Consider the following 72,089-nt stretch of genomic DNA (forward strand, 5'->3'; position numbering starts at 1 on the left):
GGTAGTGCTACTAGTTAATGGTGTGTATCCATCTATGCTATCATGCATACACACACCCACCTGTCAGTCATGTGGTGCATGTCCTCGACTTCAGAGATTAAGTGGCAGTCAACTGGGAGATCCGGCCACGTATAATGCATCTGCTTATACTGTGACACTTAAATCTATCAACACCAACAGGGCTTTTCTGTGTCTGTGTCTGTGCCACTGCTGGCTAGAACATTTAAAAAAATACAGGACAATAAATTATCTTGTGAAGTAAATGCACTGTGAACCACATGAAGAACACTGCAATTATTGCTCTCCGGTCTATTATTCCTTTTTTATTTTTTGCCTCAGTTGATAATTGAATTTAATTATTCAGGGTCTATCTTTTAATATGTTTTCCTCATTTCCTGGCAAATTGATTATGTATACCAATCATCTCTTGTCTTCTTTTTGCATGCCAATATCTGTTGGCATCGTGGACTCGCTCACATTAACAGAACTCACTTTCTACACGTTTAGTGTAAAATATGTAAGTGCTGATAAATGTGTTGGACCAAACATATTATGTATCTGAAATACAAGAGATTATTAAAAAAAAAAAAAAATGACACATTCAGGTATGTTAAGTGTCATTTTCAACAGCTAAGAATAACTGTTCTATATATGATGTGTGCTTGACAACTGCACTTTTAAGGTGATTAATTTCTTTTTAATAATTGCACACATGAGTAAATTGCACCAAGTGTTCTATTCTAGTCTTTCTTCCTTTCGTCCTTCCTTGTGTTAGTGCTCGGCCTCGATATCGAGGACCAGGTGATATTGACCTAATTTTTTGTTTGTTTGGTCTAACCCCTTCAGCTGGCCCGGTCACAGATGACAAATGCATTATTAAACAGCAACTTAGCCGACTCAAACTTCATGTTCATAATGAAATGCAAGCCGGGGTGAAAGTAGGTGGAGTCGCTCGGCGAGCCAGAAAAGACAGCTAGGAGATTTTAGATAGCTGTGAAACAGCTCAAGGGTATTCTATATGAGGCAGCGTCCCCCTGAGATTTGCTCTGGACTCAAGCCGGGCTGCAGCAGAGATATTGTGGGATACAAGTGTTAATGAGAATACACTTATCACAGCCAGGGGTGTTATCTGTCTGTTATCTCATCTGTGCTAGTTCTATATGCTGTATTTTGGATTGTAATATGGTGTAAGATGAAGATGCACAATGCTTGATGAGAAAAAACACAACAGTACATGGAGAGGAGTACTTAGACAATCCTGAGCTGGATACTCATGATAGCTGAAAATATTATGGCCTTCTGAAATGTGTAAGTCATACACATTTCCTGTCTTTGCAATAGAGTGCTTTTCTTACTTCCCAGCAATACCCGGATATATATATATATATATTTTTTGAGTAACACAGAACGGGGTTCTCCTCTATGCCACCTTTCACCAGATCCCTTACTAATTGTTTCTGTCTCCTAGGTAGCATGGCTGCTCTTTGATGTTCAAACCCCTTCCTCCTCACAAAGGAGACTGGCGGCAGGAGCAGAGAGAGAGGCAGATGGGCCGCGACAGGATGCTGCGAACCTGACGTCTCTCTCCCCCTTTCAAGTGTTCTGGTTCAATCAGCCCTTGCCGCACAAGCTGTTGTGGAGCACCTTTGAAATCATGGCGTCTGCACAATAGTCTTGACTGTTAATGACTTCTTGTAAAGTTCCAAAGCAGCTCTGATTACACACCCTCATGCACATGCACATGTACTGAAGAGTGCAGACAGGAACAACGTTGTGCTCACACACTAAGTGGTGGATGTGTGCTCAACATGCTTCATAAGGCAGAAACCAGAGTGAGGACACAAGTACACAATTAATATGTTAATTAGACTGATCAGTGAAGCTGGTGCACTTGCATGGAAGATGTGCATATCAAATCTTTATGGTCCAGTGGAAAATAATTCACATCGTGCCATCTGTTTACTATACGTGTTTTTTCACTGTTATTACAATCAGACGGTGTGATCAGTGGCTGACCATGGAACCAGGCTATGGCTTTAAAAGATTAAGTATGCATGTTGGAGGAATATGTGACTACAAGCTGTGTTTCAACAGCATTCTGCACTGAGTTGGATTTGGTGCCATGTTAGATTTTTTTTTTTTGCACAAACTACCAGTCTTCTTCTTTTAGAGAAGTGGTATCAAACGGTACAAGATGTCAAGCATGCAGGTGTTCATCCCTAAAAATATGGCACCACAGCTAACAGCATGCCTTGAAAATACAACTAACATGCTGGACTGAAGGAGGTGGTGAATGCAGTTGTCTTTGGAGCTGAAACTGCAAGGACTGGCCTTAATTAGCTGGTAGGCATGGAGAAACTGGCATGTTGAAGCTTTGTGTGAGTGAGTCTTTGTGTGTGTCTGAGCAGGGAAGAAAGGCAGTACAGCGCTGTCCTCTGCCTAAACTGGTGAGGCTTATTACTCAAACGTTCCAAAGAGTTATCTTGCTGTCAAAACCATCAGGAAAGGCTTCACCTTCGCTAACCACTGTCCAAGTGAGATAAGTAAAATTTTTCCTGCCCCAGTGACTGTACATCTGCAGGAGCTCACAATACTGTTGATCAGAGCTAACAATTACATCACTGTAAGTTGGCGTGTTCGGTTCTGTAAAGTGCGGCTTCTGTGACGTTTTGGAATAAAAACTTTACAGCCAAGGCTGTCAAATTTTATCTAACTTCCAATCTTCCACCCACCCACTCATCTTTTCAACTGCTCAACAACTGAACAGGAACTAGTGACCACTGTTGTAGTGTATTTTACAACTGAAAGAAAGGAACAGAAGACACCGCAGTGTTATTGTTATACTACATTGCGCTGTATGACTTCTGCTTTACATTGGATTTCTTGGATCTTGACCATTTCTTCAATGTGAAAAATATAATTTTATAAGCAATATCATTGTTTTGACAGACTGGCGATGGGGTTGCATGACAAGTTCCGCTATTATTGCATTTTCTTTGATAGCTGCTAATGAAAGCAAGTAAAGGTCATGTCTAATGTGATTTTACCAGTTTAAGGGTACATTTCATATACTTCATAATGTCTACAGAATAGAGAATATTAAGGTAAAGAAGCTCTAGCAAGTGTTGCCAGTGTTAACTGTCAACAGTCTGTTTAGATTCACCTTTTCAATTTCAGTCTTCTTCCTATGTTCTCAACAGTTTTTAAAGGTATGATAGCAAATAAAATAATCATATCTGAATTCATTTTCAAAGGGTACAACATATTGCTGAAGATTGTTGCAAAGTGCATGCACGCTTCAGGAAAGTGGTATTTTAGTGTCTTATCCAGTGTGTATATACTGTGATATTTTTTGTCAGTTTTCACAAATCTCTTTTATTCATATTTTACTTGTCTGTTTTATTTTCATTGTACATTACCCTACCAATGGACACATTTAATTGCTCAGAAAAAGAATTTAAAAAATCATACAAATCATCTTTTTATCAGTGAAAGACTATGGCAATGATGTAGAAAAACAAAGTGAAAGTGGTCAAGACAATCAAAAGTGGTCTGATTCTTAATCGCATATGTTAGCCACTGACATCCTTAGTGACAGCATTACTGAAAAGGTTGAGCAGCATACTGAGTATGTCACAAGTTGCTGTAGCAACGTGACTTGAACTGGTGATTGAAATGTCATGTGCCCATCCTAGCTGAAGAATTTTATTTCTAATTCATATAGATACAATGCAAAATCCCACTGCACAAAGCAAAATTAAAATTCAATTCAAAATAGTTTTTAGTTCAGTCTTTGTCTTGTAACAGTAACTTTAAATGAATTACAAGACTGATTGGGTGCATAAAGAACTGGTAGTAAAGAAGGTGCAAACTAACCTGATGCTGGAAAAGGGATAAGCAACTCAAAAGTAATTACAGTCTTGTCTGGCTTTGGCAGACAATAGTTGATTAGCCTTATGACTCCTGAACAGTTGTGTGCAGCCAAACCTATTTCCCTCTTTATTTATCCAAATGAACACATGTAGCAGGCAAATAAATTGTCTGCAGCTCGTTTTGCCTGCAACTCATTCAGTTTTACAAATAAAGGCAAACATTCTCTATTTATAACTACACATTTGCATGAAACATACAGTTTATTGTATACACATTTCATCACTGACACTTGTCATTAGCCACTGAATCGATCTGCATATCAGTGGAAACCTTGCAGCCTCACAGTCTAATCTTTCACCAGACAATGTTTAATGCCAGTGCCAGTCTACTGATCACTGATGGTTATATGAGCCTGTGGTAGGCACCTTATGATCTGTAACTGTTAGCAGAGTCACTCCCCACCTGTATGGGTAATTAGGTCTAAGTTTGGTCAAACAAATCGGTTCACTGGAGAAATCAGATACTTCGCCAGTCTACCATATCCAAATAAGTGTTGCAATTACCTGCAGGACATGTCTTCATTAATAATTGTTGTAACAAAATATCAATAGTCCACACCTTAACTGAATTGAAAAGCAATTAGATCACTCTACAAAGACACGCACACACATACACATACATACACATCAGCCAATTAACTTTCAACTTTCGTACAGCACATTATTTACTGTGTATTCTACGTGTTCAGTGGCCCTGCTGTATGGTTCCCTGATTGATAATGGACCGAATAAGTCTAGACTGCGAAATTCAATTGGTGGGCAAATATCAATGCTGGACAGACAAAGGATTATGGAACTACTGAAGTTCATGGCCGCAGCATACACTGCTGGATTAAAAAAAAAAAAACGAAAAGGTTTCTGCTGAATGTTTCATGCTGGCATTTTTTATTCTCTAACATTTTGACACAGCAACTATGCTATACTCAAGGCAGAGAGCCAACATGTTTCTCCCAGAACTAAAAAGGCCAGACTCTTGAAATTCTTCCAAAGCAAAGCAAGGACAGTAGTACAAATATGATTATTGTTAAAGCAAAAGTAAACACATCACGGTGAGGCGGTGATTAAAATCTGATTGAATGTCTTGTAATTACAAAATCACCATGGGTGTCCAGGTGTTAAAGGTTTGCTAAATGTATGCATGCATTCCGATATTTGCACAGTCAGACCATTAGAATTAGACAAGCTTGACCATTGTTAATACATTTCGTTCTGTGGAATTAATTTCTTACCCAGCAGTGAGTTCAGTTGATTTCATTTATATTGCTGCCTACAGTTTTGGATGTAAACACCAACTACAGTGCGGGAATAATTACTTGATATTATTGAAATTGGAGTGAGTGTACGTATGTAGCTTGTCAGTTGTTGTCAAACAATAGACTATGTGGTTGTTTTTGGTTTATAGCCAATATATGTCCTCCATATGGTGTTTGAATCAGAGTTTCGACAGCACCCACCAGTTTACGCCTTTAAAGCCTTCCCTGCTGGAAAGAAGACGATACATTTGACTCTTTAATTTCTGTCGGGCTCAAGTGTGTGTGTACAAGTTTTTGTATGTGTGTATTTTGGGGAGCAGAAGCCTTTGATTACAGAACTGCTTTTCTCCTTGTCTGTTGTGCAGATGAAGGCGTCACAATGCTAATGACAAAATGAGGTTAACATTAAAACTCAGAGATGGTGCGTTGTATCCCACCGGACATCCTCTGGTCCTTGTCTTTTTTTATTGTTCCACGGGAACAACAGAGACGAGCAGAACTGATTGTGTTCTGTGTCAACATGATGTGACTGCAGCCCAATGTTTGTGGCAATAGTCAGACCGTGCTGCCAGGGGAAATCAATTCCATAGGTGTCAACACAGACAATTGAGATGGCCATTGTGAGGTGGCAGTAGGCCATGGTGGGAATGTCTAGGTGTGCATGCATGTGTGTTTTCTGTGTGTACACATTCATGTGGATCTTTGAAATTTTTAACATTTGTGTCTTTGCATGCTTCGGCATTCATCCCTTTATTTCTGACAAATCTGACTTTGAACAAGTATGGGTGTGATTGAAATGGTTGGTTATCCATCAGATGAAATAAATAGACTGTTTAGACACCTCACCCGAAGCATCCTTCAACTTTGATGGCAGTTTATTGGGAGGAATAATTATTCTGTCTTACACATTTGTAGAAGGAAGCTTTAGGGTATTCATTTCTGTCGCACAGCCAAATTTATCCTTGACGCCAGTGGTTAACAAAAGCGAGTAGGACAATAAGCTGATCCATAAATTAATAAACTGTCTGATTAATTTAGATAGCAAACACATCAAACAATTGTATTAAATAAAATCTAATTTGGTGATCCATGCAAAAAAAAAAAAAAGAAAGAAAATAGTACACTCGGGAGTGTCATTCAAAACAATGAAGACAAAATATTTGGATGAGTTTGATGACAAAAGATGACTGGCCATGCATGCAGCTTGACACTAAAAACTCTAAATGGACTAGAATTGGCAAATGATCTGTCTGTGAACTGTGCATTTTTTTCTTTTTTTATTAAATGTGGGTAATGTGTGTAATCAGTACAATCTGCACATTTGTCTCTAATGGAATAAAATGTCGTTATCCATAAGACTGTCAATATCAGTCACTTTTGACACATATATTTTGCTCATGGATGGAGTCTTGCTTCCATTGATTGCAGATCACAAAGAAAATAATGGCTTTTCATCATCTTACTGTGATAATGATGATAATTAACCAAAGTGGCATAAATGAATTTAAGCAATCAATCATAATTTCATGAACAGTTTCTATGAAAAGCACAAAAACACTTAAAAATACAAGTAAGACACTGATAGCAGATGTTCCTACAGCTGTAATCCCTTCCAGCAAGAAAAAAAAAACGTTCATTTAGCTGATTTAACTGAATATGTCTATACTAATCGCATTTCAATGGCTTTTGATGGCTTAACATTGAGTCATTACAGTGGAAAGAAATCTCTGAATAGGTTCAAATAAAATTGCCTGGTTGAAAGGATGAAAAGTCTCTCTATATATATAGGTTTAATTATATATATATATTATTAAACCTGGCATTAACATTTGTGAACAAGTGAATGACAAGCTCTGTCAGTTCACGCTTGGCATTAATGTGCGAGATATATTTTTTTGTCACAGACAGTGTTTCAGAAAGTTTAGACAGTTTTCCTAACTCAGCAACTCACGAAATTGTGAGAGTGTTTGAGGGAGTCTGGGGACTTCTCTTTGGGCAACAAACCAGTAGCCTAATTGATTATTGTTTACTATATTTGCAAAATTTACCTGCAAAAAAAAAAAAATAAATAAAAAAAATTGTCTTCTTTGATAAATCTGTGTCAACTGTGAAATCGGTTGAAACAGTGTGTTCAAACAGCTGTTTGATGTTGGAGAAGAAGACACACTTTCAAACCTGGAAGTCAGTACAGTGATGCCACAACAAAGTCACATTTTTCAAAAGGAAAGAAACAATTTACAACGAAAGTTAATTTACAGGACGACACAAGTGATCAAGAATTTGTTCCAGCTGTTTTGTAGAGCCCAGTGTAGGCCCAAAATTCTGAGTAGAGCCTGTCTGCATATTTTCAGGTCCGTCCCAACCTGGCCTGAGACAGGCACAAGAGGCATTCAGGCTTCAAACATAACATTGCCACTGATAGTCATGCCTAGTAGGTAAAGATTATGATACTATATGCGATATGATGCTAACGTTACAGAAACTGAAGAAAATAAAACTCTCCACCAACTTACTAATATCGGGGAAAAAAAAAACAAACCAATCAAATCAGTTTACTCTTTATATACAAATGTCCTCTGCTATTCATGATGGAGAAAAAAAAACATCATAGTCAATGAAGGAGAAGCAGAGATATTCTATACAGTTAAGACAATTTATGAGACTTCACACAGCTCCCTCTGGGGCCATAAAAGGTTTTCTACAAATGTTTTACATGTAGTTTTTTCAGTTTCTCCTCACTCAACAACTCTCAGAATTGCTGTTTTTTGTGAAGGGTGTGTGGGGATATTGCAGTTACTAATTCAATGATAAACTCAGCTAAAATGGTGTGTTTACAAACATCTGAAGCTCACCTTGGCAAATAAGAGTGCCCTGATTTGCATTACAGTAAACCAAATGAAAATCAGATAACATCAGAATCAGAAGCCTTTATTGTCATTGTACAAGGAATACAACGAAATTGTAACAGCCTTGGAGTAGTGTTATTCTAAATCTACATTTAAGTATGTAAAAGACAAAACAAGACAACTTTAATTGTATAGCCCATTTTTACAAGCAGTTTATCTCAAAGGACTTTACATACATCATAGCAACATCCTCTGCCCTTAGACCCTCACATCGACTATGTTGTCTTATGTTGTTTCGCAGAGGACATCAGTTGTGTAGCTGTTCCTTCAGTGTGGTCCAGGGCGCACTGGTCTACACATTGCGAAAAGAAAGTGGTCTTATGTGGCCCAGACCTCTGCAGTCTGAGTAACTGAGTCTAAATGCATCTTGGACGCATTCGCAACTATGCTTGGAGCTGTCTTGTGATAGGAGCATGGATGTTGGATGTTAATACCAGATGTAAACAGGCTGATATTCCTATATATCCCTGCATACTCCTCCCTTTCCTGGGGCTTCAAATATTGTTGTTTTGGCACTTCTGTCAGCAGAAGGTGCATCTGCATTAGATACACCATGCTTTTTAGCACCTCCGTTTGCAAACTCCTCACTATCAGACAATCAGGGTAAGTGCACAATGTGATGTAGTTTACAAAGCAAGAAAATCCCAAGAGGTGCAGAGTTCAGAGCTGATTCGTGGGTCACACAGACACAGACAGACACACACACACAACTTTCAGCAAGCTTTGTGGCTTTGAGCATTTCCCACAGAAGGGAAAAAAAAGGGAAGACCCATAGACTTTTACCCTGCACTGACTCCTACATCTAGCACCAGTGTCAACATGGAGAAGGGCTAAACTACAGCATTACTGCAGTGTTACCAACACCAACATTCACGCATGGTGCTAGTCAACACTGAATTTGACCCAAATAGTTAAAAGTATTTTATGACTATGAACAAATGTATCCTCCACCCCCACACCGGTGGTATCTGCCAGCAATTATTTGGAGCAACCCCACAGGAAGAGCCATCTGTAGCTGATTTCAATTTCCACACACACACACAGGGGGATGTGTGCCTTAAAATCTTTAATTGAGATGGATTGGGTCATCCAATTAACCCTAACACACTTGGGTGTCCTTTGTACAGTTGAAGCCTTTGCTTTGGGGTATTGTCACAAATCTTTAAGTCACCACAGAAATAGTACACTTGTCCTCACTGTCTTTATAAAGCTTAATTGGGTTGAGCTCTCCCTCAATCAAAAGGCAGCTTTTTTCCCACCTTTTTTTTTTTTTTTTTTTTTTTTTTTTTACCCTTCTACAGTAACGTGTTAACATTTATGTGATGACAAGGAGGCTATAATAATGAGGAATGCATTCATCTACCAAGACAGTAAGACTGCTGATGATCAGGTTTGTTAATTCAAATTTGTCACATGAAAATTTCCCTGTAATTGACCATACAATAACACTATGCTCTATTGCTTTATCTCACATGCAGATCAAATCTGACCGTTCATGTGTACATGTGTGCTATTATCTGTGCTGGAGCTTGTGCTTTGCTCCTGTTGTACATATTTACAGAGCACATTTTACACTGTATGCCCTTAGCAGTAAATGTGTAATCAGGAAATAATTTCATGATAAAATATGCACTCTTAAATCTAAGTTGGTCTGATTTCCTTCCAACCAGACAGACGGTAAATTGACCTGCACGTTTTCAAAAATTCACACGAAGCTATGGTCTCCAAAGATTCACTAAAGAGAATGCGAACACACGAAGAATACAAACACAGAAAACAAAACAAAACCAGACAAAAAGGAAAGTTATTTTCTCTTCAAAAAAAATGCCTGAATTAAAGTTCAAGACACCACGCCTCCCCTTTGTCTTGAATTAAAGATAATAAGACCTGCCGTTGTTCGGAGGAAGTAAAGCAGGCTCATCTTTTGGGGCAATTTAATTTGAAACACGGTTCTTCAAGGCAGGGAGAGCAGCCAGGATTCATGCAGAGAAAATAGTCTTAATTGTTTAATCCATATCAGTTATGCACCATATGGGAGAAATTACAGGTGCTGTGTGATGGGATAAACACTACAACTAAACAAATGTCTTTGGGGCAGTCTACACTAGTTTGTGTCTTTTAAGATCAATTTGTCTTGGCTCTTCTCCCTTCAGACCAGCTCAAATGAATTAAAGCAAAGCATCCCAGCTTTAAAGGCTCTGCTCAAAACTCTAAGTCTCTTCGCCAGTATCTTTTAAATATACAAATGACTGTAAAAATGACTTGACATGTTAACGGTCTCACTGACTTCTTCTTTTATAACAACAATTAGGACACTGTAATAAATGAAGGATTTAAAGAGCAACAGTGTAATATATTTACTTACTTACACAAGTTTTACTGAGTAAAGTGTAACTGCAGCGTAACATTCAGCGAAGCTTGCAAATTTCAGCCTTTCAGTCTTGTCATTCATACACTTACGCTACCAGAGTACATGAATGGTAGCTTCCAGAAGTCATTTGTCCTATAACCCTTGACAATGGACATTCCATCATCGGGATTTGAGAGTTTTTATTCAATATGATTTATTTTGACCGAGTTAATGTGTTTCGCGAAAGGGTCGCAATTACCATACCATTAATCATACTATAATTAGTCAATGGCTTAATTGTGGCACAAAGCCTCCATTTCCTGAAGGAATTAATAACAGCACTGTCATTTTATAATAAGAAATAGTAACTTAAAAATGTTCTCTCTAAAATTATAAGGGGAGCAAGACACTGGTCACTCTCATTCTTATAACACCATTTCAGGAATGTATGTCTCTGTATGCCTCGGTAATATGTAGTTTGTTGCTAATACATTGGTTGCCAGGATACAGACTCTGCCCTGATCTAATTTCTTCCCTTTTGTAAGTCTCTGAAGGACAAAAGCTGCAAGAAGACAAGAAGCTTGAAAGGGAAAAATGGCCCTGTGGGTAAAAAATGGTTTCAGCTGTATAATAGATGAAGTTCTGAATGAAATAATAATATACTAATAAACAGCAACCCAAAATTTAAAATTGAAGATTGTGTTGGTATGGAAGTCCATTTAGTAATTAGTCTTGACAACACCGCAAAACGTTTTTGATAAAATGATGAGGACTGAAAGTTGTAGCTATCGACATATGCTCCGCATTCTGGTCTACATACAGCCTTTCAAATGCAGTCATGTTATTTCATTCATCGTCACTGTTGTGTCACAGTGACTGGAAAGAACAGAAAAAAAAAAATATTTGTATGACTTCAAACACATTGCATCACAAAATGATCACACACATCAAATCCATTACTAGCACTAAAGAATACACAAGGATTCCTTCTGCTTCCTATCTTTCGCTATTTCTTTTTTTGTCTTTCTTTGACCAAACAGAATCATGCAATCTGCTCTTGAAAAGTCCTCTACAATTCTTTGGTCTCAAAAAGGGTTTCATTTGATAGTGGCAATCCTGGAAAGGTCACAGGCATCAAGAAAATAGACAGAATGAGCCAAGAGGATTTCAAGTTGTATTAATGAGGACCCCCTTGGCCAGCATCCATCTTAGAGGTCAGGCCATCACCTAAAATGATAAAGATTTATCATGGGGAGGCAAGACTGGTCAAAGCGTTCTCTTATCTCATGCTCTGCCTTTTACAGCACCAACCACTGTCAAGAGTCTGCATGGATGAAAGACTTGGCCACTCTCCACTGTTGCAAACCTCCAGAAATATTCTGACGTTGGTAAATAATTCATCTCCTATATTTTGTACTCTTTGAGAATTTTTGAGGAGCTGCAAGTACATTATGCCATGCTCCTTTCACCAAGAGACCCAAACTCAAAAGGTGGCACATATAAATGTATATATCAGAATCATACTGAAGAAGTTATTGTTTTTTATTCCAGTCTGTGTGTGGTGCCTGTTTTATTGATATCAGCTGGACATATTTAAATGAAAATTCTATGATGCAGACTTGTGACTCGTGAAAATGTGATACAGAAATGCGAAGAGTATGTGAAATACACATATAACGCCATAGCACGAAAAAGAAAACATGGGAGAGCAGCATAAATGATAAATTAAAATGTTGTGCTGAAGTATTAGAATTTGAAACACAATATTTGGAGCTACCTTTATAATAAATGTTGAAAAATCAATTATGATCAGCCTATGTGTGATTTCAATTTAATAGCAGGAAATCTGTACCAGTAACAAAATAAGTTGAAATGCATACACCAGGCCGTGTATATGTACCAAAGGATCCCTGTGAAGTTGGAACACCAGTGGCCCCTGAAGAGAAAAACATTGTTGATATGCCAGCCATGGATCTTTTTTTTTTTTTTTTTTTTTTTCTTTTTTCAGTTTGAAGCCTTTTCAAGGATGGCCCTGTGAACTCTAGAATTTTGTGAAGGCTGCTTTGGAGGAGAGTGCAATCATCAGGTTTGCCATAATTTCAAACACAGGGAGAATAAACCAGGCTGGTATATCCACAATGATCTGATGAAAAACTAATATACTCCACCCATGATCTTGGACATATTTGTTTATATATATATATGTGTGTGTGTGTGTGTGTGTGTGTGTGTGTGTGATCTGTGTGTCTCCTTTTGTTGACTTGAAACTGAATAACAAATCCTGAGTACATTTTTTTTTAATCAGTTTTTTTGTCAGTTGGTAGAAACAATTAAGCTCAAGGTTTTGTTTGTAATCGGGTTAAGTCCTGAGATGAACAACATCTGCATCATTTTAATAAAAGATAAAGATAAAATAAAAGGATAAACGTGCCCAGTCCTCTTGCCAGACCAAAATTCATTGTCCATGTTATCGTTTTTAGTATTCCTTAGATTTCCTTACTGTACATCTTAAATAAAGTAATTATTCTTGGAGAGCTGAGGGGCGGTGGATGGACAAAATTCTCCATGGACAAAATCAAAACAGCACATTTCTTAATGATAATATGATGGTTTCAGTGACACTTCCTGATGTCAGTTTTCCCCATGAGACCATTTTCAATTATGATTAAGAATAATGGAGAGCACTGAAGTGACAGTATTGCTTTTCAATAATTGCGATGCTTTGCACAAGAGACTGTGGTAAATAAGAGAGGCTTTGGAAACTACATAAAAAAAATCTGATAAAAAATACTGAGTGATTTGAATAAAATAATCTTCTTGTTTTTTTTTTTCATTTCTTTCAATTCAATTCATTATTTTTTCTTCCTCATGTTGTAAAAGATTGGGCTGCATGGCTTAAATAAATTTGAGTCCAGTTGCTCTGTGGTGTCTTACTGCTTGTCAACAACTTTTACCTTGGAAATTAAGTTCAGCAGCAAGGAGCAGCCATTGTAGGCTAGACCATCCGCTAAATGTTTAACTTTCCTAAAGGAGTCATTCAAAACAAGAACAGGAACTTGTCTATTGGGAAATACCTCCGGATTAGGGGGGCTGAAAGATTGAAAAAGTAATTTGAAAAATAATGGGCTTTTTAATGACTAAACCTATGGGACACCCAGATGTGCTCTTTGTTAATTTTCACTAGTGTAATGTAAAATTCCAACTGCTTAATTACTCTAGGACACACAAAGCAACTGGTTTTTAACGAAGCAATTATGGGAACAGCTTCTACTACACTGCACCATAGCTTCCTTTCCCCAACAGCTCCTTCCTTGATGAACCACTACTTTTTTGGTACAAGTTATCAAGCTTTTCATGTCTTAAGCAATGACAGAAAATCCAGAGTATTTCTTTAATCAAAGGTTTGTTTTGGCTCCTGAGACCTCACATCATTTGAATATGGCCTAATTCTCAATTTCTTACAGAATAAAGTCATTTAATAATGAATGTGTCATAAATAATATTGATACTTACCACTAAGCTCAGATTTTCTGAAACTGAGTGGCAGAGAAGTTATCCTGGAATGCATTTGTTTCAACATTTGTATAAGTCACATGTTTTGCACCTGGAGTTGGCACATTTTATCTGTCCTGTAGCCGGTAAAGTTGCAGAAATATTGCTAAGGACAATATATTTTGACAATGTCTTTTTTCCTTCCATAGATCAATAAAGAAATCTACCCAAGCAGCATTAAACCTCCTCCCCATCACCCCTGGGAGTAGCCGAGGAACAGCTGTTGGTAAATATCATTACAATATTACATGCTTTATCGTTTTTTTAATGGTGAAATATCAGATGTCCAAGCTCAAAAGACATTAACATTTAGAACAATCAATATAAGGTGCACATTTTAAAGGAGACATTTACCAGCTGATAGAGAAACTTTCCGGGTGCCTGAGGTGTCATTCATTAACAGATGCTGTAAAGATCATTGTGATTTGTGGGCTTTTGGAGAGAATGTGATCCTCACATGGACTCGTCATGTTTTTTTTATCAGGCTTGCATTACCTGGATTTACATACATATTACTGCAGATGAAGGACATTATACGCATATACACCGAGACTACAAAGTTAAAGTCCCTTTGTGTTTGCTATATTATTTAGTTATTTGTGTGCTTCATAAACAATAGACATTATATTTACATTCAAATGGAAGCAGCTTCAGTGAAATGAAAATTGCATTACCATCCTTTTGTTTTACATCAATGGGAATGTCAGTGTAACCTTTTTAATAAATCATACCGAAAGGTGCAGCACTTTCAGCGATAGATCATTGTATTTCAACTTCTTCCTTTATTTAATTTCCAATTGTATATAGTGCTCTCTCACTCCCCGTAACATAAAAGTAATAGAAGGCACAAAAGGGAAAGAAAAAAAATAAACCTACCTCAGCTCCGGACCAACTTCAAAAATTAAAATTGTGCCTTTGAGATGCAAATTCTCAAACAATATTCTTCAAGTTGGATCTAAATTGCTAATGTACATAGTGTATAAACCCAGTGTCACCCTTTCAAGACTGGATATCTTGGAGACATGAACCCGACGGTGTTGGTGTTGATCAAAGGGCCAGGCCGTGTCATGCCTCTCCCCTGGAGACCGAGGAGTCATTGAAATGCATTGAAACATGCACATTGCTTGTTAAATGTTTATGTTGTTTAATAGCTCCACACTTGTAATAACTCAACCTTCTAGAAGGACATAGAAAGAAGAAATAGATTTTGGAAATTCTACTTGGACAAATTAATTGAAAATAAGCCATGTAGCGGCAAAATTATCAGAAAAAAATGTTACAAAGCCATCATCTACATCATATTATTTTACCCTAAATGAGAAACAAATATCTCTATTCTTTGTCTGAAACAATCATTTTAAGTTCAGGTGTTTCTTTGACAGCAGGCTCCTCCTTTTGATCCCATGCAAGGTAGCACCTTGATAGACCAGCTATATGGATTAATAGCACTAGTTACAACACACCCCTAGGCCCCCTATATCTACGTTAATAGAGCCAATTCATTCCTGTCAGCTACTGGGGACTGATGGAATTGCAGGGGTGGCTGTGTATCCACACAGCAAATCACAAGCCCTCAGATATCGCTTGAGCTGGATGACGGCAATTTTCATTTAAAACCAAATATATTACAGTGAGATCTATCAAACATAGTCAGACAATTTTTCTCTGAGAGGGATCTTGACTAGGGGAATGGCTTCTCAGTGCAGGTTGCTTGTCTTCATTTCCAGTCAGCTGCAGGGACGCTGGAAGTCAGTTACATTGTTGGGTGCAGAGAGGTCAGTCTGTATGCTGACGTAACAATGGATGGTGCTCAATGTTCATGATTTTTATATTAAATTAAATGGCTAGGATAACTTATATCTAATGCTTATTAAGACAATTTACATATAGACAGATAATCTGAACACCAACATCCTACATATATGTAGGTCAAAGTGGCCACAGCAACTACAGTGTTGAAGGTTGAAGATGCGGCCAGTTCATCAAGTGCACCTTATCTGTCAGCATTTAGGGGGTGTTTGTACACACCGTTAGAACTGATTTTACCATTTACACATAGTTTTTGAAATAAAACAGCAATGTATTGATAGAAAACATGCCAAACTTTACAAGTACAGTAAACAGCAACCACTATAGGCTATTTCTTTGTTGCCGGGGGAGATTAATTACCTTGGACCTTTTTGTATATTCAGCAAATGTTATACCTTATTTGTCTCTTTGTATAAAAAAACATTGCATCAATTTGTCCTAGCAACATACGTGTTTATTTGCATATAGAGCGAGGAAGTGAGATACGAGCATGTGAGGCACTCATGCGGTGGTGCATACTGTATAATGTCACGTGCTAATTGACATACCTGGAGCACACCACTTGTGATTTGATCGCCAAAGGTGTAAACAGCCTCATAGTTTAGAACAATACAGCAGAGTGAGGCTGCAGACATTTCATAGAGACAAGCGCATATAACGGGGCTCAGCCTGTGTGATTGTTAACAGAGACTCCAGTCTGCAGTGTTGTTCATACACGTGACTGATACACCACAGAACTCAAGAGCAATATCATGATCAAAGACGGTTTTTATGTCGTGTGGACACTTGTGATCATACTCTCATGCTTTTTTTTGCTTGTCCACAAGAGCTCTCATGCACCCCTACTACTAGGTGGCCAGCACACCCACCCACCCACCCACCCACACACACACACACACACACACACACACACACACACACACACACACACACACACACACACACACACACACACACACACACACACACACACATGCACCCACCTTGTGAAGTCCAATACGACTGATGTAAACATTCATCCTTGTGTGCTGTCATTGCAAGAGCAAGTTTAGCTGAGCAGAAAGAAAAGCTGTGTTCCTGCCAAACTCTATCACGTCACAAAAGCAGATCTTTCCATCCAGACATGGTGGAGCCACCTGTTCAGTTTCAGACACTTATATTAGCAACAAAGCTGGTGGTGATACAAGACATAACACTGATTAAATTGATGAAGGATTGATCGATAAAGTAGGTTTGATAGCAATATATAAGCTTTTATTTTGGAAATATTCTTTTTTTTTTTTAGTCCAAATCAGATTATGATGTTTTCACATGTTAATCTTGGTAAAATGTTAAATATCTTGTGAATAAATTAAAAAAATAAGCAGCTTAAAGATACCTACATGCATGTTTTAACTCTGTTTTGAATACAAATATGCGTCAGATATATTTTTATCACAGTGTAAGTTAAAAGTTAAAAATTCTTTAAAGGGCATGTACTCCTCTCCAGAATATGAATATGCAAATATATTTTCATTTTAAAAATGGACTACCGACACTGGAGAATTCAAGTTTCATGTCATAGTTGCTTATTAAAATAATGCACATATTGTACATGCATCTTGAACTCAAGAAACAGAAACCTTTGAGTACCCAAACAGCCTTCTATGGTGTCACACTCTGAATACACACCATCCTCAGGTGAAGTAACAATATGCAGCATACATTTTTCAGTGGAAGGATGGGGACTTTAAAATTTTAAATGGCTAAGTTTGGTCAAGGTTAATTAAGACACAATTGGGCAAAAAATGTAAAATTCAGTCGTAGACCGAAACTGTGTGGCCCGAGGTGAAGGCTGATGTATCTGCTCTTTCAACACTCTGACCGCAGCACTTACTTCCCACTGCACAAGGCTGCAGTCAGGAACAGTACATCTACACTCAGGTAATACATGCTGGGAAAATGACATTTCCTGCACTCTTCATGCATGGAGCTGCTATTTTAAGTGGCATTGTACTCATTTCACAATATGTCAAGAGACTCGCCTCTCAGTTTAGTCAAATAAAAGTAATATTCTTCAGAGATTTTGATATGCACTGCAGCTTAAGCTATGCTTCCACTCTGCTGCTGTGTCAGTAAAGACAACCTGAGCGGCATGATAGAGTGAGTATCCATAGATTAGATTGATGTTGAAAACGCAACACAGGACCTCACTCAACTATAGTTAGCACAAGATGCACGGATGACAAAACCGATTTAAATATACCTTTTTCACATTACAAGCTCATGAATTGTCTTAACTGTCCTGCAGGGTACAGCTCTTTCATTTGACAGTGAGCTATGGTTCATTTTGTGGTGATAAGATGAAAGATCACATACAGCCCCAGTGTAAACAGTGATTGGAACAAACTGCACAATTTCTGTTTAACCTTTGCTAAAAGGTTCAAATAATAGGCCTACCATTAGGGGGCTGCTTTCAAGTAAAATGTGTCTGAGCAATGTGACAATGTTGATCATGGGAAGCTAACTCCTGCAGTGCTAATGGCACACTGCATCTAACAAAATCACAATTAAAACCACAACATTAATACACTTCAAGGCTGATACGACGTAAGCATCTCGACAGAAAAAATGAGGAAGCCTTGAAAGAAGAAAAGAGAAGATGATATTCACTTCTGTCAAGTTGCATATTTCTCTCTCTACAGCTAATAATGACAAGCTTGCTCTTTGATGCAGGCGAGACAGTTTTTCATTTTCTACTGACTTCAAATTCCAGGTATTTAATCCTCACTGGAAATGCCAAGCTTTGAGGATGTTACCCCAACTGTTCTTCAGAATTCATTGCCTCTGGAGAGCAGAGCAAATATGAAAAACAAAGTATTAGAAATTATTTCCTTCTTGCTGTTTTAGGTTCAGCTCTTGTTTTCTCAAAAGTTGGCAGCGGGGACTTATGCTCACCTCTTGGTGTGAACGTGACTCAAACCCACAGCTGTGGTGTGAGGAATGCTGAGTGAGGAGGACCCTCAGCCTCTGCTGTGAGGGACATGTGTAGTCAGGGAAAGTCACCAGCATATCTGTGCATGCCCATCAAACACATTCATACTCCCACACATTCATACACGCAGGCAAATGTCAACTCCTGCACATAAGCAAAACATGGCGACAAACAAAACAGCAAACAGAAAAGGGGAGGCTGTCCACATGTTCTCTCAAGAATAATCAGACAAGAAGCATTCACAATAGCCTTATTTACCTTTGAACAATACTGTAGTTGCTTTACACAATTTGTTCTAATACTGCATGAGCACTTAAGAGGCTTTTGTGTTCAGTGACTACAAAGATTATTGCAGCACACTGAGGGATGTTTCAAGGCCCTTCTTCAGAATGTCATTTAAACGATTTCAAGTTTGAAATTTTTTTTCAACCTATAAAGAACCATGTCCACAACAGTTTGTAATTTAAAATATAAGAATATAAGAATCTGATACTTTTAGGGTCTTCAATGAGCCGGACAGGCAAAGATACAGTTCATGATGACCACGACAGTCCTTGCCTTATAGCCAAATTCTATCATAATGATGATTTGAACAGGGTTCAATCAACCTTATCTGCCTGCTGTAATGACCAGTGAGACTTTGATTCAAGAGCTGTAATTGGTTTCCAGTAGGGCACAGTGTCAGTTCTCTATTCCCCAGTAACCCACATGTACAGTTTTAGGACATGGCTGCTTGTCACAAGTGCAGGCTTGACTGGACAGGGAAGAAGATATCCACTGGAGACACAGGGGCTCTTCTGGCATGGCTCTCTGTCTGTAATGGCCTCCATTCACAGGCTCTTCATGAAAGGTTTTACATGAGAACTCCAAAGGCTAATTGGCCCATGGAGATCAAGCTTATTGTTAGTTCTGCATGGCTTCCAGCAGCCATGGCTGCCATATTAGTGCCTAATCACCACAGGGCTCCACACCTGACTAAACAAAGAGCACTTTTCCTAATTCTCAAAAAAGTGCCCCTCATTCTTTATCTTTCCTTTTCTTGCTTCTTTCTATTCTCTCTGTTTCCCTCCGTCTGTGATGTCTAAGGTTATTTAACAGGTCGGAAATTACCTATTAATACCTATGGATTTTATTTTTAATTAAACCTACATTATGCTTGAATGGTTAAAGCCAATCATCAAATGACTCCACCAAAAAGCCCTCGAGGTAAAGGCAGTTGCTTATGCACTGAGTATTGTGACTGTTTAAACACATAGAACTATGGTTGATTACTCTGTTAGTGACACAAGGTTAACAGCTACGATGGATATTTCTCAAGAAAAAATGCCTCTTCTTTTTAATGTCTATGAGCATTCTATTTTTGCCAGGCATAGTTCTAAATACCATAATTACCCCATAAAGTGAGGATGAAATGGCATAAGGTAACAGGTGGCATGATAAGCTGTTTTTCCTGCAGTGCAGCTACATTCAACGGATGCCAGTGAAATTCCCCCAAGGTTTAAGTTTAAATCCCTGAATACATAACAGCCCCCTTGCAAAATCAGAGGTTTGTAGAATGTCATTGAGCTTCAATATTCTTGTCTGTCATTTTGATTTGAATACACACCTGATTGCCATGTTAATAAAGCATTCAAGCGCTACAGGGCTCCCATTGTAAAGACACTTCAGCCTGCATGAGCCCTGCTCCTGAAGTGGAGAGAAGGATGTTTTGTGGCTGATGTGATCAGAACATTTCTAATGTCTGTAATTTTGCAGCATAAAATTACATCCTGTTTTTATAAGCTAGTCAAGGCTATTTGACAATATCATAAACCATTGTTGGTTGGACTGACTTCACTCAAGTGTTAGAGGAAAGGATGTCAGCTGAAATGGCTTGAATATGAATATGTTTAACATGCTTCTACATTCTGCGATCAGAACAGCCAGCTAAACACTTACAGACAAATCATAAGACACACAAGTCCACGTCAGCTAATATGTGAAGAAGCACCGTGTGCGTCTAATAGCAGGTGACTCAGCCTGCTTACTAATTAATGAGATATTTGTTGCTTTCATACTGTATATTAGCAATCATACGACATGAAGGAGTCAGGAGTGGTCCTGAGCAGTTAAGTACTGGTAGCTCATTATGTGATGAGGCTCCATTAAGGATACAGACATTCTGCAGGAAGAGGTCTGTTTAGTCTTTTAACTATTGATGACTCACTCACTAACACCACTGATCCATGTATAATTTAATCAGCACAAGTCTGATAATCATTAATATTTATTAGATATGTTCACTCAAATGGCTTTAAAGAAAGTTGTAAAGGTGACAAGCACTGCATAAGTATTAGTTTTTCACAGCCGATTTTTTTTTTTTCTTGTGGCTCAGAGTAAACAGCAGGGAAGAGATTTATATTTATGTTTCTTACTGCTTGCACTGAGGGAGATTCAAGATGTGTGATGAAGCACAGTATTTTTAGTCGCTGTTTTGCAAAATGTTTAAGGACAGGACCTTGTGTTGTTGCAGAAAATGTGAAAACAAAAACCCTGCTCAACCTATTCCTTCTCTGTTTGATGCCACTCTTGTTGGCTTGACTTTAGATAACAGCAGATGTAGCAACACTGTGTGGCTTTCTACGACTGGCCTGGGGCTACCACTGACTGTAGGACACAGGATAGAGAATGCATGGCCAAATTTGCCATAGTCTCCCTCCCTTGATGACTTTAATTCAGAGGTAAATTCAAAGCCAAACAATTTGAGACATTTTACCTGAGATTACCTCCACAAACAAAGAGATAAATTCAAGATGGTCTGCTATTGAATACTCATTAAGTTCAAGTAATTTGTGACCTAATTGGTACTTACTGCACAATAGTGCTAGAAAATTACTTTTGGATTGAACAGGGGCATTAAATTAACACTTTAAAGCAACATAGAAGATTAGTGCAGTTCAACAACAATGCATTTAAAATTATATTAAGAAGTGATTTTTCATCTTAATTGTGTAGTTATCTCATTAATGAGTGCAATGGATGACCTACATAGAGAACAGTAGTTCTTTTTTGGATGGATAGGCCTCTCAATAACATAAGTCAGTATTTTATCCAAAAGTTAAGGCAACTGTCTTTTTAGAACTTTTAGTTTTATTTTATTTATGAAATAAATTTTTATAATGGCTCTTTGAGGTGTTGCTCTTGAAACAGAAACACCTTCCCTACTTGGGAAAAAGCATGGGAAATTCTTTTTAAGTATTTTACAATTACAATTTTAAAATATGTATCTTAATCTTATCTTATTCTTAATTAATATTAAAGGAAAATCACTGTTTTTGGCTGTTAATCCCCATGAACACACATAATATTCTAAGGTTTGGCTTGATTTTACCGCACAAATCCATAAGGTGTACATGTCATCCTGCCAAAATGGTCAGAATGTTATTTATGCATTTTCTCTAATCTATTGCCAATCAACATGGTGTATTATCAATTGTATTTGCCCAATGCTAAGTACACGGCTGATGCTGTATCTGATGGGAAAGCATATTCAATTATTAACTGATCTACCTCTGCTGCCCATTTCCTCACAGATAAAAAGGACTATTAGACTTATTTCCTCCTTGTAGATAGAATGAAATATCATGTCTTTTAATGGATAGACCTATTTTAATCTCCCACATTAATACTTTAGTATGCAGGATATTATTGTTCTGTACCAATGACTATAATTAGTTTTGTTTAATAATCTCTGTCAATCCTAAAATTGCTCACTTGCTGGCTTCCACATCTCTCTGGGAAGATCATTAATTTTAGAGTCTTTATAACGTGGTGAGTTGAAAATCGCTCATGATTAGGTGAAAAGGTGAACTGAGAGTAATGTTTTAGCACGTGTTGGCATGAGATAATTAGCAACGAGGTTAACTACATACACATAAATGCAAATTCTACTCACGCATTACATTTTTTTCTCTGCAAATCTACAAAGGCTACAAAAATCTTATTATTTATGTTGTTATTATTATTATTATTATATATTTTACTGTAAATTCATAAATATAATCTACATTTAATCATAGATATAGATACTTTATTGATCCCGAGGGAAATTAAAGATACCATGTGTATAAATGTATCACAGTGGTGCAGGCCTATAGTGTACAGATCAAGTCACAATTAATTACAATTTTAATTGACTTTTTTTTCTGTCTCTGAACCTGTGTCTATATCTTCATCCATAGTTTGATATTTCCCTCAAGCATATTGTGTATTCTTATCCCTAAAAACGAGATATATTTTGTATAAGCAACTGAAATAATAAAGGCTGAGATATCACTGACCTGAAAAATAGTACACAAATATGTGGAGAAGTTATGGAAGGAAGTCAGATTTGTAAAACCAACTTTGCTGTTGTTGTACTTAAGCTTGGAGCCAGCAGAAAGAATATTGCTATCAGCTAAAAATGTCCATAGTCTTACAACACATCGCCTCTCCATCGTTACTGATTACATCCAGTGCCATGTTTATTAAATAATTTCTCTGTTTGTAATTTCAGTGCATTAAGTTCATCCATAAGTGGATACTTTTACAACATGCTTTAGGCAGAAGGCAAAGAACTCTTCAACTACATCTTTTCACCACACTGAGTCCACAATAGCTCACTCACAACTGTTGCAAACAATCACAAAGCATGATCCAACAGTCCTCAACCCTGCCTCATGACAGCATCATCACCCTTTCTCTCTCTGGCTCTCTGTCTCCCTTTCTCCTCAATGGCAAAGTCAAAATGGCAAAGCCCTCCAATCACGTTACTGTATACCAGAGAATATTTAAATGCTAATGTTATAAGCTCACATGCGTAATATGATAAGCTGACAAGCTTATTATAAGCTCTGAAGTTTTAAGAGTTTTCTCCATTAGTTATCACAGGAGGCATTAAATTGCATCGCTACACTATGCCAGAAGGTATGGAGTTAAATTCCCCTGCAGACGAGATTATTCTGGTTGGCTTCTGACAGTGCTATACAGTGGCAGGATTCTACATGATGGTTTGTCAAGAGATGGGAAGGCGCACAGAAGCGCAAGAGGTTTGGGTTAGATGTGTGTGTGTGTGTGTGTGTGTGTGTGTATGTCTTATCTACGAGTTTGTTCAGTATATGTGGCTATATAGTAGATAGGTTATCCGATGGAGAGCCTCATTCTCTGTCATCCTTCCACTCTCTCAGTCCTGATAACCTACAATGCAACTGACAGCTCTCAGGCTCATCACAGTATGCAATTATGCCATGTGGATTACGAGTATGTTCTCATTCCCAGTGCGCCAAAAACCACCATTTTGGCACGTTCTTCTGTGTCTTTTCCAAACGCAGAAGGTACCCTTTAGCACCTGGTTGAGACACACCAGGCTTTAATGTACTTCCAACGCAAACACAACCACATCAACATCGGATGATCAAAGCAACTGCACAACGCAAGGGAGTTCATAAAGTGAGAAAGTCCCAACAGTGGGGGGGTGACACAGAAGACTTTGATCCAGAAGACCAGAGTTTTAACCAAATTTAACTGAAGTGTTAGTCATGTTAATCATGTGGTGAAGAGGCTTTGTGGTAAGAGAGCGATGTGCATCACCCACCCATGTGAAAGGCGTAACTGGTTGAGATGCAAGGGGTGCGTAAAAGTGTCAATATCTGTATAAACATATGCTATGGAAATCCCTCTTCAGCTTATAGTTTTCAAGTTTGCAGTTTTTGAACACAGAATTCCAACTTCTTTGGGAACTGAATTTACAATCCAGTCCTTGACTTGTGCATTGGAATCTCATTGGACATTCAGCACAGTAGTCTCAATAGGCTCAGTTTGTACTGGTCTTCCCTTACCAAATTCCAAAAGAAGATAATATAAAAATAAAAAAGAAAAGAAAAAAAAAAGTGGTGATTGAACTTACAACCTAAAGCAAAGTTGAACTCACAGCATCCTGACAAATGTGTATAAAAAGTTAAATTAACATAGTTGACATAGTTTATATTTATATTTTCTTGTAACTGATCATAGTTCTCGCAACTGTGTAGAAGTATATTGAGAACCACTAGAACCCTTTTAGGCATAAACACACACATACTTGGCCAATAAAGCTGATTCTGATCTCTCTCGGCAATAGAATGAGCCAATAGATGACAGTTCACATTGTTGTCTGCCACATTCTTTTCTATGGTGAAAATCTCTTCTAAAAATCCACGAATGCCCAAAACCACTGATAAACTCTAAGAGATCTCAAGAGGAAACCTCATAATTTCCCATGATTCAATTGAGTCATTTACATTCAGGGTATTTACATTTTAATCAGGTCCTCTGTTCCACAGCAGTTCCATTGATTAACCTTATCATTGGATGATATACTTTGGACACATTATGAACAACGGGAAGCGAATGACTGGCATGGGCCTTGCTCCATGAACATTCGCCGATCTCAATTAGTCAGTGATACTGCATCTGAGTAACAGCTGGCAGCTTCTGTCTGTCTAATCTCTCACTGCAGCTGTGCTGGAACAGGCAACATGCTAGCCTAATTAGCCATGCTGTCACCATGGGAAAACGTAGCCTAGGGGTCCTAGATCAATGTTGCTGTCCCTTATTCACCCTCCTCCGCCATACATAAACAAAAACGCTCAGAGCCCCCTTCACTGAAAGATACAATAAAAAAGCCATTGTTGTCACTGAAATGGTTTTATTACCCTCAGTGAGGAACTGTCATATTGTTGTTTCTCTGTTGGAGCAAAGAGATGTTTAGATATGAGGCAGAATTAGACACTTATATCTCCCCTCACTGATGCACTCATGTCAATTTTCTGCATTGCTACAGATGTGATTTTAAATTGACTGAACCAGATTACTTCTTTATCAGGTTTTCCAGCGAATAATTTGTTTACCACACCAACAACACCAACAGAAAACACACACACATATGCACACAGAATCAGCTGAAACTGTTTTGTGTTTTCATCTCTCCCCGAAACTGAGGATGTTGGATCTGGGAATTAGGTTTTGCAGTTTGGACAATGATGGTTTGACATTTATTTGACAAGATTGTTGTTAGCATATTATGTGTTGGAGAAGAGGATAATAAAGCAAAGGATTTCACAGCTACTTTGGATAACATAGAGCAGAGCAACCTGACAATTATGCTCTCTTTTAAGAAAGAAATCTGGTTTTGCTATGTAGCTACAAACTGCAGGCCCCATGTCCACTGTTGATGACAAAGCTGACATGACAATAAATCTCGCAGATTCCGCATACTATACCTCCCTAAAAATTAAAGTGACAGCAAAGTAAATTAATTAATCAAGGTGCAGTGTCAGTAATTAAGGCATAACACATGATCAGTCTGCACGTTTCATTTTAAGGTGCTAGAAAATGGATCACACTTTCAATGCTTCAAAAAATAGCAGCAATAACAGTAGACTGAGTGCACTGTCACCTTCATCAACATGTTTGGCACATGTTTGGCAGCTTGAAATGCTGAGTGTCAAACTGTTAAACTCTCATTTCCTGCTCCTTCTTTGGCAAAGGCTCAGGTAACACATAATGTATGATTTGCTGTCATTACCCTGGAGAGAAAATAGCCACATTAATCCAACAAGTAAAGCTTTCAAAGTTTGTTGTAAATTGAAAATGCATTCAACATACAACTCACCAGTTGTTCATAGCTTGTATATTAAAACATGGACGTTCATTGTGTTTTTCTCCAGAGTAAATTCAAGAAGCACATTTTGGCTGATGCATAGAGAAAGTAGATTTTACATTACTCTGCAAGCGTCATTATAAAATGTTGTAGTGTTTTTTTATTCATAATATCTGGCAATTCCAAACCAACTTGCTGACTCTAAAGCTATTGCTCGAGGGGCTTCGAGAAGTTTTACTTCTTTTAACAGCTTTCAGGCTGTTTTGTTTGATGTGGAGATGCATGGTGTCATTGCTACGACCCCTGTTTGATGTAACACCACCCCCCTCCTCCATCCCTGCTCAGCAGGGCCCAGCGTAGGTCACAAACCTGTAATAAACAGGAGGGGCCAAGGCTCGATTTGGGAAAAATGGGCACTTTCCACGGCATCTGAAAACGTCTAGAGTAATGCACTAAATTATTGGGGTCAGTGACTCCACCCGCTCTGTTGATTTGTCTGTGGACACAGAAGGCTCACACTGACATTGGAGGACATTTTTCCACCACCAAGGACTGTAAATTAAGAGACATGCCTGCACCAGAGCAGCTTATGTGAGACAACATGATTGAAGTGTTTTACTACAGAACACCCTTGCTGATGCAAAACAAACAAACACAACACTGTGAGGGTTTAAGGTTAAAAGTGTTTATAAAAAGAGCTGTTAAGTCAGCGTTGTCATTTCGATATTAATAATAACGTTTAGACGTGCTCTGTGTTCAATCAGTATATATGTCATTTAACCCAAAATATACATACACACAAAGCTCCAGGAGTGTATTTTTAAACATCCGGCATCCACAGTGTTGCACAATTGCAGCTAATCAGCCTAATGAGCCAAAGATTGCAGCAGTAATCAGGCGTCATTAGGTTTATGAGTATTTATTATCTGTGGCACGGAAATAATAAGGAAGAGCACCTCTTGTTGATGACACACAAAGGAGTGAAGCCCTGCAATCTGTTTATTAATGGAGCTGTGTCACCTGGCCACCACAACTCAACAGGCCAGATCATCCATCAATGCTGAGCCCTGACACAGAGAAGATAGATGTACTTCCCTGTTCTGACCTGAATGTTAGACAATTCAAAGCTGGCATAAAAAGCCACACATGGTTCAGGGTATCGTGTAGGTGGCCTCAGGCAGAGCTGTCCCCCTTGTTTCCCTCCTTGTTGTATGACTGCATGCATGCGGGCGCGTCCACATCTGTGGCAGAGAAACACAGCATATGCAAGTGTGGAGAGTCGATTTGTTTGCCTTCAATTTCAACCGTGCCTCATCTCGTTTGCCTGTTAGCAATGTTTCATGCTGGTTTCAGCCAGTTTGGTGACTAGGGATGAAGCCTCCATGCAGCTCTCCTCCATGTTTTATCCCTTTTATTTTAGCTGCTTGCAAGCGATGTCATGCTTGTAAGGAATCAAATTACATACATGCTCAAACAGGCCATCCAGTTCATCTTGCTTGCTTTCTGTTTAAAAAGCATTTTTACTTTTCAAGTTAAAATTGGATTTGGAACTATATACATTTCTTTTTTTTTTTCAAATGCTTTTATGTGCTTTGTGTTTGCTGAAAATATTGGAAAAAATCAGAGCGGGCAAGGGAAGAGTGTACATGTATTTGAGAGATGGAGAAAGCAAGAGGGTTGGAAGCAGAAACACTTGCGCCTTGTGAAAAAAGATTTGTACAACTTGTCATTGTGTGTGAAATACAACCTGGCCATTGCTTGTATTGTCTGACTCCCGTGGGGACAGGAGTGCAGGGAGATTAGAGGGATATTGTAAGAGAGGAGTTTTATCTGTGCCTGTATTGTGTGTTATTGTAGCACTTGTTTCCTTTGTATCTCCTTAACCCATAGAGAAGCTGATGTGGTCAAGCGCCGTTCAGGAAAACATGATTTTTGCACCATATATTGTTGATTTCCTATTCTGTGTCTCTTAACTGAAGCATCCTCTTGCCGCAGAGATAGCTTGTGAGAGGCTGAGTGTCGCCACTGAGGGAACATGACTGAACAAAAAATGAAAGGCAAAAATAAGTTCTCACCAAAGCTTGCTGTTCAGACAGTAATTAAACAGTTCTACAATGAAATAATATTGGAATTTTACTTTTGTATATGTTGAATAAAATCTTGCACAGCATTTCCTCAACTCGCCAATGTTTGAGGGAAAAGCATGCAGTCCTGCTCCTGTAGCAACAGATCCAGCTCACTGTATCTGAAAACAGGCTTACATTAGCCAAGAGCTATTTCACAGGGACAGCCAAGCAGAAAAATAATTCAAAGGCTTGCTTATCAAGAAAGCTGGTGTGAAAGTTCAACAAATGATTATTCCTGAGTCAATGTTCACATAACTGGTGGCCTGAAATGGAAATGGATGTCAGGCAGAGATTCTGATTCGGTGAATTAATTGTTATCAGAATCAGCTGGGGAAGATGGGAGTTGGATGCCGCCGGTGCTGCAGCGATCGCCCCACAGGACCTTCGTGTGTGACAACAGAAACAGAATCAGTCTGGGGCCGGGATGATGGCGAAAACTATTCCCTCCTTGGTTTGCCACATGCAAGAAAACTGGTGTATCACTTTACATACACAGTGTATTGGATATATATATATATATATATATAAATTGTTGAACTGAACAGTTTCATCGGGAGGAAAAAAATGAAAAACAGGTACATCTTTGCATCATTGCATATTCCATAGAGGCAGTTCAGTCTGACACGTTGGATGAGTGTGTACTTTTATATCAAGACAGAAAATAGTTCCTTTCCATTTCATGCCTGGTCTATTAGGGAGTTGTGTCATAGCAAGTTTTTCTCATTTCCATTTCATTAATCTATTCATCACAAGGAAAAATGTATGAACCCCTTGGTAATACGTTGTTCTACTAAATGTCTTGAAACAGCTGCTGTGGGAATCAAGAGACATATGCCGCAAAGCTAATGTTGCCATCAGATATTTTAAAGTCTGTGCAGTGTGATGGATCGGGTCAGTTCCATTTTTTAGCCAAGGCCATATATGACAATGCCAATCCAGATTCCAACTGGTCAGTATAAAGCTTTGGGGCAGACTGAAATACCTCAACAACTATTGGATGAGCTGCCATTTAATCTTTTATTTATGTATGGTGCCCATACAATAAATCTTTGTGACTTTGGTAACCCCTTGGCTTTTCCTTTAGTGCTACCATGAGATTCAAAATTTGTTCAGAAAAGAAAATATCCTGGTTGGATGAATTTGGCATTAAAAATCCATATTCAGAGTTCCCAGACAATGCACCTAAATGACTGAAGTTATCTCCTGACATTTTTATTAGCATCAGAATGAGGTTGACTGTGATAGGATGGAGTGCTGGAATCTGTCTACAGGCAATTATGTTCCCCTGAGGATGAAATTTTATAACTTCTATAACTTTTTTTCTATAACTTTTATAACTTAACTTTACATCCAATGCTATCATCAGGTTTCAGTTTGCCCAGTGCTTTGATTTCTGAGTAAACAACCTTAAAACTGATTTCGCTCCTATCAGATGCAGCTCTACCCACCTACAATAGTAACCAGCAGTAAACATAGCACCTGTAAATGCAGCCTCGTAAAGCCACAGCCATGCTGTAGGCTTTTAGTATTGTTTAATTGTATGTGGTAATGTTCTCTCTCACTTGCACATTTGTAAATATACAACTTGTTTCAATTGCTATAATCTGATAGCACATCTAAATGAAACTATGACTTCTGATTTTACATGCCTTTGAATACAACAACAACAAATAAATAAATAAATAAAATAAAACAGCACATAATGAGTTGACTTCACAAGGACTTCACGAGATAATCACACAGCACAATATTCCATTGTCAGATCTCATAATGTTAATAGACAAATGTCAGAAATGTTCTCAGAATTGATTCTGCCAACAACAAACATGTTCATTTCAGATAAAGAAAGGAGGGGAGAGAAACAGGATGAAGGCCCTAGACCTGATTATGATAAATGTCACACTTTGAATCATATGTTTTTACTAAAATTATCTGACAGACCAAAGGAAGATTTATGAGTCTGTGCAATATTTGTATTTTTTCATCAGCTTCACCATGGATGTGTCCTGGCACAGTCAGCACCAATTCAAACACAGCTGGCCTGCTCAGGGAAATTCATCTACCTTCATTAGGAATGCCAAAGTGACTCTGAAGATGCAATTCATTAATCCTAGGCAGTGAACAGTGTTCTTCATATTGTTATGGAAAATCAATGTGATTGAGCTGGAGGGCTGCCAGCACAGGCTTCTCTTGAGAAGCTGTAGAACACAACTCTAATTTATGCAGGCAACATCACCATATCAAAAAAAAAATAAAAAAAAAATCCCAAAACAGATCACAGAATGTTAGCCTTATTTAACCACGGGGTCAGCAACATCACAGAACAACAGTGTGTTCACAGTGCAGGTGGGTATCTGACAAAGTGTGAATGAGGATGATAGATGATATTGCAGCACTTTGCTTCATCCTGCAGTCTGCTCTCTCTCGAATCTACAGGTCGTAAGCCCAACCGTATGCAATAAATGATCACGAGTGACAAACCATAGCTGCCAGTAATTTGATGGTGCAGTTGGTTACATTTCAAGCAGATTGCTTCAGTTCATTTCAAATTATTTTATTTGTCCCTCAAGCGGCAATTCAAGGCAATCATTACCTACTAAACAAACATTACAAAGTTGCACAGTACAAAGGTATTATGATAAAACATACTTGGAAAAAATAACTTTTTTCACCACCTGGAAAGGTTTGCCTGAGTGAATATTACTGTAGTAACTGGCAATTTATAATCATTATCATTATTATTATTTTTAGTGTTCTGTTATATTTTATTTATTTGTGTTTTTTTATTGAAGGATCTAGTTTTAAATGACTTCCTTTTATCCATAAAGGACTGAAAGAATAGAAGGAAAATAACAAAAGAAACAGAAAATGTGATGGGCTTTGGAATAAAATGTAAAGCCTATAATTTGTACACTGCACTTAAACAATTCACAAGCACCAGATGGCTTCTGAGGAGGGGAACAATTTCTAAAAGACGTATGAGTTTTGAAAGAAGCTCTTAGATTATAATTCAGGCTGTGCAAATGTTTATCTGGAGGTCCACTATGATTGAACTGCAATACTGAAACTATGTTTTGATATTAAGTAAAAATAATAAAAACAAAAACCCTGAAATTTACAAATTTCAAAAAGTCAAGAGCTCAGGGAACTGTGAATACCCATGGATATTCTTTAGCTAAATCATAGGAGTCTTGCAGATATCAGTTTCAGATTCTGTTGCTGTTCCAAGATTATGTTGAGCATCATTTGAATTATTTTCAGAGTCTTGTACACTCCCTAGAATATGTAACATGATAACCGATGCTGACTGAGAATCATTTCATAGTAAATTTTGACAGTTGGAGCAACGTGTAGCATGTAGATGCAATAACTTTACTCCTCATAGAAAATGTGAGTAAAAAGCAAGTGCTTTGTGAGAAAAATTCTCAGGTGGATAAAAAAAAACTGAATGAAAAGAAAGTGAATCTTGTTAGGGGGATGAGATAGAAAATAGAAACAAGGGTAATGTCATATTGTGCAGAAATAACAATACCCTACTATACTAGAATTATATACTACAAAGTGGTAAAAATGAGGAAATACATGCCAAATGGTAATTAAGTCTTCTAAACACTGGAAAATAAACTGTAATTTCCTGTATGTGTTATATTTTATATTAGAAATTAAAGTAATTATTGATGTATTTAAAAATGAATACAAAATAAATAAAATAACAAAAACTGACACAAAATTATAAACTTACTTTAGAGTTCTAAAAATTGTTTTATGATTCAAATCATATTTTTACACTTTTACACTTTAGCGTTTTCTGTGGATGGAGAACAAAGTTAGCTAGTTAGCTAATAGCAATGTTAATCAGCTCGCCAAGATCCAGATGTACTGCATGAAAATGCCAAGAATGCCAGAGCCTGCAAACTGGCAGTGACAAGTTTCACTGTTTTTGTCGCATGTCAAAATAATCTGCATGAGCTCAGTCATGTCTTTCAGATTTTGTAATGAAACTTTTCTGTAATTCTGGTGTTGTTTCAGTTGCCTCTCAACTCTGCAAGGAGGCAAAAATGTGCAGTACTTTTATAGTACTGCACAGTAAATAATTGCTTCCATTTCCATTGCAGAACCAATGTATTGAGGTTGTAATGAGATGTTAAAATGATTTAAAATAAATAAAGAAAATTATAATATGAAGGAACAATGCAAAAACCAAATATCTACATTAATTAAAGCTACTTGTGGTACAAGTTAATTTACAAAATATTTTCAACCTGTTTCCTGTCGCTGAAAATATATCTTGATGGTCCAACAACCCAGTAATTGAATTTTTATACCAAATTTTACCAAATTTTATACCAAATAATTAAAACAGTAGTGAAAAGTAATCATAAAAAAGAAAAACGATGCAACAGATAAAATGATCCTGCTTAAAAATAAGTAGAAAGTTTAAATTTTATTTAGGTTGTCTCACTGTATTGTAAAAAAAAAAAAGAAGAAGCAAAAGGGTGCAGTATCAGAATTTGGTATCTGCCATTGCATGACAATTTTACGTTAGACCTGACCCGTCACAGGAGAATATGGCTTTATGTATGCGGCCTCCATGTAATAAATTACTGTATTAATACTTATTATACTAAAAAGTATTAAATATAGTATACTAATAATACTATATTTACTGTGTTCATACTGTATTCTAATTAAATAGAATCCCTGTAAGCTAGCATTTTGGCTAACAGCAGCTAGGAAAGTGACTAGCACACTAGGGACCAACCAGAAAAATTGACATGTCTCATAGCTGCCATCTCCACAACCTTACCTTGATGTTTCACATGAATTTACAACCACATAATAACAAAATCATTTCATTGGCAATCGGGATTTTCAACTTGTTAAGCACCAAAGGATGTCAGCCTTTGCCCTATTGGCATCATATCATTGGGATACTTGTGTATGTTTAATTAGTGTTGAGAACTGACAGGCCCGCTGCTCCAAGTTCCTTGATGTTTGCTGGTTGCCTTTGGCACCACTGACCACATAATCATTGCTGGGCACATCAGGGACAGAGCTTGATTTTCAAAGCCTTTCGCTCCACTGATTCGCTGTGCATCCATGAGATTGATCACAGTGGTTTATCTGTGGCAACATGTGCTTCATCCCTTCAGATTTGGGAGGTTGTTGCCTGAAGGGGTTGTGTCCTTGCTCCGGCTCTGGCTGAGGCACCACACAAGCTGAGAGTAGGAGGGACACTATGACAGCAATACAGCCACAGCCCATCAGGAGCTGCCTGTGGCCCCCCTGTGATTAAAGGCAAAAGGGACAACGGGAAAGAAAGAATTGGGGGATTGGAAAAAGACTGAAAGAGAGAGAGGGAGAGGGAGAGAGAGAAAATCAAAGATACCATCAACTGTTGCCTCAGAAGACTACAGTTAAGTGCAGCCTAACACTCATTAGGTCTTCTACTCAATTAAACTAAAATTATTTCTTATCTTTTCTCCCTTGGTAAAATATCAACATATCAAGAGATTCAAATGTTACTGCAAGCTTTAAAGCATAATAATATTACGAAGCCTGAGACAGTAGGAAAAAAAGAAAGACAAAAACGTTAAACAAAGCTGTTTTAGGGGCATATATAGTATAGTATTTCTCTTACATCTAAGAAGAGAACAGGAGAGAGCATCTCAACAGTGATTTCAACGCAGGAGTGGAATTTAAATCTGAGAAAAATGTATGAAAAATGTAGTGGCGCTAAATCAAAGCAGGAGGTAGTTGCTACTGTTTTTGGTATTCAGAAGATGCTGCTATTTGTTTGAGTATGCATTGTATTCATGAATCTGTTTATTTGCTCCCTGTGGCTTTCACAGCTGCCCTCTGCAGAAAGATTGTGTTTTATCAACACTGCTTGACACAGCCAGGAGTCGTTGTTACAAACATGGGCACATTCTATATTAATTTGTTGGGGCTGCAGAAAAACCTAGACAAAATGTGTTGACATCAATACTATTCAGCTCAAATTGGGGCTCCTATGCTGCTTTTGTGGAAAAGCCATGTAGATCAGAAATTCATTTTTATGCAGGAGACAACCTCTAATGCTGCCTCTGCTGCTAAAACTACAACAACCACAATAAATTTTGAATATTTATTTCTATTGCCTTTTTTGTAAAACCTGTCTTGCAAACTCCATATTCATCTAATAAAGAAATATTTGATCACCTTTTCCTCTAATTTACATACAACTATCACTGAAAAATAAAAACTTTCTTTGACCCTGTAAATATTATATTCATTAATGTGTTAAATATGTTCAAATTCTACAGTAAATGACTGTTTCTGTCATTTAACTTCACAATGGCACCCTTTATTGGTCATCATTTTGACATGAAAATTTGAACCATAGCACCAAGTAAGCAAAGTTAACAAAACTGTACAACAAGAGGAGAATGAATGAAATACATTTGCAACTTTTAAAAAATTTATGAATGAGAAGACATGTATGCATGTGCTTGGTTAACTTGAAAATATAATGTTACTTGATCATCTTAGTGGACTAGCTTGTTATTTGCAGTGATTGTGCTAGCAAACTTGTTTCAGTTTAACGCATGTAGCAGACATCAGTACTTTTTGAGGTAAGACTGGAATTTTGATTGCAAATATATTATTTGGGAGGCATGGGCCTGAGTCCTTCTGGGAGGAGTTTGCATGTTCTCCGTGTGCCTGTGTGGATTTTCTCCGGGTTCTCCGGCTTCCTCCCACAATCCCAAAAACATGCACATTAGGTTAACTGGCTACTCTACATTGCCGCTAGGTGTGAGTGTGTGCATTTGTGGTTGTCTGTTTTTGTGCGACAGCCCTTCGATTGACTGGCGACCAGTCCAGAATGAACCTGCCTCTCAGCTGTAGTCAGCTGGGATAGGCTCCAGTCCCCCCTGTAACTCCGCACAGATAAACGGCGTACAAAAACAAATGGAAGGAAATAATATTAATGGAATAATATTTCATTTTTAAAGCTTTAAACTTGTTGCTCTACAGTGAAATTTGTTGTTTTGAACAGGAAATTTGTTAATGGCATTTCTTCGTTAACAAATCTTTTATTTTTCTTTTTAAGGACTATTAAAGAGAAAAAAGTTAACTTTAACTTCAGGTAACTATTCACAAACAGAGGTGAAAATACAGATAATGTGTTCTGTCACAAGAAAAAAAAAACAATTACAAAGTAGTGAAAAAAAAAAGAGTTGCCGTAATTCCTACTAATTTGTGCAAACTCAAATCTTAGAGCCTATTCCAGGAGATGTAGTGCTTAAAAAAAACTATAGTCGGGTTGCCAGGAGAACAAGATCATTATTTCCATTGCACTTATTCCATATACTGTAAGTCAGAGACAAGACCAGAGGGAAGGGAATTGGCATTGATTTTTCTTTAGAAATTGATTTTTCTCTTCACTGACAACTGTGTGAAGGCTTCAAAAAGTATCAGCAGGAGTGAATATGAACCCCAGTAGTTCGTACTTACTTCAAAATTTAAACATCTTATCTGGTCATATGTGGGGCTCTTAAGTCCAAAATAAGGTGGTGCATATCACCTTTATAAAACTTACACTCTCAGGTTTGTAGAGCAGAAGTAGATCAGTATGAAATTGCTATACAGTCAATTCAAATGAACACTCACTTATACACACACTTGCATCTCCTGCTTTCATCCTGCATATGTTTATCTCTTGAATACATTTTTAATGGGAAGGTGTCAGTAATTGTTACTATGCACAACTATGGCAGAGGGCACCAACAGTTCACATCTCACACATCGTGACTTAGTTTATAAGGTCAGCTGAGTGTGTTTGACAGTGATTAGCATGGCCTGTCTCCTTGCTGTGGCCTCAGATCAGTTTCAGATTCTTTGTATAAGGTCATGTAAACATACACCATATTAATGTAATTATGCAAAACCATTGGGTGTAAAAGCTTTCCAGAACTGACATATCCCATTCAATTATAGGGAACACTGATGTAACTGATGTACTTACTTCCTAGGAAGTGACACTCAATCTCGACAACAGATTTCATCACTGTGGGCCAATTTGATTCACTTCCAACTCTGCAGTGTGAGAGCATGTATAGAGTGACAAGCTGCAAAAAAATACCTACTGTGGTTCTGAGAAAGCATGGGATTAGTGGGCTTTTCTCTGCTTCTGTTCTTAATATATCTATCAGTGTGCAGGGGACGTAATTATTCCTGAAAGGTGGAACAAGGAAGTGCCTTTTATGCTTGCAGAAAGCATTCCTCAGAATGATGACCGAAGGAAGTGAGATCTGAAGCAATTAACTACTGAGGAAGGAAAGTCACAGGGTTCTAAATCTTATTGCTACGCAGCACTTAGGTTTGTGTTGTTGTTAATTACTAAAGTAGCTCACAAAAGTGAAAGAAAATCAGCGTTTTTCTTATTGGATTCTTTTTGTTTGTCAACATGGGTGTACTTTAGAGTATAACAGGATGGGGATGCAGATGCTTTTTTAAAATTTTTTATTTATTTTTTTTTATAATTTGTGTCCCAGGTTTCAATAATTGTTGTGCTGAGTTAGCAAGGTTTGATACCGCCACAGTTTCCTTGGTGCTGATTGAAACTGTGTGAAAGTTCATCATTCCTAACCTCTCAGATGAAACATTTTCGGGGCTGCAGTTGTAGCCCTGATACCCTCTGCGGTTTAGATTGACAAGCGTTAAATAGCTTGGTGGCAGCTCCTATATGCTCTATTATCACAAGAGGACATATCGACTGTTCCTGTTTAATGCATCAAGACTCCTCCTGTAGCGCCCTGTCTCTGGCCTTCATCTATGATTCATTTTTATTACCCATCAATCCTGGGACCCAGGCCCCCTGAGGCTTCTACACGGCACGTGGGGCGGAGCGGAAGTTAGCTGACATCTAATCTGCTCAATGGTGGTTATTTATTGGATCTCTCAGTGAATCCTTATTCGATGACGAACAGCACCAGGAGGAGATCAAGTATTCCGTGTACATAGACAAAACACATAATGTGAAAAAGGAAGGTTACAGGACAAGTTCTGTTCACATCCTATGTTGAAGAATACATTGAAATAAAAATTCATGGGCATGTGTATTTAGAAAAAGAAAAAGTCAAAGCCCAGCTATCAAACCTTTTGGTATTTCTCAGGTTATTTTAAGCAAAATTACTTTGACCAACAAACAGTGATTCTCTATGCTGACCAGTTCCCCTGCAGATAATTTCCCTGTGTGTCTCTGTGTACATTTTCTCTTTCTTTCCTCTCAGTCAAATTTAATCAATCTCAGTTTTCCTTACAACTGGCAGCAGCCAGTAAAAATGCAACACTACTGACAACAGCAGAAATTCTTCAGCCGCCACGTGTAATATTTGTCTTACCTCATGAGGGTGGGGTATGTAAATTCTGTGGAATATCTTTCAGAATATCAATGATTACAGATGCTTCCCCTTTGCAGTAACCTCTTTATCTGTCCTGTGCTGTATGTGTGTTCTTCTGAGTGTGTGATTTTATTTTACTCAATGGCAAAGCTCATTTATACACACACACACACACACACACACACACACACACACACACATATATATATATATATATATATATATATATATATATATATATATACACATAATGCAAAATATTTAAGATTATTTTAGACCAACGCTTCCATGTTGCGCCAATCAACAGGTGTCTTGACTTGTTCATGTGCCTCTTTATGCATACAAAATTATGTTGATTCCCAGAAAAAATGTTCACCCTTTCAGGAAGCACTCTATGTAATATATTGTCTTTTTCTTTATATCAGAACTACTAAACATTCTTCTGTGCACGGACAGGTTGGATTGCTCTGGTTTACTCTGTCGGTTGCCATACCATATTACAGCCTGCACCCTTAATGACATATTAATTCATTACTGCATACAAAAGGCACCTTTATTAATTAGACATTGTCAGAAAATAAATGATCATTAACTCTAAGCCAATCTCAGAATCTCAAACCAGACTTTGCTTCTTTAAGGTGGATTTCCCCTAAGTTACGTGTCACAGTTATAGCTGTTCCATCAGTTTCGGAAGAGTAAAAACATGTTTACTCTTCCGAAGTTGATTCATTCGTTTATCCTATAAAAGAGACATGAAAGCTGATTAAAATTCATTGTGTTGAGAAAAGCAAACTTGTTTGGTACTTTATTTTATGTTTTTAAAAAATTCACCAGAAACTGCACAAACAACATATATACAACATATAGGTTGAATGCTAAATCAAGCAAAATGTCACGTTCTATAGCCATTACATTGCGCAATCAGTGTATTTCCAGTTTAACTAAATAATTCTAAAAATGAATCCATTTGAAAAGCTTTAACCTTCCTATGCCCCCGCATTCTCAGCTCAGTTTAATAAAATAAAAATACAGCTCATACCCTAAAATTTTTGGACTTACAAACTGCCGCTTATTTGCTTAGTTGTCTTCATATTTATTTAAACCTTCCTTTTTTCAGCAGTTCCTGAGGTATATTGAATAACGGTTGCAGTCATTTTCTCTAATGGATATGCTCCGAACTGAAATAACAAAAGATAAATATCACCCTTTTTCACGAGATGTGGTGCTTTACAAATTTTTGAGCAAAGACCATTTGGATTAATGGTTGTCATTATGATATATTTACCATATGTACAGTACCTGTTTATGGACTGCAAGTGCATTTTAGGCTCTGCTTCAATAAATGGCTTTCAGAATTGTAAAATTTGTTTGGTGCTGCGCAGTTAGGGGAATGAGCGTGTCTCGGGATAAATCATTATGCTTTAGACTAAAACCAAATCAGTTTCATTAAACCCAATGCTAAGGCATGTGCTGTACCTGCTCACTCACTCACTTACAGCCAAAGCAAAGACTCTTGGAGTTAAAAGGTGTTTGAAAGTATGAAAGCATCCCACTTAAAGTCACCCTTCAAGGACACACAAGTTTATTTCACAACTCTAATAGTCCCTCCAAGCTCTCACCAAAGACCAGAAAGGGCACATATCTGGAGGATACTGTTGTCTAGAGTGTTTCAGGCCTGTCAAATTTTGACAGTGGCAACAATGAAAACCAACCAGTATGGGTGCAGGGTGAAAAGTGTCTTTGCAGGTTTAAACCCTCACTCCGTCTTCCTCCAGAAGACAGAATGGAGCGAGAGTGTCCCCTCTAAGGTGGCTTCTTGCACCTTTCATTGTTGAATTAATAAATAATCTGTGAAAATGTAGCTTTATTGTTATGGCTTTTAGGCAACCTGGGTGTGATACTGCTGCTGCACTGGCCATCTATCTCTTTAAAAATGAATATGTTAAAGAACACGGATGCCATTAGCTATACTTTGCATTTCCATTCCACCTTGTTCTCCCATGCACTCAAGCTAAGTGTTATGCCCAGTCAGAAGTCCTGAATACAGAAGTAGCACTGTGTATGGCTCCTCAGAAGAGTTCATCAAGTCAAACTGTAGTCAACTTCCAGCTCTCAACGGCCGGTGGAAAACTTCTGAACAAATCAAATCTCAGTCTAATGTGACAGTTTTAACAGAATTAATTGGTCATTTAAGAGACACTCCCATTTTCTGCATGCCATGTGTTAAAACAGGACACGTTCAGCAGCGTGTAACAACGAATGTTTTCCTACAGCACAGTAAGTGACTGTTTTGACTGATATAAATATCAAGCTTATGTTCTTTGATAGGAATGATGTGCATTAACCAGTGTGAAAAGCCGCTAACAATAGGCTTCTGTCAAGCAAACAAGAACAGAAATGTCATTCCTGTCAGAGTGGATACTGACCAAAGTTCTCCCTCTGTCTCTCACTGGCTGCCTTTCCCTGTCTCCCTCTTGGCAGAAACTCACTTTGACGATTTGAAAGGAAGACTGTTTCTTCCATTATTCAAATCTTTCAGAGCTTGATATTAGTGTGAGACCCGAACACCCGCTTATGTCAGTGGTGGCCCTGCTTGCATGTAGAAATCCAGCGCCCAGAATACACTGAAACATTTATGCTAGGTTATTTCTACTTCAAGGATTTTTTTTTCATTTTTTTTCTTTTTCTATTTCTGATGCAACATTGTGCAAATTCATCTGGCTAAATTATTCATTAATTCAAATAAAGTCACTGAACATAGATCAGCATGGGCCTCATCGTACTATCTTAAACAACTATGGCACAGTATGTTATGCATTTATGTACTTTGCATTTTAAAAAAAAAATGCACATGCAACATAGTGTTGCTGACAGCAGGGAAAACATTAAAGACCAGAAAATAAGTCAGTGATAATTTATGAAATTGTAATATTATTATTAGTATTTTTGAATGTTAAATGGATGCATGCAGAGAGGCGTCATGGTGTAGTGTAACTTATATTACACCACTGCTTTTTGGGGAGTAATAAAGAAACATGATTAGTCCTGCCCCACAGAGCTGACTTGGACTTATGCCTAATTCTCCAAAATGCTCATATTGCACAGTTATCACCTTAGAGATGATTAGAAATGTTTCTTTTTTTTTTCCTCTTTGGGCATCACAAATTACTTATGCTGTAAATTAATAGCACAACAGATAGTGAATAAAAAATGAATGTGCCGCTAATTTTCAAAGTCATTTAATCTGCAAATGTGCAAATCACCGCACTTGAATTGGTGAAAATCAAGCAAATTATCTCAACACCATCTGTGCTCATTGTAAAACTAATACATCAAGCACGTGGTATGTACTTCGTTCTCTTGGCTTGATGAGTATATAAATCAAAGCAGCACAGTATATGCTTGGTCTGGAAACAGTAGCTGTCCTTCAAACATTATAGAAAGTTCACAAATAAAATGAAACCTAGGAACCCAGAACCTCGAAAGTTGGATTAACATACATGTAAAAGGGCTGAGAAATACGCAGTGTCTCAACCTGGAAAGTACACCATCAAACTTCTGAAAGCATACATTAGATGATTAAATGAAAATTTCAGTAATTTTGCAAAGCAGATCTAGAATGTTTGTGGTGGTGAGTGTGAGTTGTGAAAGACACACTGCAGCCCCTTGTGGCATTAACTTTGCATAGTCACTTCTTTATCTCTCACAGTTTTCATCATGCAAACACACACACACACACACACACACACAAAGCACAAACACACAGAAGGCATGCCTGTGCTTTGAATGCTCCAGTAGGCGAGAATAAGCTGTGGTTTCAGTCACACATATCAAATGCTTGAGGCAGCAACACCAACAAAGGCTTGCAACATGCAGTTTTCAAGTCTTCAAATAGGGATTTGACAGAAGCAAAAGAGAGAATGATAGAAGCACAGAGCAACATGGACATGGAAGGATAATGCTTTACAACCTGTTTTATTTCAAGAAATATCCTTGATAGAGAAGATAATGCAAACTGCATATTGCACACATGCAACATTCGATTATTTATGTCACTGTTCCTTATCAGAAATAAACCATTATTGCTAATCCTTAAGTAAAATATAAAACAATATACAATATTAGCTTAGAATTGTTGAGTGAGTCACTTTTGGACAAAAGGACATGTTGCATTAGTATTCATGTCCTTTCCCTTCCCCTGAAGAGGATCAGAGTGTTTATACCTCATATTTAAAGTCTTCATGTAATAGACGGAGTGTAATTTACTTCCTCAACTTTACATGTTTTCGGCGACAAGAGATATTGATTGCCTTCTGTATTAGCTAAAAGCATTAGCAGTCACTGAGCATTATGCATCCCTCACCATGCCGCTAGATATCCAACTCCCAGTGAACATGGCAGATTAAACCTTAACAGGGCTCACCAAATGAGGCCCAAGCACTAAACCCAATTTGTTAACAGAAAATATAACAACAAGGTACCTTTATTGCTGTTTTCTTTCTCCATCAACTAAAAGGGCCGCTAATGTTAGCTTCATGGCTAATCAAGCGGGCAGGAACTGCCTTACAGCAGCTAAAACAAGTGAAGTCAAGGCTGTATTTTCATCAAGAATGTCTATAAATCATGTCAGTACTGGATTTCCAGACCAAAAGTATATAGTAATATGTGAACTGAAAGGGTTAAAAAGCAATTTTTCAGCCCAGCTCAACTTTAAAATTTATTGTCTAATAAAAACATGACTATAAAATATTTATTGGATAGAATGTGCCCTCAAATCACATTCAGATCATTTAAAACTGACTATAGTAGGTAGGCAACTTAAAAAAAAAAAATCAAATGGAAATACTAGCCTGTTGTAAGAGATCATTATTAATGTCAGCAAATCTCAAATGACCCTGAGTGCAAAGAACCTAATGGAGCAAAGTGCCAGTGCTTGATGATGATGATGATAACTTCAGAATTGAGCTAAAGCGGGCATTAAAAATTAACTGGCTTACACATCTTTCACATTAGCTTCAGTCTCAGAACCATGGTGATTTAAAGTGTGATGGTGCAGTGCAGCTTGCAGTTTCTGACCCTTTGTACTCTAGAGTGTCAGGCTATCCGCTCACATCAGCATGCCTGATCTCAAGTTCATTTCAGGGAAATTAGCAGCAGTTTTAATAAAGCTTGTTGCTTATGAGGTCAGTTAGCTGTCCGACCATGCAGATGTGACAAATTGTCTGTCATTGCTTGTAAACTGCAGAACAATGACTGGTAAGACTGGTATTACATGCAAAAAATGACAGTTTTGTGTCTGATGTAACATTCGAGACCATGAGATATTTTGATCCATGTATCCAAAAAACAGTTCATTCAAGGTTTTCTGCAGCATGCAGAATTAGTGATTACAAATACAATCATACAGAATCCAGAGCTTTTCTGTGTGCGGTTGTCAAAGCATAATGAAAAAATGGATCATTCAGCAGTCACTAAAAACATACACCGATCAACCGCAACATTAAAACCACCTGCTTGATATTTTGTACGTCCTCTTTGTGCAGCCAAAACAGCTCTGTCTGCTGCTGATGGGAAGAGTTGTTGCCCCCAGGAGGGGGAGTTGGGGATACTTGGTCAGTAATGTTTAGGTGGATGGTGTGTGTCTAAGAACATCCACATAATTACCAGAACCCAAGGTTTTCCCACAGAACACTGCAGTGTAAACAGATGATTAATGTTATTCACTTCACCTGTCAGTGATTTTAATGTTGTGGCTGATTGGTGTATTTTCCAAAAGCATTAAAGCTGAACTGCAGAATCTTGCATGTAAACAAACATGGAATTGTTGCCATGTAAGTTATGCCGACATAAACTACTTTAGGCTCCTCTGACTTCACTTGATTTCAAACGTTTTTAGAAAATCCTTCATATTTTGGAAGCACAATAGCTTCACTTGACTTGTCAAGTCAAGTGATCTGGCAATTAATTTATTATTATAAATAAACTTTATTAGCATGTTACACTGAATATTCAAACCTGCATATTACGAAGTAGCCTGCCATTGCAGTTAAGTTGCTCCCATCTGCATCCATGTATAATAGTTTAAGGAAGTAGAACTAGTTTTTCATTACCATGACTTTTCTACACTGAGCATTAGGCTTTGTTTTGGATTCTCAGACTCAAGTGTGTGAGCTTTCTGTTGGTGCAGTTATTAGAAGAAATACAGGCTTGAAATGTGTGCAGATCCCATCCCTCTCCTCTTTAACCCCTGTGCTTGTAGTCTCATATGTTTTGGGAAATCACATTATTTTAAAATTTAATAAGGGACTGCACACACGCACACTCATTAAAGAGATTTGAATAACTATGTCCTGGTATTTTGTTTTCTTTCACAAAAGTAAAAACAAATACAAACATCTTATTCTACCTTAATGTGAAGTAGGGCAATGTGTTTTCAGTAAAGGGAGAGTGTGAGAGTGTGTCTGTGTAGTCAGCCTAGTGTGAATAACTCTTACATTTGAAAGGGGTTCCAAGTAAAGATAGTTGAGTTTTAATGCTGGAAATGTGGGCTTGAAAAAAGACATTTTAAATTAAGTATGACGTAATGGTTTCTGGGCCATTCTGCTTCACTGGTGACTATTCTCATTTAATGTTCGCACATTCATGGGAAACAACCAGCTTCTATGGTTGCTATTTGTGCCATACTATACAAAATACCCCTAAAATTTAGTGATGCTTTTTGTCTTATTTACAATATTTTGCCAAACAAAATACAATATAACCTCTGGCATTTTTCTTAGCTTTTAAAATAATAATGACAGTAAAAATCTTTATATAGTGCAAAATCTGCATTACAAAGTGCTTCACAGAGGCAGCAGAAACAAACAGACAAGTCATAAAATCATCAAGTTAAAACAAAATGAAAGACCAAGGAAAACAAGACAGATGAGTCAGAGATAGATAAGACAAAACAGACATTAAAACTTGTAAAAACGTTAAACCTCAAGTGAAGTTATGGAACTTCAAAAACAGCTGAGGAGGGTTTGCTTTCCACATTGCCCCACGACATGGACTGCTCTGGCTAACTGGCCAACTGCAGCCAAAAACAGCTGAACCAAAGCCATTCCAGTTCCTTCTCTACAGCCACAATATTTGTACCATTATCTGTAGTGTACCAGACCAGTTCTCCCTCAGCCATGTCCCAGTTAGACAACAGTGAGTGCAGGCTTTTAGCCAAGTCAGCTGCTGCACGGATATCCTGCATGCAGGAAGTTTCCAGACACTGGGACTTCAGGGACCAATTTCTTATAATAGAGTGGACAGACTCATGTTGGGAGTCATGTTAACACTGGAACACGTATCTGTTGTAGCAGCAAAATGTAGCTGCCTCCTGTGTAGCTCTCTTTTCACCATCCTCTTGGGTTTTTGTACTCACTTTGGAGTGCTGTTCTGTGTGCAAATCTTTGGATTTGGTATTGATGTCTTTCTGTGGTCTGAATGATAGGTTATCACAGTCTAAATGTCCTCTGACTGCATCTGTCAGTGTCATGTATTTACATACTACAGAGAAACCAAATGTGTCAGGTTCTGACTCAGGCGCGGAGCAGGTTTGAGCGCAGACTTTATTAATAACAACCTGAACTTCCCCAAGGCAGAGTGAAATAAACACAAAGGCTACAAAATTACCCTTAAAGAGTGTCTCCTCTACTAAGAGACGCTCCGCTATGAAACTTTAAGTATCTCAAAGGAGACGAAAACAAAAGGCTATGAAAATTACTAAAGAAAATAGCTACTACTCTAATTAACTAAAAATCACTCCAAAAGGAGGTGAAAACAAGACTAGAGTAAACAACAAGGAACAAAAAAAATCACTCTAGAAGAGGATAATCTAAGAGTGAAAATATGTGATCAAAAGAGAAACCAAAAAACACTCCTACGGAGGAAAAAGAAACAAAAGACTACCTAGAATTCCTAAACTGAGGCAAACCTACACTACGAAAGTTACAACAAACAAATTACTCAAAGCAAAAAACAGGAACAGAAAACAAGGCAAAGACAAGGCTGTGGCAAGAAAAGACTGGAGTGATCACATTGAGACGAAACTCACTGGCACAAGACAAGGGAAACGCAGACTATTTGAACACATGGAGGTAATGGGAAACAGGTGAATACAATCGGACAATCAGACTGAAGACACACGAGGAAGAGCAAGTGACCTGAAACGAGAGGAGAGTTACTTTTCAAAATAAAACAGGAAATGACGAGACATGAACCCAAAACAAGACTATACCTCACCGCAGTGTGACAAAATGCCTGAGTCGCCTGTCCTGAGCTGGATGCTGAAGTAAGCGGAATGTCAGCGAACTGTATTCTGACTTTGGAAACTGATCAAGCTAAAGTTATGGTCTCTATAAGGACAGGAACACTATGAGCCAGTATACATGTCTTATGCATGATACATACAACATGCATACATGCATACTATACTGTGTATAATCCTCTGTCAGTAAAAAAAAAAAAAAAAAAAGACAAACAAAATCAAAATAAAAACCTCATGTCTAGATTAATGTAATTGTTATGAATACATGCAAATTAATGGAAAGATAAATAATTAATCAGCATATAACTGAATAATGTTTATCTCCTGATTTTTACATAAAACATGTTTGTTGAATTGATTGTCCTAAGGTCTATCAGTTTTAGTTTTTTTGAGTTTTCAGTTTTAGTATGGATAATGGTTGAGTATTAAGGTTAATGATATCTTAATAGCAACATTTTCAACAGTTGTATGTCAAAAGATAATATGTTTCAAAAGGAGCACTTGTTCTTGTACACCATTTAAAGTTTTTTTTTGTATCTAAAGATTCACATTGTTTAAAAGAATACAATTTTGAATGACAGCATACAGACTACATCGAGCATAAAGTGCAGAACATGCTGAGAGTCAGCCTGTGTGCATATGATCATGATTGTGATGCACGATGGGCACAAGCACTGACGGTATTCTCAGAACTGTCATGATTAGCGTAGTGAGACCTGATATGGCTCTGAAAACCCTGACAGTCGGTGCTGATAGTTCTAAGGGGTTGTTAGTTACAATCCTGTCTGAATCTGCAATCTGTAATTGTCTCTTCAACAAAATGACATTTAGTACAAGATACAAAGAGGCTGTATTTGAAATGCCTTCAGCTGCAACTGGTTTAAGCCACTTGTTATGAAGTAACTTTTGTTGATTTGGGGATTTTGTCACATATGTTCTTTTGGGTGGGGGGGGGGGGGGGGGGGGGCTTTTACAGGATACACGTAAACAGGGCTTTGCCATAGCATAAAAAGCCTATGTGTACAGTTTGGAGCACAGGTAATCTGAAAGTAGGAGATATTGCACAGGTCACAAGGTTAAATGACACTAACAAGAGATTTATTTTGAAGTTCTGTGTTCTTCAGTGTGATTTTTATTGTCCTGTATGTCTCAGCCAGACCCTTGACATACTGTCATCTGTCACGTCCTGTCAACGTGATACAAGGTTTGCGAGACATTATGTCATTGTGGAGGCATTTGTGTGTCTGTCTCTGTCATAATCTTTTGTGAGCACAACAGCTCAATAGAAACATGATAGTAGGTGCCCCCCATAATGCAGAAGATTATCAGATTTTTGTGGTGATTTTACTTGCACAGTAGGATTGTTGTTTTATTCTGCTAATTGAACTCAACAACAGTACACGAATACCTAATTTCACCTTTTACCTTGTATATAATGGTTCTGATTTGATTCTTGGAGTGTCTAAATAGATTTGCATATTAATGAAGAAAGGCAATTCAGCAGCTCAAGTGAAATAGTTGGAAATACTTATGTTTTTCTTGTTTTTTGGTTGTCTCTTCAAAAATTTTGCCACAGAATTCCTCATAAAGAGTATATATTTCACATAAGTGCATTTTCAGTGTGTTTTGTATTTTGTATGCTAAAATCACACTATAATGTGCATTTGCACATTAATTTGGAAGAGGAACAATGGTCCTATTGACGAACCAATTTTTTCTTTTCCTTTCGATCAGGGGAGGTGGATGAGATAATTCAAGTAAAATCAATTCATTGCAAACAGAAGAAACTGACTTTGGTGCTTAGACCCCTGCAGGAACTCTAACGAGGTGCTTCCATATGAGACTTCCCTCCGGATCCTTGACACTGCTGGTGGTGATGAGGAGTGATGCCGACTTCATGGAAGGGAAACTTGTAACTGGAGGGTTTGATTGGAGAAGGCCAGACATCCATGGTAGCAGTGGTGAAGGGGTGGAGGTGGGCTGCAGTTCATCACAGGGCTGAAATGACAGCTGAATGACAAAGAGAGAACGCTTAAATTTTGACAGCTTGCAAGTGATTGGCTAAAGAACATCGTGACAGGTTGTGTTTGGAAGAAGAGGAGAAGGAGACAGTAAAAATGCCTGTGACTTAAAGGGCATGTGCAAAGAGATTTCCTGACTGAAACTATGCTAAGCTTCATTTGTCATTTGAGACTGGCTATGTTTCCATCCTAAAAAGGAATTAGCGAAAGTAATAATACCAAATGTTTTGTGTTTTGACACGCTTTGAGGCACATTAGGCTAATATTTACCTAAATTGCCCTGTAACACGCCTGTCTGCCAGTCTGTCCAAGGTTGTTGCTCTTTAATTTGGCACAGACCGTCTAATCAGATCATTGTGTGAGAAGATGACTGTTGCTTGTGTCAGAGAAAAGACAGTTGACTGGGACATGGAGGCTACCTAATTCTGTCTTCGTGTCTCTTCACCTGCACGCCTGCTGTAAATTCACATCCAATCCACCCCACCTCCTGACTGCAGTTAAAAGACGGACTCTCCCACTCCATCTCTGCCAGGTCATTTTGATACTCACGTTGATACAACACCTCAGGCTCTGTATGTTGTGGGTTTTTGCTCTTGTTTTTTTTTGGATGAACTTTCCAGTAACTTTTGCCTCTTTTGCCACTTACCTACCTTCTCGGCTTCCTGAGCCCAGCTCTCCTTTCGTCCTGTTGGATTTCTTCGGCTGGAGTACTGATCTTCCAGACCCTCCAACATTTTTCTGAGTATCGTAACTCTTTATTGGACATTTGTGTATAGTTTGTGAAAAGACTGAATTCTTGACCTTGTAATTTTTTTTCTTTACCCTTTGTTATTAAATTGTTTGAAACGTGTACTCCTCGTGTCTGTCTTAGCATAGTTTCAGTCAGGAAATCTCTTTGCACATGCCCTTTAAGTCACAGGCATTTTTACTGAATTGCTATTATTGTGTCAGTAATTTGTGTGTTCATCATAATAGCCATAGATGCTGCTTAATAAATGTGTGAAAGAAACATATTATGGCTTAGTTTTAGCAGTTTCCTAGTTTCATTATTAGATGAAATAAAAGTACATATAATTTACTTTGTAAACATTCTAATTTTATTTATTATACCCCTCACCACTCTGATGTTTGTGTCACTGGCTTTCAACATTTGGAACGCATCTGAAAGCAGTATTAACATATCTCCAAATGGACATTTAGTTTGTTCTTTCATTGAAGAAAAGGGCGACTTGTTAAAACATTTCACAACCGAAATGAACTCGGAGCCGCCTCTCATGCAAAGTCCTGCACATCAGCAGACCATATTACTATCATCTGAATCATTAAGCCAAATTAATGGTGCATAATATTCAGTGTGCTCTGTCCAAGGTTCTTTCTTGTGGAGGTTAAACTCTGAATACTGAGTGTGTGTTTTTAAAAGGAAAAAAAAAAAGTGGTCAAATCATGGATGGGGTTTATTAGATATTAACCCTAGGAAAGGGCGGATCTTAATTAAAACTATCAAAGTACTTCAAAGGATTTTTTAAAAATCTTTTTTGCATGCTTTGGCCTGCAGCTACTTTGTCACTGACTGAAAATGGTCTTGACTGCAAGACGTGTGTCTGTATGTGGCTATCTATTTATCAGTGTATCTGGTTATGGTATACTCAAGTGACCTCATTAGTGGTGTACTTTCACTAGTTATCAGTGAGATTGCCTTGTGAAAGATGTAGGACACCATCATCAGCACAGTTAACTTTGGAAATGCTCCTTCAGATTCATGTCTTAGTTTGCTTTGTGAGTCAAGGTCATGTTAATGATAGATTGGACGGTGCGCCTGTGCTTGAATTTAGCCCCTTTATCTCTTTAAATCACTGCCTTAAGGCTCCAAATTGAGAAAACAGCTAGAGTCTCATTTCTAAAACCATCTGAGCATAATAAGTATGAGCTGTCCAATGGCATTTATGTGTCGATCTGCTGGAGTGCAGAGATGGGAGTGCAGGCACCACCAAGGACCCATTATTTCAGACTCCCACAGTTTCAGGGAATTGCAGTGGTGCCTCTCCACATACCTCAGCACATTTTCATTTTCTGCATTATCATAAAGTGAGTGTTTTAACCCATTCCTTCTCAAATGTTGTTTCACAAGAGTCCATTTACGTAACACACACTCAATCTTATGATATGTTCGGTTATGCAGAGTAGTTTTATTTTAATTTTTATGTGTTTTTCATTTACAATGTTGAATTTTCTTCTTCTTAAAACACATCTGTTGCGTTTGTATATGCATGTGATGCGATACAATGCATAGACAATTAAGCATACTGTTGCATACTTGCTGGCAAAACAAATCATGCTCCATCTGGACCTGTGACAATGACAATGACAACAAAATGACAATGACAACAAAAAACTCTGATGATGAGTCTTCATTTTCAAGGTAGAACACTCAAGAGTTTAATATCATAAAAGTTTTAACTGACTGATGGTTGAGAAAAAATGTCCATATGCTGGCAGAATTCCCAATCTCAATATTTTCCACAGTCTACCTCATTTCCACTGGAAAATTAATTCTCACTGGATATTTGAGATATTTAATCTCTTGTTCCTTGTTGTTGGAATTACTTTTTACACCTCCACTGGATGTGAATTTTTTACATACGTACTTTCTGACATTTTTACCTCTGTGCACAGGTCTCTACTTCTTCATGGCCTTCTATTCAGTGTCTCTATTGCCTTTGCCTCTGTATAGTTTAAGGGAATTAAACAGGACACAGTGAAGGCTCAAGAGGCTGATCAAACAATATAAACCCAACCATAAAACCCAACAGATGAATAATGCATTTATTCCAATACAAACAGTGGTATATTTGATCAAAAATCTACATCTATTCATCTTGTGTATTTCAAATTAAAACTGAAATTCTCCTCATCTGTTTTCAGTAAGTCAGTCCTATTTTCTTAAATGTCATGTAAGGGTTGAAAAATCTTTTTTCTATTGCCCATCAATAGATTGTGGTGCTGTTACAACACTTACAATCCTAGATATAATATTGTAGGTATTTCTTATCCCCTGACAAGTCTCTTTGAACCTCAGTTTAACTTACAATTTTGCTCAGTTTTCATTTTGAGGCAAATTGTTATGTGGGTTACAAAGACATATTGTTATAGAAAATGTTTCACACATGATGAAAAATGGGTTTGTTAATTAGCACAATGTGGCCTACAGCAACACAAAGAATGCAATGATTTGTTCTCTTTGGCTGCTGCAGAGGCTTTGACCTACTCTTTGTTTATCGCCTTGCAGTACATGATTCCCACCTCGCCTTGTTTCACACCAGTAGGTTCTTCGTGTTACTAATGATATGTCTGGCCTAAAAGAGGGTACTTAACCAACACCTGGCATTTGCCACTTTTTTATCATTAGACACGCATGTCTCTAAAATGCAAGCTACAAGGAGCAGAATAATTATACAAACCAATTCTTCCTGTGGCTAATTAGTCTGATCTAAGGTTGGGTTGAAGTGTCACTACTGCAGGTTGGGAGGTGCAGCTTCCTAGTGGAGGTTGATGGAGAATCTCAGCATGCTACTAAGATGCCGGTAAGTGCTTCTACAAGCCCATATGCTTCCTGAAACCATGTCTGACTCATCATTGTCAAAACCACTTTGCAGGTGCATGTTTTGTCTGGTCTCATGTGGGTTTTGACTTTGTAAACTTGGCATTCAGATGGAATGAAAAAACAGCTTTTGAAAAGCGAAAATGAAAGTTTTCTGATCGCAAACTACGACTGTTAATATGATATGATTTTAGGTTGGTTTCGTAGTTGGACTTATAATAATCATTACAATTTCCCAGAGCAAGGGCAATACCATAAAATGTTTTGTTTTGGTTTTTTTTTGAGCGGGGTGTGTGTGTGTATGTGTATGTGTATAATACAAATATATATATATATACAAATATATATATACATATATATATATATATATATGTGTGTGTATTAGACATGACATGAATGGCAGCTTTAGAACGCTGTGCCCTGCCCACCTTTGCTTGATTATGAATTCAAAGCCATAGCTGCTGAGCTGTTTTTATGGTAATGCGTGGCACCCCTCTGTGATATACAAAATTGGTTTTGACAACAGGCTAGCTTTTAGATTCTCACTGCCCTGAAACCATAGATTTAACATATAACATACATCACACAGACTCCTCTCCCCTGGTCAGAGTGTAGGAGGGTAAGAGGGGGGATGGGTGAGTGGGGACATTGGAGGCCTAACTATTCCTGAAAGATGTGAGTGGCCAAGAAATTCATAAAACACTGTCGTTTTCCCTGACACATACACTCGCTCGCTTCTCCCTGTGGATCTCCCCTCTAGTTGAGGGAAATGTGCCCTTGACAGTCCCAACGTCAGTTGTGATTTTGTCACTCAGTGGGCGAAATACATGGTGGTGCAGCAGACCTCTTGGATGTTAATAACTAGAGGGGGCTGTCTCCCCTCTTGATAACTCCAGAGTCTAGTGAGAGTTACCAGCTCTTTAACAACTTTAACAAAGAAACCCCCACAGTGTTTCTGGGGACAAATTGTCACAGTATGCACCAATACATCCGACTCTCATTATATTATCTGTTATAGACCATATCGGTGTTAAACAGAAGCTTAACTAGCTTATTATTTTTGCAGGTACAGTGAGTTTCTTCTTTTTTAGTTACAAACAGCTGCATACTGGAGAAAATTAAAGCAACAGCTCTCGAGTGCATTCACAAATGAGGGTGCTGACATCGGTGGAAGAGGGGTGTCTACTTGACTGAGCGGCAGAAGTGAATCAACAGATTTGGCTTCTAATCGAAGACTGAAAAAAGACATATACAGACACAGCAACCTGTGAGAGGACATCAGTAATGGCCTCACATTTTCCTAATCTCCTTTGATGGATTCAGGCCATGATTTTCATTTAGTCCAAAAGAGATAACCAAACTGTCAGCTGTGCTGCTGCTTTGCTTTAATCTCCGCCTGCAGCCAATAATCACCCTGCAACCCGCAACCCTTTGTCAATTGTTAATCTTGTATTGAAGACATTTAGATGCCAGGATGGTATTCTGCATCCTAGGATAATCCAGGAGGCCACTGAGGAGAAGCAAATTGGATTCATTATTAAATTTTACATTATTAAAAAGACAAATGAAATGAGCTCTCAAAAGAATTTGTGAAATCAATTTAAAAATAATCATTAGCATGCAGATGCATAAAATATTTCCCGCAGACTGACAGAAAGATTAGCTATCTTTCTGTCATTTCATTTTTTATTTAGTAGCTATGCAATTTAAATACTAAGACAATCCTCATTGTTTTCTGTTTGCTGTAGTAGATTCTAGCAGTTTATCTGAAATGCATCTAATGCATATTATATGCTAATTGTGACAACACATATGTGTGTTCTTTCACTGCTACTGGATTTAAATGACAGCAAATACTGCATGCGTGTTGTTCTGAAAGAGATTTGTTAAAATAATGGAGCCCATATATCCCTTTTAATTATATTATCTGGTTACAGATTTTCTCTTGGTAAATTTCCATAAAAAGACAGCAGATGTTAATAATAATAATAATTGCTCCTAAACTGAAAGCTCTGTGTGCACTTTACACTGTACAGCTAAAACACCCATTTGGACTTGAATGAATCTTGACATTGATAGATAAAAATCCTCAGGTATTCTACAAGTTAGAAAGTGCTGCCTGCGTTCTTCAGTTAATGGAACAATAACCTGTGGTTAAAATGAATCAAACAGAGACTGATTGGAGGGTCACTCTTGGCAATTTCGTAGGTGATTATATTATCAGAGGCCTTCACATTTAAATGAAAAATCTTAAATAACTTCCCATTTGCTATTTGCCTTCTCTGTGGTGCATACAACATAGGATATGCCAAGGCATGCTCAAACAGAGGAAAGCCAAAGGAGCCTGATTAAAGTTTATCTTTCGAGGCATTAAGTCTACTGGCATTCATTATTGCTTGTCAGATTGTAAATGGTCTGTGGGAAAGATATTATGCAAGCTCACACACATATGTTAAAAGGAATGATTTAGTCACGCTATCCAACCACGCTCTAACCTGTTTGTCCCCAAGTGTGTCAATGATCAGTCTGACAGCAGAGAACATTTAACAGGGTAGAGCAACAAAATAGTAGATACGGATGCTGTCTGCGAGACGAGCCATGCATCACGCCTTTGTGTGCTTTATTCATAAAAAGAAATGAAGTAATCAATCTGGAAAAGCTTCAATGAATCAAGCACCCATCCCTAATGACCTTCGAGCAATTATTTTTTTGAAATTTATACAAAAGACCGCAGGTTTATCTTTGTCAATCTATTAGAGAGTGGAAAATGGAAATTTTTCATGTGGGTGTTGGGCAGTGAGTGAATATGACACTTGCACAGTATAATACTCTACTCTGAATGTCGTGTAGGTGTAAATATGTTACAAATTGCCAAGGTCTTTGTGCCCAGACAAAGTAGAAATGTATGAAATGGTGAACTATTGTGCAGTGTACTAAATAAAAGTCAGACTGACACTAAGAATATTGGTTCCATGTTGTGGTCTTTCAGGGAAGTCAGATGTAATGTTAGAAAGAAAGAATCACCAATTGTTTTCTGACAGGAACTGTGGATATTCAGTGCTGCTTTACTTCTGCTTCGAGACCAGTTTCCCCCTGCTACTTGGTAATATTCAAAGATGTACACAACATGAACTAAAATCTGTAATGTTGAATTGCTGTATAACGTTTCTATTAAAGCAGCACTTATCCCACGTGCATATATCCATTCGCATCAGTTCGAGGCCGAGTTTGGAGAACATGTGTATCATTCGGACAGACAAACCGTTGCATGTTGAATTAGATGCACAGTAAGCTAAGTCAAAGAGTATTTTATGGGGTGCTCGCTCTGAGAAAAAATTGTTAATACTTGATCTGATACAGGACTGTAGTTTTGTTTTCGTGCCTGTTGTTGCCTATTTCTACTTTGACTCAATTTCTCCAAATCAGTTGCAAGCCCTTTTCAAATGTAATTGGGGAATAGGATCCAAATTCCATTTCTGTCACTCATTCTTACTGCTGTGATTGGATTCATAGTGATTTTTTTCTCTGCTGCATGGTGTTTGTTTTGTATCATATATAAAATAAACAACATGCTGTAGCAGTGACAGCAGCAATAAAAAGAAAACGAAAAAATAAAACAAGTGAACACAGCCTCCTCCACTGCTATTGTTGAGTAAAGCGATGAATGAAAGTTGTTGCACTGCATGGACTGACAACAAACACCAACCAAAAATCAAAAAGGTTCTGCTGTCTCTAACATCTAGAGGGTAAATTAAAAATGTGTTAACAATCTGTGTGCTTACATCATTGCTCTGATGACCAATGTTCAGTAAACGCAACAAAGAATTGTACTGTTGGAACACTCAAATCAAAGTCTGCAGTGTGGCCCCAAAATATTCAATTTAAAATAACCCATTTTCTTGCTTTGCGTCATTCTGGAGAGAACACAGTGACAGAAATTTTAAAGTCCAACCTTGCCTGAAATGACTGGTTTTGATTAGCTATGTCGTCTGAGAAGAGAGAGTTCCCAGAGTACAGCTGATCAAAAAAAAATGTCACTGTCCTCAGAAACATAATGTTGAAGTTTTCACCACCACTCAGGTAGTCACTCTCTCTGTTTTCTTGTAATGTAATACTTGTGGCAGCACACACATATTAACAGGAGGACTCATGCATGTCTTTCAACTAGAGTTGTGCTTTGAACTTATTACATTGCCTTCTGCGCTCTTACCTTACAAGCTTGAGACCAGCTGTGATTAGTCTTGCAGAAGCAGGAGTGTGAGACCCTGCTGAAGACCCTGGAGCAAGTCAATAAAACATACAAACAACAGGTCTGTGCTCTGATTAGCACTCCCCTGGCTTAAGGGGAACACAGTACAACTTTCTGGACAAATGTTGTGGTAAACATTCACAGCCAAAATGCTATAAGGAGCTGCACCTACAAATTTAATATTTTTCCACTGGTTTGAAAAAGGAATTTACTTGCCGGACTGATTGTGATGAACAGATTTGACCAGGTCTACAGGGCATCTACTGTAGAGTGTTTTATATAAGGTCATAGATAGCAATAAGGTGTAATGTGTGTATTATTTGACTCAGTGTGTTTAAGATAGACTATTTTTAGGCCAACAAATACTAACTAAATAAAGGAGTGCTTGGTATCTATCTGTACGGCAAACACTGTTTTTAACTTGCTTTTTTAAAGAAGCCAAGTTTCACCAATCTGTTGGTTCAAGATGGATGAAAAGACATAGGGATTAGGGTGAGGGTGGGGTGAAGTACAGCAGTAGGGGCATGATTGGGATTAGTGATAGAGATAGGGGCATAGTTTGTGTAAGGATTAAGGGGAGCTTCTCAGGTCCCAGCCTCAGCAGAAACCTGACATCAAGGCCACCAGCTAAAGGCCTGCCCTTTACTTCTAGCTAGTTGATAATAAAATCAAAGATTTTTAAAAAAAAAAAATTAAAAATGTATAACTTTATGGAAGCTTTATTGATTGGTTTAAATGTAGGACAAATGTGTTCTGCACAGATGCATTCATTTTAAAGTTGTACAATATGTTTAAATATATTTTAAATTCAAAAATATCTTAACTAAAGTAGGCTTCTGACATAGAGGAATGAGGGCAGACAGACTGGGGACGTTCTACCTAGCAACCTCCTTCTGCAGAACCTGCTAGCCTTTAAACAATGAAAGCTATTTGCCATTACTATAGAGATAACCTCTGAAATTTAAACAAACCAACATCCTCGCAGCTCAGTGTACTACGCCCTGCCTTGTACAGCTTGCAGTGTTCCACAAAGACAGCTGTATGAGATTTGAATAGGGTACTCTGACTGTCTTCCTCGATATCTTGTAGGAACCCATGTACAGTGCCAGAATTTAAATCAGTTCATGAATATGGAACGGTCCAGTTGGAATTTCCGTACGGTAAAGCAGCTTGTCACTCAGAACGTCAGCATCAACTTTTGCCCTCACAAGCCTGAAATACAAAATTCAGAGACTATGATAAATCTGGCAGGCCTGACTCACTGACAGCTATGTGGGGCTCCAGAAGAATGACCTGCTAACTGTGTATTGCATGTATAGGGGGGTTCTGATCCACTGCCCCTCAGACAGAAGACAGAGACACACGCAGACAAGGGAATTGGGAAGGTCTACATGCGAATACAACAACCCAAGCATGCGTTCAACTGCATCCCTTGGGCTTCGAGGTTGTCAATGGGCTTGTTTTCCACCCTTCAGGGCTGTAGTTTACTTTTCAAGATTATAGAGGAATAAAATGATTCACATGGAAAAAGAGAGTTGTATTTTTGAGTTGGTTGCCAACTGCAAATTCTCACACAGTTTGAGTCTCCCTATTTAGTTGCAAACAGAAAATTGGACTTGCAAGAACATCCTTTATTTTGACTTTGAACCGTCACAAAGGACAGTGATAACTATCTAAACTCCAGTATGCCGCAGCTTAACTGAGAACTTGAAGCAATGATCGGTTTCTCTCATATGGTGAGATACTGCTTAACAAGATAAGCCGTGACGCGATCTCACAGAGTGAAAACTACAGTACTTTCCTGTCTTCATCTAATGCAGATTATTGTATTTCTGGTTTAGACTGTCATAATAATTCCTCATGTCAATAAGATTACATTATGCTGCTGATCCAAGTTGATCCAGAAATCCTAATACCGCATCCCAAGAATGCTCAGTTTTTAACACTCCCAATCTTCTTATAAGTAGTCTAGCCTACATTGGGTTGTAACAGGGCTGTGGATGCCTTGTGAGAAAGCTAGTGCCTTACTTGTTATGGGTCTGGGTGGGGGGTGGGGGGCAAATGTTCTGCCATTTCGTATTCTACACCCATCTGTACCCCAATAATTAGACTCATTCCACACCTTGCGAACTCACGATGACCTGTTTTTGCAGAGGGAATCAAGGCTGTAGGTTGTTCTTGGGATATATCCAATCCAATTGAGTGGATGAGAAGTGACAGAGGCATAAAAGCCCAGAGAGCCATGCTGCAGATTCTGAATACGTAATTAGCCCTGTCCCAGGAGGACGTGCGGCGAGTCTGCTTATTCCAGACCATACATTAGCAATGACATCCTTCTGCAAGTAGACAGGTCAAAAATGAACATTTCTTTACTGAAGGGGAAAAAAATCTAAAACAATTAGCACATATTAGCATGAAATTCAGTTCTTTGAGCATTAGAACTGAGCAAAGTTGATATGACTGGTTCGTTGTTTCTTCTTACCATGGCATTCCTTCATGAAGTGGAAAATGATGTCTGGGCTTACACTGAAAACATAAAGAGTATGACATATTGAATAGTTGAGTGAAATATAATCATTGCCACAGGTTTGACAGAAAGCTTACCTCAGAGATCTGGCTCATTCTAAAAGCAATCATTGCTTAATTGTTACACTCCATGAACCCATAACAAATAAAGAAGTGCAGATTTGCATGGCAGTGACAATGATTATGTATTCATTAAATTTTCATAAAACTATCTGTTTAATTTAAATAACTGGGTTTCTGTGCCAATCAGCATCTCTAAAAACATTTCCTTCCTTATTTATGTATGTATGTGTTTCCTATGTATTGTTTTTCCAGCGTAAGTTTATTTGAAATAGAAAAAAATGGTATTTAATTTGTGATTGTGTCTCAATGCTTTCTTAGCTATTTGTAATCTCTTTAACCTGTTGTACTGTGATCAGAAGGCTGTTTCTTTCTTACAGCTGAGACTCTGGCCAAGCTAGAGAAGCATCTCCCCGTTGGAGATTATCCTTTACCCTTGAGTGGGATTCTTCACTGGAGGGATTCAAAGACGAGGCTTGAGGGACACAGATTTCCATCTCGTTTTCAGCTCTCTTCTGCCCCTTCTCTCCCCAGCTTTCCCTCAATTTTGATTCACTTCCTCTAAATGTTGACTGTGAAACATGGATGTTACTTATTTAACCAGCACTGTGTGTGAATATATTTAAAAAGGAACATCCTTAATAATGCACATTAAAAGGTCACCAAAAATTGGCGCATACTAGAATTGTAATGTATATACAGAATTCTACTTAAATCAGCTCTTAATGCATGAGCCTTATCTCATTTACATACTCATTTGGGTTAATGCCATTGAGAAATCCAGGCTGTCTGCCAATTCACAGCAAGCCGGAATCTGTTTTAGTGTGAATAAAGGTGTGAGTGAAAGCAAGAATATCAACGTGAGCAGCAAGATATGCCTTAGCGTTTCAAAATAAGCTCCCTCAAACTACTGGCAAGTTCTAAACTGCCACAATGTTTCAGCGTACAACAAAGCAGGCACCTTCTTTTTTTTCCCTATTCATGCTAGTTCTTGTTGCCTGATGGCAGTTGTCAAGGTTGTCTCTTGTGCTGACGCTAATGCTAATCCTGGACGTCAAACGAATTCAACTTACCGTCCACTGTACAGAGGGAGAACTAAGAATATTATCTCTTGACACAAACGGAGGTGCCACAGTGTTCATCAGTGTGAGCCCTGCTTAAATATTCAGTTCCTTCGTTGCACATAGGTAGGTTAGTTTGATGTTTATGGTAGAGATTTTATGTCATGAGCAGAGAATCAAAGGAATGGTTGGCTGTAGGTAGAGCAGCATATATGATTAGCATATTGGTGGTTTAAAAGCACAGCATAAGCGTCATGTTTTTCTGAAGCAAAGACATCCAAAGATAGAAAATACTCAAATAGTTTGGGCTTCACGCAGCAGGGAGCTAGAGATGCAAGACATACAGACATCCAAAGAAAATGCAACAGCCATGTCTGCACTCTCACAAGACTCCAGCTTGCTTCCAAAGCCATTTTTTATGTGCATCAATCTGTGCAATCTCCAAAAAGTCCATCTCACCAAAGCAAAGGAGATGAATAAATGAGTGCCTCTGACAGAGCAGTCATAGTCAAGATCAAAGAAGAAGGAGATAATTAACAGCACACTAATTGGTAACCACCCCAAGTTTTCATCAGATATGAAAAAGACTGCCGTTTTGGTGGATATTAATTGGAGGAGAATGTGCATTAAATATGGTTGGTCAAACCATTTTCAACAGTAGATGGCTTGACACAATCTCACTGTATCACAAGGTATCAGGAATGATGAATGAAGTTTGAGTAAAAAAAAAAATGCAAAAGTGCAATATGCCGTAGAAATGTCAGATTTTGCATAGTGCAGTTGTTGTCTGTAACATTTCACAAAATGTGATTTTATATACACATACAGTATTTTTGTGTTTGGTGTGTATGCTGTAACTGCACAGATTTGGATTTTTGAGGCATGTTGAGCTGCCCATAAGAGTATTTTTTTTATATGTGTATGTTGAATTATCTGTCATCATTTTCAGGCTTTCTGCACAGTTTCTTCTCAGAGCACCTGTCCTAAAAAACTATGGTGAAGGTATATGCTCAAAGTCTCACAAAGCAGTACCACACATTACCAAACTACTGAGCTTTTTCCAAAATTTACCGACCTTTCCAATCATACCATTCATCATGAGCATTTGATGAGAAATCTTGTAAAAACGTGTGAAATTGTTTAGTAAAATGATAGGGCTCTTCCATCTTGAATGTGGCTGTGGAAGCGCCTATGCATCTATGTTCTGTTTGACATCCAAGTCCCAAAGCACAGAGTACCAGAGCTGTGAGCAAAATGGCAGCTAAATCAATAATGGACATGGCCCATCAGAAATTTTTAAAGTACTATGGTACTTTTGACAGCATGATAGTATTTTCAGGAAATTTTTCCTTTTACACACAGTTGTGGGGAAGATACAGCTATAAATGAAAAAAAGGATCCAGTGTAGACCAGTGTTATTAACAAGTCAACGCAGGGCTAATAAACAGCGTGTATCAATTTATCATTTGATCCAGCAACACCTATAGAAATAGGGCCTGGGGGACACAGAGCAACACTCCCAGGTGGGACATTAAAAGGAGTATTTATAAGGCTGAAAATGTCTTATTCAGCTATGAGATATGGCTTTGTTAGAGGCTCTGAGCAGCAGTATGCCCTGAGGTGCTATTGTGAAGTAATACTTGGCAAATAAAAGGCTTACATGCTAAGAACTTGTTAATCTATTATTACAATGTAAGGGAAAAGCCTATAGTGTAACTTCAGCTTCTTGAAGGTACCACTACCCCAAAAAGTACAACACATTGCTAAATATCATGCTGTGTTTACTTTTATTTTGACATACACCACAGGTTGGGTCAATATAAGTCATGTCAGACATGTTCTTTAGCCTTTGCCATCTTTGTCCCAAAAACTAAATAAAGAAAATAAAATCCAGGGACAAGTGTGAAATGTCTTAATTGCAGGTGCAGGCTGAATCTCTCTTCTAAAGACTACAATGCCATGACCTTGGTAACTGACATGGAAAAATATCAGCCACTATTGCTCATACTTTGAGGAAAGGAGGTGGTTATAGCCATGCTGACCATAATATCTGATGGTAGAAAATTAAAAAATAAAAGGTTACAGGGTACAGTGGTTACCACTGTTGCCTCACAGCAAGAGGGTTCAGGGTTTCAGTCCGAGTCCTGTGTCTGCGTGAGTTTCTGCAGCTTCCCCCTATAGACCCAGAAACATGCACATTAGGATAACTGGCTACTCTACATTGCCCATAGCTGTAAGTGTGTTAGGATGTGTGATTGTCTGTCGTGTATGTGGGTGTGTCTACCCAGTGTACTCTGCCTCTTCCCCAATGTCAGCTGGGATGGGCTCCGGCTCACCGCTGCGACCCTGCACTGATCAAGCTGTATAGAAAATGGATAGATGGCTGAATTTTGATCTGCAGGGACAATATACTAAAAATGCTTCTAAAATTTTTGTTTAGCTGATGAATATATTGACATTGCTTCCTCCTTTTGCACCTGTATATGAACACTATATAAAACCTACTACTTTATAAAATAATGTTTGTTTATGGAGCATATACAACATCTGTGACTTGCGACCACATCATGGCTCTGTTCCTTGAAATGCTTTCATTTCCTGAACAGTTGCTTACAAGCCACAGTAATAATTCCCCAAGGAGTGATCCTTTGCCCAATTAGAGTGGTAAAAAATGTTTTCAAAAATGTTAAATTAGGTGTGCGGATTATTCAGATAGAAGTGAAAGCTATAGTGGCTGTACTTGACAGTGAGTTATTTAGTTGCAGGTACACACAAACAGTATTGCACTCTTACTATTCCCACTGGGAGCTGTGGGTCTAAAAATGAAAGACCGAACAACACACTTTTAAATCTCAGAGGGACGCAGATGTCTCCAGTCCTTCTTGAACTGCACGGGGTCTTGTTACATCTTCCTCTGAAGTTGAGTAAGTTATTGTATCGTGTATTTATTCTGGTTTGTTCATAATATTGTATGGCATGTCTGAGCTGTGATCCCTCAAGTCCCTTAGACATGGTGGAGATAAGGCCTCAGTGACCTTGTGAAAACTAAAAAAACACCTCCTTGTTTGCACAGTTCTGTATATGATTTCTCTACCGTGATATACCCGCTGAGATTGTCATGAAAGTTCAACAAGACAGGCGAGGAGAAGAATCAGAATGGTAGTTAGAATAGGGTCATACCCTGTGGCTAGCAGTTGCGTTTAAATATCAGCAAACAAATTACAACACATCATCTTGTAAAAACAACTGTTTCTCTATTGTTAACTAGCTAATGTTCTCTTGGATTCAGAGACTCAAAGGGTAAACAAGCAAAAAAAAAAAATAAATATTACACTAATACATTAAATTTGGAATCATAACAACAGGCAGTGATACAGAGCTGAAAGCACATTGTAACATTGTAACCATGAATGTCTGATGGTGTTAGGTTCTGTGCATTTCTTTGCAGAACATTTAGAGACGAAAGCAACAACAATAAAAAACAGTTAAGATAATAGAAGATATGTAATAAAAGATAACACAAACAGTATTGATAATGTTAAAATAAAATTAAGTTACTACACATAATAACAACAACAGTAACAATAATTTTATTTATGTGTAAAAATAAGAATCTAATCAAATCAAATGTAATTACCAACGGTAAAATGTTGCAATGAATAAAATAAGTGTGAATAATAAGACTGTAAAAAACGCACTATATAAAATAGTGCATATAATGATGATAATAATAAGAAAAATGATAAGAAGAAAATAATATAGGTTTTTACTTCACATTTAAAAATATCAGTATTTCATCTTCTCTCAGATCCTCTGGGAAGGCTGATCCGGATGCATCACCAAATGTTTTTGTTCTGCTTTCAGGAACAGCTAAAAGAGAAAAACCAGAGGATCTCAGGAACCTTCCTCCATAAACCAAAAGCATTTCTGAGATATAGTGTGGTTTAAGGCCAAGTGGTGCTTTATAAACTAGAAAAGAATTTTAAAATCAATACAAAACAGGTAGTCTGTGTGGAGACATTAAAAGGGGCATGATGTGAGCTCTTCCCTTGGTTCTAGTCAGTACTTGTGCAACAGAATTTAGAATTAAATATAGATGATTTATTGTATTCTTTGGTAGACCAGAAAGAAGAGCATGACAATAGTCTACCCTGCTATTTCCATTAGTTTTTTTGTGTTGCACAGAGAGAGGGAGAAAGAGAGAGAGAGAGAGAATAAGATCAAAGATTACTTCAAGATTTCTCGCTTCTTGGTTTGAACTGAGTCTGAGTTTATTTACTCTGAAAACCAGTTTCTCCCTCTGAGCCTTTGAACCAATGATCAGTATGTCTGTTTTATCCTGGTTGCACTGTAAAGAATTCTGCAGGCCAGACATGCAGGCCTCTTGTATCTAAAAATGAGGCAATCCATCATCAGGAGACATGGCCACATAGAGATGAGTGTCATCAACATATGATTGGAAGGAGATCATGCGCTTTCTGATAACACTGCCCAGTGGAAGCATGTTCAAATTAAAAAGTATTGGTCCTAAAGTTGATCCTTGTGTTTACCTGTGTGGGCAGTCATAGGGTTTGGAGAAGTGGTTAACTATAGATACAAAAAAACAAAAAAAAACAGAATCTTCCACAGAGATATGAGGCAAACCATTGAGGCCAACATGCTCACTGGTGGTCCACAGTATCAATAAGTGGCACTAGAACTGAAAGGTTGTTGTTGTCAAGATTTTATCTGCTATCATTTACCATTTTAAGCAGTACTGTCTTTGTGCTGTGGTAAATCCTAAAACCTGATTGAAACATTTCAAATTTAGTGTTTGAGTTTAAAATGATACTCACCACAACTGTGAGTATTTATGCTACAGGATGGGCCAGGCAGTACGTCCTCACTACAGATATAGATATAGCATATATGTAACAGATATAGGATATACCAGATTGTTTTCATTTTTCCTCAGAGCCACAAACACCAACAACTGAGGACAAAAGCATAAATTTGTTCATTTAGTCTCTAAGACAGACATACAACACAGAAATGGTGCCAGGCTGCCAAATTGACTGGATTGCTAGTCATCCTTCACTTTCCTGGGAGATTTTGCGCTTGGTGGCAGATGAAAACACTAAACAGAGAAAGTGAGGCTTACAAGAAACCAGTCTAGTGCCATTGTACAGCCATCACTTGTGCAGTCCCCATTTTGTTCATAATGACATGTTAAAGCAAAAAAGCTGTCTGACTGCAAAGATCTTTTACACATTGACCCCAGGCCACTGTTCTGATCTTGGATTAAACATGCTAAGTAGAGAGGCTCTCCAGTACCTGTGGTGATTTTTTTCTGTTCTCCTGTACACTGGATACTTCATGAGCAGCCATTTTTCATTGGATCTGAATGCAGATACTGAAAGCAGCATGCAGCAAATAATGTGGCTTAATTAAACATGTTCTCTGTGAATTTCTGAAAATCCCAAACTAAGTCATAAATATTCCCACAGCATACAGACAGTTTTTGTTTTAACAAAAAATGGTAGCATTATTAGAGCTTATGATTCTTAATTTTAAAAGAATCCATATTGCAAATTCATAAATAATTTCATCTGGGGAGGTTGTGCACTGTGTGTGTTTTAAAATATCAAAAACTGAAGTTTACTTTGGTGTTTATCACTGATTGTGAAAGGTCCTTGCTGGTGTTATACCAAAGAGTTAATCTGTAGATTAACGAGGCACATGTAAACTGTTGCAAGTTTCAAGTTAAAATCCTTGGCCTATCTCACCATCTACCTGGCAAACCTGAAATCAGTTGTCCAATCTAGTAGAACACACTTTGCTCAAATATGGAGCTATTGGCTGGGACCAACTTTCTGTGCGAATTGCAAACCTAGGTGGCACAACTGAGACTCACGTAGAGCTGTGGCTCAGTATTTTCCTTTTAAATTGCTTACTAATTTTATTTGTTTATTAATTATTATTTGGAATGTGTCAGACATCAGATTGACTATTAATTTATAATCTACTTATCAAAGCAATTTTTCATTATTTTGCATATTCTTTAGTGAACTGAGTTCAAAATGGATCAATACTCATCCACTAAATCAATCAATAGAATGAAACCAGGCCAGATTTAGAGGAACTGCACTCAACAAGATTTATAATTTTTAATATCTTAAAATCTGCTGGAATTTCAGAATAACAATATCATGATAAAAGTGCAATACACACTGGCTTATTCTGAAAGCAGACTATGAAATAGTTAAATATTCACCAGAGATGTCTGTTTAAACAGTGTGCTGGAACGTCCCATGTTCACAAATAGAAGACAAACAGTCCACCAAGGCAGTGCTGTCAACAGAACGGTAGCAAAAGCTTTATCTTTTCAAACGCTGGTGCCACGGTGAGGACAGGGCAGAATATGGAATTATAGCACAATAATACAGATTGGCTGGTAACAAGGTTAGAAGCTGATAGGATTTAGGGAGAACCTTGTGCTGGATTTCTGTGCAAGGGTGACTGGAGTATCAAGCCCTGGTTAAGAATAATGGTTTCCCTTCAGGAGGATGTGAAATTGGATTGCTCATACAAAGTGCTTGCTGAGGATAAACCTGTGTTATCCAATTATCCACCTAAACTACATTAAAAAAAAAAAAAGAAAAAAAAAGAACAACTTCGAAGGTGTCGAGTCTTGGTAACATTGGTGCCCTAGACTGACAACAATACAAACCGAAACCCAGAGTCAGAGTCATGTCATGCTTGTGCCTCAAAGTCATAATTTGTTTTATTTAATTTAATTTATTTATTTTAACTCATAGTGGAAAAAAAATGCGCTTGCTTATTTTCATGTTGAATAATGTGACAGTTAGGGAGGGATTTAATTCTCTCAGTCTGTCTCCTCTGATAACCTGTTCACTGCATGCCAAAGCCAATGCAGATAGCACAGATGCCCAACAGAGGGCAATAGTTTATTGCATAACACATTTCACACCTGAACACAGATTGGTTAAATTAATATCTCTTAAACTTAGTCATACTTATCTTCACTTTCAGTATGGTCATCTTTGCTGCTGCTGCTGCTGCTGCTGTGACATTATCTGCAGAGACATTCTTTCATTAGTGTCACACCTTGTGACAAAAGGTTTCTGCAACAACCTAAAGGGAGAAAAAGTGACCTTGAGGTATCTGTGCTTTTGAATGCAACAAGAAATATTTTCTTTCTCACATAACTATATTTGTTTTAAACTTTTATGTAACAAGACCAGGAGCATTGCTTTAGCCATTGTTAACAGAGCCTCATCTTGCTGCACAGATGTGTGCACAACCTCTGTTTTGTTGCTTTGACACTCCCTGACATTCATTTTTCTTGTTTTGACCCATAGAGGTGATCATGGTATCAGCTGGCAAAACAGACATCAGAAATAGTGACATTGCCCCCCCCAAGAGCAATTCCCTTCCACACTGATGTCCTGAGAAACAACACATATACCTGTTTGAACAGTTCCAAGGTGACAAACTCAGATATCTTCTTTTATAACAAATAGCATCATATAGCTTGAAAACTGCAAGTGTGGCACTGTAGTGATGTACATAGCAAAGCTGCTGTAAGTTGCTTTTTCTGCTCATTTAGAGGAGGAATTTCCATTTCCTAATGAGAGTGATTTTCAATAGGAAATACAAAAGACTTTCTACTTTCAAAAGAGTCAGTCAGCACACATTTGCATAAAAATGCCTTTGATTACTATATATTGCCTGCAGTCTCAAAAACACTGCCCTGGGGTGACTCTCCAGTCAGTTAGCCTCCAGTTATAGCTGATATTGTTCTCTGATCTGAAAAATTATGCACCATGTTGCTTAGAAATGTGGAAGTGACTCGTCCTACTCATGTTCGAATTATTGAAGATTACATGCTAATTAGATACTAGTCTAAACACACAAACACACAATTTTAAACTTTTTTTTTTTGAGTGTCTGAACATTTGCATTCCTCTGCATAGGAATGATAAGTTAGGAGATGCGATGAGTTCATAAAGACAGTTTTATTGTTGGCATGATATATAAAACACCCAGCATGGGACCCAGCATCCAGACAGACTTAGTTAAAGATTAAAAGTGAAACTTCTCGAGTGGGAAATAAGATGAAAAACACTGGGTTCAGAAAAAGAGTGAGGACCAATGAATTAGTTATCAACCATTACTGACAAACCCAGTTGACTTCATGCCTCTTAAAACGCAAAGACAGGAACAGCGGGTGGGGGAAGGGGGTGAGGGAATTAAAAAAAATATTCTACATTTGCTGTCATGCTCTTGGAATATATTATTAGGTACAAATAGGCAATGTAAAGCGGTGCAAACCAAGGATGCCATCGCCAAGCAAAGAACACCCAGTGCTACATGATATTTTTTTTTTATTTCTTTTTTTTTCTTCTGAGGTGACAATACCATGGACCTCCCACTGAATAATGGATTGTTCTCAAGTACAGTAATTAGTGTGTCTGATGCTGTGAATGCACATTTATTAAAAGCAGGAGGGCTGGGTTTCTGGGGAGCAGAAGTCTGGCCTTACCTAGGCCTCCGGCCCCCTGTAGGGGTGTAAAGTGTTGGTAAAAATGCTCAGCAGGCATGAGAAGCACCCTCTGCCAAGGGTGATCTGGTGGAGAAAGGCAGCAGCACTGCGAGGAGCTCTCTTTGAAGGGCACAACAGTAATGAACTGTCCTCGCTGTGTGACTTCCAGTGGTGCCGAACTCTGCCATTCCAATGCTGCTTTCAGATTAGGCCTGCAAGTGCCACTGATGCGAGGGGGGGGTCACAGGCTGGGTCACTCTTGTCAGACTAGAGCCTCGGGATCGTATTGGACCTCTGACAGATCTGTTGCAGGGGGAGGACATAGAGGGGAGTCCAGTTTCCCATTGGCCCCTTGACACCTACCACCGCGTAGCCCCATGATTCCCTGCAGCAGAGGGATGATTGCATGATCAGACCCTGGTGCATTTACAACCAGTGACTATGATAGTCCCTGGCAGCAAGCATTTTTTTAGTTCACTGTCTCTTGCTCCTGTTAATTTGATGACAGGGAGTCCTGCGCAGCTGCAAAAAAAAAGGGTGTGTGGTTGCATTTCATGAATAATATCACTTAGTTAAACCACTACATGGGATGGATGTAATGCAGAAAGAAAAGGATCACAACAAAATCCACCAGAATATGGAAAGGTGATTTAAATTTAATGCTTCTCTGTCGGGTTTTTTTTATTCTGTTGCTCTTACCCTGGTGGATAAAGCATACAGCATAGCCTTCTGTAATGTGGTGGCTAGGCTATCTACAAACTTGACATGAGCTCTCCAGAAGGGTGCACGACATCTTGGCAGCATAAAAATTACAATGTAATGACTCATTTTCTACCAATGGCATTGTATAAGATAAGTATAAAGGAGTTTTCATACTGTGAGGAACACTAGTGAGAATGCTGAAATCTGTTGATTTTTACAGTCATTCAGTTATTCTTTGATAAGCTTAAAAGAGAAAGAGGGAGTGAGGGATAGAGAGAGAGAGAGAGAGAGAGAGAGAGAGAGAACGAATAACATTTGGTTCAAGTTTTTAATCGTCATGTTCATCTCACATTCTGCATCTCATATTCTCTGATAAGAAAGAATTAATATTGGAGAATTATCAAAAGTGAAATGGATAAAAAAAGAAAAAAAAATGTCATTCTGCAGAGTTATTCTGTCAGAATAAATGATAGCAATTAAATTATAGATTGTTGAATTTGAAAGGAAATGGGTTCATTGTTGGGAAGCCTCTCAAGTCTACAAAGAGATGAGATCTTTCTTTACATATAATGAAAAGTCACTGTCGTCACTTTGCCCAGGCTACAAATTCTTGGCAGGTCATAGCTGGAAAGTTCTTTTCCCCATGTCTCAATTACAGCCTGGAGGATCCCAAAGCCTACTGATGTGACATGGCTCAAGAGCTCAGAGGAAATGCCCCATACTGCATACCGCTCAACACTTGGGGTATGAACAAAGCATCAGCTTCTGATTATGCTTTCTGGTATTGCCCTGAGACGATGTGCAGTTCTTTTGAGGAGTTTTCTGGCTATGCAGATGTTTCAGTACTCGTGAAGCCCGCGGTGATGGTGTGATAGAGGACTGAGCTGCCACCAGGGATGTAGCATGTTTTCTTACTTATACTTTCTCAAGCGTTATTTTGCATCTCCGTCACAGAGCGAGGATTGGTGCTCTAGACTTCAATTCAGATTCAAGACCCAGAAAACCAACATGAACTGGATAGAAAATTCCCATCTGTGCTTGATCTATCTTTGAAATCTGCTTGCGTCCCATGTTAGATGTAACTTATGTAGCAGAATGACAGCATAATAGATGAACAACTTTTTAAACTGTGGCACATATACCGTATATAATGTATACAGATGTGTAGGAACTGTCGTGTGTGTGGCAGGAGCCACTCATCTGCTATTATTGTGAGGAGAAAGAATCAGGGCACTGAGCTGAACCTGTCTTGGTGGACAATGTCAGCGTAAGAGTTCTTTCTTTTTTGTCCATTGTTTTCAGCCCTTCTATACTCACAGTCTGACCGACACATTTTGCAGCTGGATCACTTTTTATTTATTTATTTTTTTTTTTTTTATGAAAATGTATCTTTGTGAAGCAAAGTACATCATGACAGCCTCTTCCACTGTGTGGCCACATTTGTGATCTTCTCCCCCATCAGTTGATGTGTATCATTGTTTAGTGAGCTGACAGTAACTCAGTCCACATGTAATAAGGCATCAACACGCGCAGTGATTGAAGCTCTACTGTAAGTATTCAACAAGCTCCTGAAATGCACAAATACATTATTCATTGTCTAGACATCTAAAGCAATTTGATTTACTGGTGTGTTCCTATCTTATAATCTCTCTTGATTCTACCAGACTGCTTTCTTTGTTAATTTCCTGTCTCCATTTTGTGTCCAACAAGACCCACTACAAAAGACATGCAGCAGAGATCTTCAAAATCATATTCAGATATATTCCTGTGAATGTTCAGAAGTTGAATCACAAAAATATGATTAAACAATGTCCAAAAGTGACAGGGCTTTCTTGTGCATTGCTCTCATGTAGGTCATAAATAAACAAGCTGTGCTGGAACACGGAAATCAGCTGGCCGAGGTTAAAAAGAGTTTTTGTTGATTACTGGATGACAGTGCATGCCAGACAACATAAATATGATTAATGCAGTGGACTAAAATGAACAGTGTTAAATGTCATGCCAATAATATTTCAAAGCAATCTCATCTCTTCTGTGTAGGATGCTTCTAAATACCATGAAGAACATACAGTAAGTCATCTGTGTTTGTGTTTGCACAAATATCTCAATGATGATTGAACATAACGACACCTTGTTGTACATGTGGGATGACATCTTAAATAAATTACAAACATTAACAATAGGCTACAATAAAAACCAATGTATAATATTCCTGTTCTTTTTATTTAATGTTTTTTTTTTTAGTTTTTCTAATGAAATGAGTTTAAGAATAGGTATACATGATTCCTTGTCTAATAGTTTGCATGTGTGAGCAGCTCAGCAATTTATTCAGAAAAACAACATTTTCAACAGATTTTTATTATTTGGATCTCGTCAGGTGTAAAAGTGATTCATTTTTCATGTTAATAACAATCAGACCGAACAAACAATCAAAAAATTAGATCTCTATCAACCATCGACCTACACCAGCATTTGACTGTAATTCATTCCTTACAGTCCATTTCATCTGCCACTTTATCAGTTTGGTGCCAATAATATGATACAAATTTACTGGCTTAAAGTGTTAGTAAAACAAATCATTCTGATCAAATGGTGTTAAATCTCTTTCCTAGATTTTTCCAGGGAGGAAGGTAGCGAAAGACAGAAACAGAATGCAGGGCAGTCATTGTAAATCAAGGACAGTTACTGCTTGATACCATAAACAGGGGCAATGGAGGTATAAATAGTCCCAGTAAAGGTTAGTTACAGCTGTGACTATGGCAACCAAGTGGTTTCAGAACAAAATGTCTCTCATCATTGATGCTACACTGATACTATAAACTGTTTCTTATTACCGATACTAATTACTACTGTATATTCTTCGCATTGCTGACCATTATGTTTTACTGACGATGAAATGTTATAAGGCTAAAACCTATAACCACAAGCAACTGAATTATATGTCACGTGTTGGTATGCAGTTACACTATCTTGATGTCTTGTCTGGTGAACTCTGTTGGATAAGCTAGTGCCTCTAGCTAGCTATGTGGAAAATGTGGCACGATAGCTAATATTGTTCTCAGGGGTTTAAGCAGGATTTGGAA

This window comes from Scatophagus argus, chromosome 12 (genome assembly GCF_020382885.2).
Source record: "Scatophagus argus isolate fScaArg1 chromosome 12, fScaArg1.pri, whole genome shotgun sequence".
Classification (NCBI taxonomy): domain Eukaryota; kingdom Metazoa; phylum Chordata; class Actinopteri; family Scatophagidae; genus Scatophagus; species Scatophagus argus.